The sequence below is a fragment of the Procambarus clarkii genome, chromosome 81, assembly GCF_040958095.1.
Source record: "Procambarus clarkii isolate CNS0578487 chromosome 81, FALCON_Pclarkii_2.0, whole genome shotgun sequence".
In the NCBI taxonomy this organism is placed as follows: Eukaryota; Metazoa; Arthropoda; class Malacostraca; order Decapoda; family Cambaridae; genus Procambarus; species Procambarus clarkii.
Window position 1 is genome coordinate 16,873,127 of NC_091230.1, and position 57,263 is coordinate 16,930,389.

Sequence of the window (57,263 nt, forward strand, 5' to 3'; positions counted from 1 at the left end):
TAATATAATACATATATGTGCTATACTAGGCGTTATAGGTGTATTAACACAGACAAGGTGTATTGTGTTACAGTTTCTCCAACACAAGACCAAATACATCAGAACGATATAAAGCTTTAATAAGAAAATATAAAGCAGTAACTGTTCTGTAATTTTTAGAAAGTTTCGCGTATGGGGAAATCTTAGCTGTAAATTTACGAATATAAGTTTATAAACTTATGATGAAAATTAAATAATACACGATTAATCCATTGTTTGGTATTAACAAATAAAGAACAAATCCACATAACAAGTAATACAAAATTTGACCCTTCAATTATATATGTCATTTGTCTGACCTTTTTAATTATCATGACTGTTCTGCGTTTTTGAAAATGCCCATTATTGCCAAGAATAAAAAACTACTCTAATATATGATCGCTCATCTTGCTGGCAGAAAAGGTCACTCGGAGACTGGACTCGGAAGACGGGTTTTTGCTATGGACTTATTCCAAGATTACACGTCAAGAGTTTTTTGCCAAAAAATTACAAAGCAATAAAGAGAATTTAGCAGTATCCTCTGATACAATTACAGAAAACGAGAATGGGCTTGTTGCCAATAACAGAAAATGAGAAGTGGTAGTTGCACAAATTTCATTTAAGAGAATAAAGGTAGGATAAAATAGTTACAGCTGTTTTTAAGTAATGAGCATTAGTTATTAGGACAATATACACTTCTACTTTCTGTACAGGAAAAACGGAACTGGGGACGATATTGTACTGAGGTCTGTCTATGTTATGTAAGCCATAGAAAGCTCCCGCCCCAAGCACTTACAGAACAAAGTGACACACACAACTCCTGAAGCTGAGAGAATTTTATTCGAGAACATTAAAATAAGTAAAACATACAATTTTGGAAATTGTAAATGTTACAGAGATCTGTAAAAAGAGGAATGAGATTCATCTTCATCAGTTACGATAATTGGAATCAATAATTAAGGACCAAATGATGTAACCTTCACACAGTCATTAGTTAGAAAACTGCGTTTCTGACGGTAAATCTACTCGCCATCCACTGTCCATCGTCTACCTCTCATCGTTTACCTCTCACCCTCTGCCTCTCATCACAGAGGAAGATGGCTGCCTTTACCTGCTTGGTATACCGTCATGGGGTCCAGTTTGTATCCGGTCCGTCCCAGCCGAGAGTGGACCAAGCCGACGGCCGCCGTTATGGGGTGCCAGGTATTCCCAGCGCCCGTTCTTGGAGCTTTATGGCGGGCGGGCGTGGAGCGATGTGTCTTTATGGCCGGCCGCAAGTACACTTAGAGAGTCGCCAGAGATAGTGCAGCTGTTGTCAGTCTTCTTTATGCAGGAGAATGGCTGGTAACTGCTCTCAATAACGGATGACAAGGCTGAGGCCTGGTATTGGGAACGTTTCCTACGAAGATGGATTGAAATGTCTCAATCTGCACTAGCTACAGAGACGCAGAACAAAGGCGGATATGATCGAGGCTTACAGGTGGGTTAGGGACATAAAACAAAGGAGTTAGGGCATAAACAAAGGAATTTTGGGACATTAACAAGGCGGTTAGGGAATATAAACATGTGGGTTAGGGGACATAAACGAGTGGATTAAGAGACTAAGCAAGTGGATTAGTGATATAAACAAGTGAGTTAGGAGACATAAACAAGGTTCTGAAACTGTCAGAAGGGACGGGAACTATCAGGAGAAAGCGCCAAGTCATTTCGACAATATACAAATGGAGCCCGTAACAATGGGTGCAAGCTGGAGATATTTGGTTTTTAGGAGTAATAAAGAGAAGTACTAGTTTGGTAACAGTGCTGTGGGTGAGAATGGGCTGCCAACTACCATTACTGACGCTGACAGTTTAACACGTCTCAAGGAAGAGTGGAGAGGTCCACAGGTGAGAGAGGGTCGATTTAAAGCCTAGTATGGGGCCAAGAGCCTGCTGTCGTTCACCCGAATTATTATGTTATTATAAAGCTGTAAAAAACCTCTTATCTTATAAAGAAAATGTGTAAGCAGAATTTCTTACACGTCGGACCTTCCTGCTGCTCTTGGTGGTTTTAAGTTATTAGTGATATTAGAAGTGTGTTTAGTGTTGAGTATTGTCGCAGTGTAAGGCTGGAGGCCAGCCTCTGCTCTGACACTGTTAATTGGATTTGTAAGCCTCAGTGTTCAGTGTAGGTCCATGTATGGTGAGGGTGTAGGTCCATGTATGTAGAGGGAGTAGGCCCATATACGTAGCGGGTATAGGCCCATGTACGCAAAGGGGTGTAGTCACTGTAGGTAATTTCTGGCGGTAACTGAGTACAGTTGTCACCCTCATCAATGTTTTGAGGCACAACACGCCTCGTGTTGATGGAAAATAATTGTAATAAGAAATATATCATATTTTATTAAATACAATTTTAATATACTGTATTAGATAAGCTATATAAACTATTTTGAAGACATTAACAAAATGTAATATAAAATTAACAGTATTACATAAAGTCTTGTATTTATAAGTACACAAGATCCAAGGAATATACTGCCAGAGGTATACCCCGTTTCTCAGTGCATGTGCACAATACTGTGGTCCTAGTTACACTCGGGGCTGTAGTATACTTGCTGGTTAATTATTCAGTTCTTGTAGTTGACTTAACTGGTTTACACTAGTGACAGGAACCCAGTTAGATTGAACGAGAATAACAGCCGTCTAGTTCTTGGGTACATATTAACCGGCCTCGGGTGAAAGAGAGCTGTGACGATCTCTGTCTGGAACCTGTAGGTGCTGGACCGGGACGTCCACCTCCTGGGGCTCGTGCGGCCCCCCAGGCTCTGCTTCAGGAGGCTGGGGTCGTTCTTGCCCTTGTTGGGGTCGTTCTTCTCCGGCCCCGACCACGGCGGTCTCCGGGTTTGGAGTCCCTGTGCCTTTTTTCACCAAACTCGAGGTAGCCTCCGGAGCTGGAGCCCCCTAGGGCAGTTCGATGTTACCTTCAACCTCGTTCTAACAGTTCCTGCCACGGCGTTGGAACCAATCGTATTGGCTTTTGCTTTTCCATTGGAGGCTTTCGGCGCCGTGGAGAGAGGGGGACCTGCTGCATGGGTGACAGCTTCTCCCCTGTATCAACCTATCATGGCTTTGCGCCCTGGAAAGGCCACTCAAGACCGACAACCAGAGCGCAACTCCATAGTCTCCTGAGACTGATGGATGCCTACTAATAACTGCTGGGTGAACAGAAGAACTAGGTGTAAGGTCCTCATATGTCATCTACTAACCTTCCCCAGGATACAACTCACAACATCCATAGAATTCCCAGGTACCTGTTTACTAATCGGTGAACAGAGCATTAGGTGAAAGACAACATTGCCCAAATGCTTCTGTCTTGCCCCGGGAATGGAACCAGGGATCACAGCACCTCAGGACCCCCATCGCGTTTAATAAGCTAAAGGTCAGCTACAAAAACATTTATATAACATATATTATTTGGAGAGTTCTTGTGTATGTGAGCAGATTTACGCTCTCCTGTCTACCTGGAGCGTCTGGGGTTATACTAATGTTAACTTCAAACACAACATTATATACAAGAAAGGTCAAACACACTGCAAGTCACTAAGTATTACTTACTACTATTACAAATTCGTCATGTATATTACCCATAACTTACGTGGAATACATATACTTGTATATGTATTCCACATATACACATATTCCAGCATATTACGTGGACGCTGGATCCGGGTGTTACGGACCCGGATCCAGCGTCCGAGCACGGAGCATTGACGACCGCGCCATCTGTGGGTCAGCTCCCGAAACCCCCTCCCAATGGACGACGGCACCTGGTGAGGACGAAGTGTACCGGCCACAAGGGACAATTTCCAGTCCTGTGCAGCTCACAACACCGCCGCTGCTGACCTCTGGTGAGGTGGTGCTCAGACGACAACGCCATCTATGGAGTGGATATGTCGGGCGTTTGTGTCTGAGCCTGTAAGTGAGGTGCTTTAGTGTGTCCCTGTTATTGATGACGTGTCTGCTTACAGAGTCGACCTGGGACTGCTGTGATGGAAGTTGAGTCAGTCTACCCAAGGCAGCCGACCCCATACCTTGTGCTTTGCTGCAGCAGCTGTGAGTCGCCTCCCGGAGGAACACTGTGGTGTTACCCTGCCAGTGAAGTGGCAGTAGAAGGATTGTCGTACCCGGGACCGACTGCTGGAGACGATTGACCACTGGGGTATTGAGGACAGGAGAGTGATTTGTGGTATCACACGAGGCTCCTGACTAGGGCGCTACCCTAGTATCGCTCGTGGAGTGGCCTGAACAGCGTTGCTGATCCGGAACCTGCCAGCAGTTTGCTGGACTTATGGTTGACGGCCTCCACGGCGGTGCCCCCAGTGGGACTGTGTTTTGGCTGGCCTGTGTCCAGGGTAGACTCAGCTTGTTGAAGGATTCGTCGAGAGACCACGTGAGCACCGAGAACTTGGCACCGAGAGAAGACAACCGTGTATATACTTCCCCTGTGTAGTGTTAATACCCCTCCCCCCCGTGTAATCTTTTATACATTATTTATTTATTGGTGATGGTAATAATTATAATCTTAAGTTTTTGCCTTTATTTCCCTTCCCCTTTAAGTTAATTGCGTTACGGATCTCATCCCTTGAAAGCCACTACTGGCTTGGGGCCGGATACCCTTCCTCTAACAACATCAGAGTAAGAACCCAGTTGCGACCCGAGAGGGCCGTAACAATATATATACGTATAAATATACAGATGTAAAACAACGTGATGGCTTGAACTGTTTACAGTCAAGGAATTTGTATTTCATGTCAAACGTATTTCCTGATATTTCCAAGGTCACCGTCCGTGACTCTGGCCTCGGGCCCGTGTGGTGCAGGTTACTACACGGGCCATAGCTTCTGTACCTCCTCACACGGCACAGTGACTGACAGCTGGTAGGGTGATCAGCTGAGGTATCCCCAACAGCTGAGAGCTGGTAGAGTATTGAACCGAGTTAGACGTAGTGGTTGAGAAAAGGCTGGGAGGTTAGCTGAGGGTTTCTTAGTGACTGAAGACTGACATGAAAGTGAAGACTTGCAGGAAGATCAGTTGAAGTTTCCATAGACGTTGAAGGCGTTGAGGTAGCAGACGGCTGCCGTGTGCAGGAAGTCATACTGTTCCTGTTGGGTGTAAACAATAAATAGTCATGTTTAATACATTCCCTTCCCCGTCACCAACCAAAATACTACTTGCTCGGCATTATCATGCATTCTGCCTATTTATTACTTACGTACTACGGATGCAGAATTTGATATTCCTAATTATTACGTAACTACCAACAAACTAAAATGTCATTTGTGCTTTTATTCCAAAAAAATATTGAGATTAATCACAAAGCCTTCGCAAACCTAAGCACATCAACACGCCTTCGCAATTCAGCTGACAGTTTAATAATTTTATATATATATATAAATATATATATATATATATATATATATAATCAGTCACCAAAGAGCAGTGTGGAGGACGCGAGGGTTGTGGGACACATAACACGGGGAACAAGAGGATACAGTCAGTGTACACACTCATCATTGTTAAAACTGTGGTGAGAAGATTCTAGATTAGGCTACGCTAGGTTAGGTTACCCTCGCTAGTACATAATACAAATAACAGTCATTTAGCGAGCCGTCTTATATAGGAAATGTGTATCAGTGAGAAGTGCTCACTGCCTCACACACGTCTTGAGAAAATGGGCGGAAGAGCGGAACTTACGACACTGGTGATGAACTGAGGTCTGTCGTAGATGACGCTGAGGACGGAGCGGTAGACGTCAACCTCCTGCACCAGCTTCATCCTCGCCACCAGCTGCAGCAGCGCCATCATCACCCCGCACCCCGTCACCCCGTCCCTGTGTCACACTCAGTGTTAGTTATCCTGCACCAGGGACACCATTACCCCCGTCCCTGTGTCACACACAGTGTTAGTTATCCTGCACCAGGGACACCATTACCCCCGTCCCTGTGTCACACACAGTGTTAGTTATCCTGCACCAGGGACACCATTACCCCCGTCCCTGTGTCACACACAGTGTTAGTTATCCTGCACCAGGGACACCATTACCCCCGTCCCTGTGTCACACACAGTGTTAGTTATCCTGCACCAGGGACACCATTACCCCCGTCCCTGTGTCACACACAGTGTTAGTTATCCTGCACCAGGGACACCATCACCCCATCCCTGTGTCACACAGTGTTAGTTATCCTGCACCAGCTGCACACCCCACTCTTGTCATAGTGTTAATCATGCAAACATTTTTTCACAAAATAAGAATACATGAACTGCGTCTCGCTGAATCCTAAAGATGATATTAACAAAATACTTAAAATGTTACTCGAACAAGATCAGGGAGGAATATTACAATTTGTGATCTGTGTCAACACATATGGAAGAGCACTGCATCATCAGGATTTTTTTAATTCTAGGGAACGAATAGAATCTTGAGACATGTCGAGTATAACCTCGGATATAATGACAAGAGCACATGACTATGAGAACATACTGACTTACTTTGCAAAAAAACATTTAATTACAAATTTCACTTGAGTTACAAATTACAGAATATAATTAGTGACTCTTGAAAACCACTATTTTTCACTGTCACAATCACAATGTTGCTCTCGTCCTTCACATATACGATCATTAAGCTAGCTTTCATTAGTAGGCTTACGAGTCAGAAATATGACAACTATTTTCATTAGTTTAGCGTAGAATTTTCCTTGCATTCTCCACAATTGACACGTTTTCTTTGATTCTATGGTTAGGGTGTATTTAAAATACACACTAATATATATATATATATATTTTTTTTGAGATATATACAAGAGTTGTTACATTCTTGTACAGCCACTAGTACGCGTAGCGTTTCGGGCAAGTCCTTAATCCTATGGTCCCTGGAATACGATCCCCTGCCGCGAAGAATCGTTTTTTCATCCAAGTACACATTTTACTGTTGCGTTAAACAGAGGCTACAGTTAAGGAATTGCGCCCAGTAAATCCTCCCCGGCCAGGATACGAACCCATGACATAGCGCTCGCGGAACGCCAGGCGAGTGTCTTACCACTACACCACGGAGACTGTAAATCTTAAGCTTAGTGTTAATCTATCAAAAACTTCAGAAAGAATAAGAATCCGGTGACTTGTCAAGGGCGCGACCATTATGCCTGAGGATTTTTCCCAGTTGTATATAGAACTAAAGCATTGATCAATTTTTCATAGAGTCTGCTACACCAGTTTTCCTACAGCCTTCTAAGTATGTGTCCGTTCATCCTATTTAGGACTTGTTTTTACACAACAGTCTGCTGTGAACCAATGTTAATTAATTTGTTCAGAACCAACATTTAGTACAATCTGTTGACAACCAATGTTCAATAGAGTCTGTTTAGAACCAGAGTTCAATATAGCCCGCAGATGGGCAGTGTTTGCAGCATTTTAGAGAGACACAAAATTAAGTGACCTACTTGCAGGTAAACAGGCTGGAGCTCTTGCTTTGGCTAATGGCTTCTACCCTCTCTAAGACGGTGAGGAGAGGCTCTGGGGAGGCCGGCAGGAGGTCGGAGTGAGGCCAACCATTCATCAACAACAGCACACACTTGTGGCATGCTGAGGAATGCTGTCAACAGCAATAATGGTCTCAAACACACACACCAAAATGTCAAGTAACATCACACATTCTCTGCTAAAGTAAGAATCGAGGAGTTTATTGATTAATTGAACACCAGCAAGAACATGAAACATTATTGGCACAAATATACTTAGCCTATATCAAAACTTACTAAACGTATCATAACATATGCGAAGTTCACAGTATCTTAGTAAGATACATTTACTTGAAAATTTATTTAATGTTAACTTTCTGGCTGGAGCATGGTAAATGTACGTAGTACTGCTAACTTAGTGACAGGTATGTACGTACTACGCTAGTACGTAGTATGTACTAACTCTATCTATAAATCCAACATTATGTTGTAACTCATCTTGTATGTATGTACTTTTACCTGAATAAACGTTTGATTTGTTTTGATTTGATTTGATTTGTATAATTAAGCTAGTACGTAGTGCTGTAAACTTATTACATACAGTAGCATCAACTTACTGTGGCTGGGTAACCTACAACTGGTACTGTCAACTTACTGACTTAGGAACGGTAATCTCCACGTAATACTCAGTAAAGTTCTGGAAGACTTGACTCCCAGTCTGCTTGATCACCATTTTGCCAACAGTCTGCGGCTCCACGCCGGGCACAACATCAGGGAAGTCCTGTCAACACAATGATAGTGTTACTGGCTGAGATAGTTTTGAGAACACAATGATGGGATAATATATAATATATAATATCTATAGGCTGTGTGGACAACATACCGGGTGGAGTGGAGGCAGGGTGTGCAGCAGGGTCCATACAGGGACTCGTCTCTCATACACCAGGCGCCACAGGTCCCGTACAGTGTGTGACTGAGGGTGTTCTCCAATCATGTAGGCGTCCTGTACAACAGAATAACTAATATGATATGATCTTGTACAGTATAATTACTGTTATAACATGGTCCTGTACAACGTGGTCATTAGTATAACATGCTCTTATACATAACTCATGACCTACCTTGCGGTCCATACCGTTGACCCTGGCCACGTTGACATACTGCGTCTCCAGACCGCCGCCCAAACTCTGGAGGAACACCATCCTGCTGTCCGCTGCCCACCACACAACACTGTTAGTCTCAGCAGTATAATATACACCAGTATAAACATCATTTTATTCACAAAAAATAGCTTAGAACTTGCGTGTCAGAACTTGTCCTGTCCCCGGTGGACAGGACAACCACATGACACCCACATGACATCCACATGACACCACATGACACCCACATGACACCACATGACTCAATCCACCCTACCTGGAAGGATGCCAGCGTCCCTGTTGAGGTGGGAACACTTCGGGTCACTTGCAAACTTGAAGCTCAAGTCCTTGGGCATGGCCTTCAGCTTCTGTAAACAATGACACAGAACAGTGTGAGAGGCGTTGTCTATCTGTGTGTCAGGTGTTGCAGAGGTAGTGGAGATGGAGATTCTGGTGTTAGGGTGATAGTTCTGGTGGAGGATATCGTATAACAGAGGTGCTGGAGGGAGGGAGAGGGACGCTGGTGCTGGTGGAGGACACCACAGGACTCACCTGGAACTGTTGGAGTATAGTGGAGGTGTTGGAGGGAGGCTGAGGAAGACGCAGCTCCTCCACCACCTTGGGGAACTCTCCACAGGTGTAGCTAGTCTTCACTCCGGACAACACTTCCTGCAGCAGCTGGTGACCGAAGATGTACTGCATCTGTAATACAGGTCCAGTACTTTAGTGCATTACCACCACAGTATCCTTACTCTAGTACCACAGTACCAGTACTTTAGCACCACGGTATCAGTACTTTAGCACCACGGTATCAGTACTTTAGCACCACAGTCTTATAGTTCCAATACCATAGTACTAGAGTATCGGTACTTTAATACCTTAGTGTCATAGTTCTTTAGTTCAATAGTACAAATACCTAAGTTCCAGAACACAAATTACTTTAGTACTACAGTACTAAAGTAGTTTACCACCACCTTCTGAGTGAAGGTGATCACCACCACCACTACTCAGTAGTTGAAGGTGAATCCTCACAACCACTAAGCACACAAGATGAAAGTGACTTCACCGCAGCTCTTGTGGCCACTTGGTGAAGGTGACTCACAATGTTCTCCACCAGTCTTGGTCGACCGTTCCTGAGGTTGAGGAGCGCCTGATGGGGGTCGATGTACTGGGAGGTGTTGAGCTGCTCCAGCATCTCCAGCACCAGCAGCACCGTCCCAGTCCTCCCGATCCCTGCGCTGTGAGGGGGAGCAAACTCTCAGGACCAGGTCTTGGTATACCTTTACTAGGAGCATATACACACACACAGGGGCCAGCTGTGGTGTGATATACACACACAGGTGTCAGCTGTGGTGTGATATACGCACACAGGGGCCAGCTGTGGTGTGATATACACACACACGGGCCAGCTGTGGTGTGATATACACACACAGGTGTCAGCTGTGGCGTGATATACACACACAGGTGCCAGCTGTAATATATGGCACAATTTATAGTGCCATATATTAGTACCTGTCGTATGGTATACACTAGAATTAATTTCTGGGTTCAACCCAGAAATTAATTCCCCCAAAAAATGGCTTGCAAAAAAATGTAAAATAAAGAAATGTTTCGTTATGATCATGTATAGAAAATTATAGGAAGTTTTGGAAATGATAATTATAGACGCTACAGTTTGGCCTCAGTGAGCTGAGAAAGGGCGAGTTACCCCCAGAATACCCTTGACGCCTCATGATGAGTGAATAACAATTCTAAAAATATTATTTTTGTGCAGAGATACATAATAAAGATGCGGACATTACGAGACGACGTAACACTTCCTACTTGTCCTATTGTGGCTTTATTGAATTTCTAAATATTAAAGCAACATATTTATTCTCACGTTGGTACATACAAAACATGGGCAGTTCAAACTGACGGGAACACTTTAACTTTCTTCTTTAGATATGACATATGTGTGCATGTGTCTTATGAAGGGTTTGAGAATATGAGGAAACACGACGGTTTAAAACCGGCGTCGCCGCCTCACTCCTCATTCTCCCTCAGACACGGACATGTGTTCTCTCTCTAAATATATCATCCTTTGCTTCCACAAGTTCACTCAGGGAGACCTATTGTAATCAATAATCACAAATATATCAAATAAGCCAATAATATCCTGTTTAAACGCTTAGGCCGGGAGTCATCGTGAGCGAGGCAGATAACATGCTCTCTCCCTAGTGGTGGTGTGAGCACTGACTCGCTGGGAACCTTTCAAACCCAGCAGAGACCTCTGTTGGTCGGAGGCAGCAACCACACCTCAGCTGGATGATTTTCAGCCATTCAGAAGTGGAAGCTCTCACGGACGCTAGCTGTACTATGTACGAAAGTGATCGTTAACGATCAGGGACACGAACTGCAATCTAAGGATTAACAGCTGCTAAATTAATTTAACATTTACGTCACAGAAGCAAGTAAAGTATTATTTTCAAAATATCTATTTTGCTCTTTTTGAATTAACGCAGTGAATTTTTACTCTTGATAATTAGGGTTATCTTTCACGGTCTGCTGCTTGTAAGTTATTTCCTCCTTAAAACTATGTAAACAGTTTCTTTTGTGTCTCGTATAGTCTGAAGTTACATGGGTATAGTGGGTGTGGGAGTGAGGCCTAACCGGCAGCAGTGAGTGACTACAGGTCATCCCGGTTGTGCACGGTAAAACCTGCCGTGTATGTTGACAGGCTGAGGAATCATACCTACAGTGAACGGTGTCGCAGAGCATAATTACAGTGGACGGTGACGGGAACATACCTACAGTGGACGGTGACGGGAACATACCTACAGTGGACGGTGACGGGAACATACCTACAGTGAACGGTGAAGGGGCCAGTAGCGGGCTCCTTGGTAATGTGCTTGATCATCTGTGCCAGACCGTAGGGGTTCTGTGGCACACCATGGTCGGGCCAGGCTGTGTACTGGTACTGCTTCACCTGCACGCCCGCACATACACACGGAATTAGTACACAATATTGTATAACATTTTGTATACTACGTTATCCATGAGATATAGGCAAATAAGGTCAGAATAGCTGAAGTTTAAATAGGCTGCCTCTACAGCACTGGTATTCCTGCTGCCTCTACAACAGTGGTTTTGAAGTGCCTCTACAACTCACCTCTCTCACTTCGTCCATCTTCCTAACTTCCATCTTCCTTATGACGAAGTCCAGCTGTCGATAGGAATTTTAAATCAATTACATCGGGTGAAAAATGTTGATGCTCAGTGAAAATGTTGTTGCCTTACTGCCACTCCTTGAGACTTGTCATGCTTCGGGAATTATCACGTGAAATATCTAAATGAGTCTCATGTGCACATGAATATATTGTGAGAAGTTAATTATGAGGGAGAGAATGAGTAACGAAGGAGGGGGAATAATTAAGATGTATAGAAGAGTAGAGCCTGAAAATGAACCTGGGGAAGGGAGAGAGAGAGTAGGGAGAGACAAAATAATACGAAAACCCAACAAAATAGAAGCCTATCCGGGGAGTGTCAAACAAAGCATGTAACCCTGCATGAATATAAAGACATGTGCAGCTTACCTGGACCTCTGTGGAGACCATTTTAACCTCTATACCGTCTTTGACCAGAGGCTGACCCTCGTCCGGCCAGTACTGTGCCACCTTCACCTGCAAGTGATCAGTGACTATATACTGTGTGCACATGTACGAACATCTGCTGCTTAAAGATTGTTATCAGACTCTTTGGAATATTTCCTATAAATAAGATATTATTATATTATTATTGTGATGATAAACCATCAGATTGTATTCTTGAATATGGAAAACACCGTAGTACCGCAGGGACACACTGTAGCACTCGGGGTGTTAGACGGTGCACCTGTTGTTGCTTGCGAACCGTAATGGGTCAGCTGGGACTACGGAGCATCACAGTGCACCCCAGGGACTTGGCCAGTATCCCCGAGGCTCACTGTGTATCCCAGGAGCTCAACAGGCATCCCTTTGACTCAGACGGCACCACATACTTTCTGCTGACAGTTGAGAGGCGGGACCAAAGAGCCAAAGTTCAGCCTCCCGCAAGCACAACTAGGTGAGCACATGGATTCCATGTAAGCGCAAAGTATCACCTACCTTACTACCCCCCCCCCCCCCCCCCACACACACACACACCTTAAGTAGCATCCCTGATTAACAGATCCCACTGTTTCCCCGTGGCTTAAGTGGAATTCCAGAGGTTATTTGGCACTCCAGGAGTTTATCTAGCACACCATAGGTTGAGCTGATACCCAAGAAGCTCATTCATCACCTTTGAGGTTCATAAGGCTCTGAATGTGTTCAGACGATAACACCAGGTGTTAGTACACCTGAGAATCCGCTTGTACCATGGGGGGAGGGTGGTCTCTTGGTATAACAATAGCTCAATAAATTACATACCCAAACTGCTTAGTTGAAAGGCCTCGGATTATATTTAGTTGACACTTCCATGACTCAGTAATTCCACAGAGGATCAAATGGTACGCTTGGATCTAACATGACCCAGGAGTGAGCACCTTGAGAGCTCAAGTGGGGCTCATAAGGCCCCCACTACCCAGGTAAATAACCTGTTGGCACTCCAGAGCTCAAGTGTTACCTCTGAGTGATTTGAACAGTGTCTTGAGCACCGGAAACAGTTCAGCTGAAGCAACCCGCCCTCCTGTTTAGATAGTTTGTAACTGTGGACTATCGTTCATGTATTAACGTAATGGACAATTAGATAGTAGAATTTAGTACTTTTCACTTCATAGCGTCCTGAAAAAATAAAAATAAAAATAAAAATTAACATAAATATTCCTTAGCCTAATATAGAACATATTTTTTATACTATATTAGGCTTCAGATAACGTGAATTAGGCCTTGGGTGGTTAGGTTAGATTTTAATGGCGACAAAAATACAAAACCTTTTCCGGTTTCTTCAATTCAATACTACCAAATTCTACTTTCTAATTCTCCATTATGTCAATATATGTACGATGGTCGACTTTGTTACTATAAGTACCATCTAAACATGATAATACAAGGAACACCCTCTTCCTTGTTTCAAGAGGCATGCATATACTCATATAAACATGTCAGACGGTCCAAGGTAACTCTTAGCTCAAAATAGAGAGAAATAAGATGTATATTTGCTGTGAAATTTTTGTAAACGTGAATTTCGGAGGGAGAGCCTAGGCTTTGAGATTTCAAATATGGCGATGAGTAGTGTCTTCACTCAAGGGAGAGCTTCTCGCCCACTAAGCCAGGCGTATCCTATACATGCAATATCAGACGGTAACAAACATCAGTAACCACAACCTTTCACGTAAGATAAATATTAATTACGATACACTAAACTGTGGATGATCGTAAAGCATTGTTAAGCAAAGCATTGTTAGGCAGTCTCCGTGGTGTAGTGGTAAGACACTCGCCTGGCGTTCCGCGAGCGCTATGTCATGGGTTCGTATCCTGGCCGGGGAGGATTTACTGGGCGCAATTCCTTAACTGTAGCCTCTGTTTAACGCAACAGTAAAATGTGTACTTGGATGAAAAAACGATTCTTCGCGGCAGGGGATCGTATTCCAGGGACCTGCCCGGAACGCTACGCGTACTAGTGGCTGTACAAGAATGTAACAACTCTTGTATATATCTCAAAAAAAAAAAAAAAAAAAAGCAAACTGGTATTTAAAGCTTGAAAACAGGGGAGGCAGGAAGGGTGAGGAGGGACGCCAGTACCGTCTTGCCACCCGCCCAGGCAACACCTCACTCACGCTAAATACCGAACAACCTCACGCTAATCTTTATGTATACATACAAGTGATTGTGTATAACAACATAAGTGATTAAGTAGAAAGATAATGTGAACGAATTGGATAAAAATTTGCGAGTGGTAAACGAAAACTTTGAATTATTAAAATGGGAAGACTGTCGTGTTGGGCACCAACAGGAATTATTACTAAGTGTTGAAAATTTGTTTTAATTGGACGAGTCCTGTAACCTAGACTTATTAATGTATACAAAGTGAAGAGTGAGGTGACCGCAGCACACAGCTGACATGACTCCCAGTCAGCTGTGTATGAGGTGACTACAGTACACAGCTGACACAACTAGTCACCTGTGTGAGGTGACCAACACACAGACAACCTCCGGCAACACATCAGGTAAGTTTCAGACTTCAGTCTTCCAGCTGCCGGCACTGGTGAGTATTATATAGAGTGTTTTGTAACCATCGTGTGATCTTATTTCGAGTAATATTGTCTTTGTCGAAATTACGATACCCCGAATTTCACTGCGGGAGGTTATTTGCCATAGAGACGAGTCGTTGGAGGGGAGGGGTAGAAATAGCCTAAGCTACTCTATCCCTTTGAGATGTATTTTCTGGTCTCAATAAACATACTTGAAGTTGAACTAGAAACGAGTCGTTTAGGAGTTGTCGGTCGGTCACAGCAGACAACGGTAGCGTGGCTCTCCTGTTATGTTGATTAGTAAATGTAGTTTTCCACAAACTACATTTTTATTGAAACTGATCCTTATTGGGACATCAAAGACACCTCTTATCATGTAGCTTTAAATAGTTAACAGTGCTGACTGTGATACTAAGAGCCCAAGCCACTTGTCAAGAGCAGATGTGCTGTAGAGGACATTTAGCATGAAACCTATAGAGGCATTCGTCATTTTCAATAGGCTTCTTTCAACTTGGTATTTTTTAATTGTTTTTAATTGTTCTTATTGTTCTAATTCTGTAACAATCGTTCTGAGAGACGTCACTTCGCAATAAGATTTGGCTTCATGAGACAACAGATACTGAGGGAGAAGTATTGACCATTATATTCATCAACCCACACGTATCCCAGACCTACTACACTTTCACAATCCATCATATTTCCCTTTCAACTGATAGCTCATCATATAATTATATTTCATCTGCTCCCTTTGGATCTTTTGGCCATAACATAGGGTGCTGATCCTTTGCACTGCTCGACTGCCACACTGACCGGGAATTTTGGTTTGTAAAGTGAACCAGTCACAGAAAGTATTATCTTGATTTTTTTAAATAAATAGTTTTGTCAATTAATAAGTAAGGAAACTGCCGTCGATTAGGAACTCTATTTCTAAAACTCCTATCTTAGCGATTGCCAAGGGTGCTTCCAAAATGCTGTCCACTTCTAGCCTAAAGAAAAAAATTCGCTTCTGGGTTATATACAGATGATTCGCGCTTGTCTAGTATACTGCTCTTATATCTGGGATAGCTTCTCCCTCTACCAAAATTCAAGAGGAAAGCTGTTCGTCTTATCAATTTATCTGACAGGTAAGCCTATGTAATACGCCTTCCTCTGCAATGTTGCTTCTCTTACTCTTCTACTGCCACTTACATGGTTCGGTGTCTTAGGGACTTGCGACATATGCATCAGTCTTCAAGAATGGTCTTGTAATACTTGAACTGGGGCTTCCCCCCCCCCCCCCGAAAAAAAGCTCATAATCTGTATTTTTTGTCATCCTTCAACCATCCTGTAGATTGGACCATAACTGTGTTTTCTCTGAAAATTACTATCATGTCTTTAACGAGCTGTTTGAAAATCTTAATTTGTAACTAAAAGTAATGTTTTTTGGTTCACTTTTTTTTTGTTCATGCGGTTGAGTTTACTTTAGGTAAAAACAGTGACCTAAAAAAAACGTTCTGTTTGTACTATGGCTGTGAATTTTATAACATTATTTCCTTAAGATTTTCAAGTCTTGAGTTATTAAAGGTTTTGAAGATGTAGAGAGCATAGGAATGCTTAGTGTGTTTGAAGATTTAATATTGTTTGTAGTATTGCGGTAGCTGATGAACGCCCAAGATTAATAATTTCGTACGAAATAATGATGAGCTCCAAATGATTCTGCGAGGTATACTTAACTCCATCGTGGTATACTCGTAACTCCATCATGGTATACTCGTAACTCCATTATGGTATACTCGTAACTCCATCATGATATACTTGTAACACCATGGTATACTTGTAACTCCATCATGGTATACTTGTAACTCCATCATGGTATACTTGTAACTCCATCGTGATATACTTGTAACTCCATCATGATATACTCGTAACACCATCATGATATACTCGTAGTTTCATCACGATATATTCATAACACCATCGTAGTTTAACTGTTCTTCACACTGTTGAACAGCAAACCATATCAGAACACACATCTACATCATTAAATACACAACTTTCTCAGTTGTATTTCAGGAATTGCCTGGGTAATGAATCTTTACCTAAATTATGAATTCCAGACATGTTAGTTACAGTAGTAACATTCGACGTTTAGGATACAGACGTAAGGGATGCTAGGCTAATTGAATTCAGGATAAATTCACTACTCTGCTCTTGTATTTCTGGCTAAATTATTCTACGTCATAATATTCCAAAACAGTATGAAGTAGGCGCTGATAATCCTTTTTTATAAATTAGTTGGTCTATTTTTTTTTTCAATCATTCTATGGTCTTCTATCCAACATATCCAGAGTCTACAGATTAAGAAGTTTATTATCCAGATGACTATCTAACTACTATTGACATGGCACTTCGGAATACTTTGTAGTTTGCACTTTGAGATGGTCAGTTCTCCAGCGATGTCAACAAAACCAGCAATTACCAGTTTCATGCTCGTTACCCCAGCTGGCCTCTCTTCTGAATGAGTTAGGTTTAGTTAAAGATAAACTCTGGCTAGGATATATCACAGTACGTTTGTTCAGGTTAGGTTAGAAGCAAATTATAAGCGAAACAATTCGATCATTAAATATTCCACTGAAACTGTAGTAAACGAAATGCGACAATTATATTGAGGACAAGCTAGTTAGTCTTAAGCACTGTAAATGTTATTAGAAAAAATGAAGTTTTAGTAAGAAAAACTTATGTGGGGAGATGTTCTACCTTCGTCTCTTATAGATTGTGCTCTGTGTAGCACATACTGACGTTTTGATCAAGACACTTTACAGTGCAGGTTACTAGTGGCTTGCTTATACGAAAACAAACGCCCTGGTCACACCAAATCAGAATGGGATTTACCGTATAGCCTCTTTGTGACTCCAGATAATTCGCACAACAACAATTAATTGATATAGGTTAAAGGATGGACCTGGCGAGGTTCTACCATTCAGTTTAATAAGCGACTTCTTCACTGTAACTCTGAGGGTTCCTCCAAGGCACCACCTACCACGCCAGTAACCCCCTATATACCAGAGGTTCCTTTAGGGCACCACGTACTCACTCCTCACCTTGCCGTTCTCCTCGAGGTTGGCGACCATGATGATGATGGGGCAGTGAGTGTGCCAGATCATCCTCCAGAAGTCCCCAATGGTGTCAGCGTTGAAGTCCTTCGGTCCTTGTGAGGCGATGAACGCATCAGGTTTGGTGTGACCCTAAAGGAGATTAGGACACAACGTCAGTGTACAGGTCCTTGGACATTTGTACAGACTTGGAGGATAATATAGGGAAATTCTGCATCAGTATTGAAGTCTTAGACTCCTGTGAATGCCTTGAGGAGAAACAGAAAATTGTTGGTCAGTACTGAAATCCGTTGGGATCTTGTTTATTTGTGTGGCCCTGGAGGAGGCGGTAGGAATATAGGGTGTCACTTGGGAAGCTCTTGTGTAAGTGTGTGTTGTCTTGGAAGACATAGTGGCAGAGATGAAATCCTTGGGGCGCATGTAGGTGAACAAAGTGAATATATTGTACATTTTTGAAAGTCAAAGCTATCCACTCAACAGTGCATAGACATGTATAAAGAGAAAAGCGCGAATTCAAACTAAATATCTAGACGGTTCTTGAAAGAAGAAATCAAAATAGTTGATTAGATAGAAGTGTTAATCCATTCAACAAAATGGCTAGGGAATGGAAAACTTATCAGCGAAGCATTCAGTTCTTGGATTATGGAATGACGGTGTATTTGTAAACGCCCCCCCTCCCATCCCTCCCCCCTCACCTGGATGTAGCTGGCGTTGATGTAGTCACTGTGAGGTTGGTCTGGGAGCGGTGGCAGTCTCACACGGGTGTCGTCATCTGTAATGTATACTTATTATTCTCTTACACCTGTACCATATAGTGACTCATCACAGGTGCACTTACGCGAGGTAACAGGTAGGCCTTTCTAACAGCAACTCACACGGGGTAACAGCTAGACTTAACACCAACACACTTGGCGTAACAGCTAGGTCTATATAACAGAAACTCGCAGGACACAACAGCTAGACCTAACACCAACACACATGGAATGACAGGTAGGCCTATTTAACAGCAACTCACACGGGGTAACAACTAGGCCTAACACCAACATACATGGGGTAACAGGTAGGCCTAACAGCAACACATGGGGTAACAGGTAGGCCTATATAAGAGCAACTCACACGGCAGGTTGTTCTTGTAGCGGTTCTTGCGGCGGTGTTCCTCTCGTTGGCCGTCGTGACACGTCTTGTCCATGTACACCCTCACGCTCTGACGCACACCGCATCACATTACGTTATTTTCATTATAACATTACATTATTTACATTATAACATTACATTATAACATTACATTATTTACATTATAACATTACATTATTTACATTATAACATTACATTATTTACATTATAACATTACAATAATTACAACACTCAACAATGCACAAAACAAAGCAGAAGGTAAAATAGGGAACATGATAATGTTTAATACTGAGCAAATACAAGTAAAAGAAACTTCAAACATTCTCTTGGCATATTGACGTGTTCTGAGGCGTGATTGTGGTTAGGTGGGGGGAGGGGTGAAGGGTGCAGTTTACATAAGAGACAAGCTCAGGAAACTCGAAATGCTACTGACTTTGAACTCTACGTCGGTGTCCTGAGAGTGGATGGCCCTGGAGAGATAGGCTTCAACCTGAGCTGATGGAATCCTGCGTGAGACATTGGCATATTCAGACTCGGTCACAATAAGGGATGCGTTCTGATACCCTTCTCCGCCGCGGGGAGGATCAGGAACCTCTTCCTCGGCCACGGGGTTCTCTTCTAGAACTTTCTCGACCGTAGGGGTCACAGCCCGCTCCTGAGTGGGTCGCCCTCCGGCCTCTGAGGTCAAACTCAGACGGTGAAGAACAATTTGTGACGAGTGGTTCTCTTTGTCTAACACACCTGCATGATAATTACGAATTATATAGCAGTCACCTGATAATTATTACTTAAGCACTAATAGTAATAATGATAATGATTCTTAATATAAGAGCAATACCATTTTACACAACACCGAGTTAGGTTTGATTTGGTCGTTGTGTTGCAAGCTAGAACTACAGTGTGTGCTGTTGACTGCAACACTCTGAATCTTCCTGTTACCAGTGTACCAACGTGATAAGGTGTAGTTGGCTGTATGAAGTATATTGATACCATTTTAATTACCAATTCATTTACAAGACGTTTTAATTAAAGTGGTTTATGTTCTGGACGGCAGCTTGTTATCAAGACGTAATCTATAGTTATGCATATTATATGAACAATTCCACAAGGGCCGTGATGATGGGTTTGAACCTACGCACGGGATGTTCCTACGTGCGCCTTGGTCAACTGTACCACGACATGGTCCTTGTGGATTTGTTCATTTGATATATCACGTTATTGTGATTTTTGTGTGTATATTTATGATATTTGCTTTGAAACTTCACCTCTGGTTCTTGTGGCACCTTTCGTTTGATAATTAGCACTTGAAGAAGAGAGCAGTAGTGAAACAAGTGAGGGATGCGAGAGGATAAGGGTGATATGTAGTTAGTGTACACTGAAGAACACACACTAGCCTCATCTCGTCTGTGCTGGAGAGTCTTCATGTAAAGTATTGACTCGGATACATTAAGTTTGTTACTCTCTCGATATTGGGGATCCCAAAATAGAGTAGCACTAGATGACGGATCGAACTTGTGTGATGTAAAAAGCTACATACCCCATAGTATCCAGACTTTAGATACTATGGGGGCGGACTTTAGATATTATGGGGGCGGACTTTAGATACTATGCTGACGGACTGTAGACACTATGGGGGGGGGGTACATACTCTAGTTTCTAGAGAGTTGTCTAGAATCTAGGATGAGTTTTCGTTACAATCTTTTTCTGATGAAACGTTGTCCTCACGCTACGATAGAAGTTCTTCCATTATATTTATTATTATAAAAAAATACTTGTTTTTGTTGTTATTATTGAAATTACTATTTATGAAATCATTCAAATAATTTCAAGACTGTTTTGGATTTTGTTAGGCTTAATTTTTCAAATTCCAAAAAACCATGTGTAAAGTATGCCTAAGAAGGTCTTCTTCACAATACCATAAATACTGATAATGGGGTCTTACCATTAGGAACGTGTGGGTGGGTGTCCAGGTCCTCGTAGATGGTGAGGCCGGGCTTCGGGCTAGGCCTGTAGGAAGATGTACCGGGTGAATGTGTACACTTTGTCTCCACTTGCCCAGTGCTGACGGGCCTGTAGCCTCAGCACGCGGCTTCTCTTATGTCAGAGTAGTTCCTTCACTTTGTACATCTTATATTAGGTTATTGTCTCTGTGTAACACCCAGCCTACACCTGTGTAACACCCAGCCTACCTGTGTAACACCCAGGCTACCTGTGTAACACCCAGCCTACCTGTGTAACACCCAGGCTACCTGTGTAACACCCAGCCTACCTGTGTAACACCCAGCCTACCTGTGTAACACCCAGCCTACCTGTGTAACACCCAGCCTACCTGTGTAACACCCAGTCTAACTGTGCAGCCCGTCCTCCAAAGGTTTCCCAGCGTCATGAAACAGTCGTACTAAAGTGCCTTTATCTTAACCTACCAGAGGACCCAAAACAGAGAACGGGACAGTGTATCAATATCGCCAGTCGCTACCATTTTCTAATCCACTTTATGGTCTTAGAGTATACGTCAAAATGCGACGTGGTATTAGGAGGACGGGTTGACCTGTGTCGCCCCCAGCCTACATGTGTAACTCCCAGCCTACCTGTGTAACACCCAGCCTACCTCCACAATACTAGGCCTACATACCTGCGGAGCCACAGGAAGACCAACGTCAGTGCCATGAGCAGGACTATTGCGAGTGCCACGCCCAGGTAGACGCCGATATTGTTGTGGGCGTTGGCTGTGTGGTGCTGGGGGGGAGACACCACCAGCTCTCGGTGCGGACCTGTGCCACCACAAGAACACTATGTTTGTACTCTAGTAACATCATTGAGTTCATTATATACACCCGCTTCCCCTTTTGTCGTCCCGGGTCCGAGGCTCAAATGGCCAAGTTAAGGAAGTTTATATATATATATATATATATGTATGTATATATATATATATATATATATATATATATATATATATATAACTGAAAACTCACACCCCAGAAGTGACTCGACTTTTTTGTGTTCCTCACGTGTGCCCCAAAGAATGAGGTGATTTGATAAAATGCTATGCCCAAGATTACCATCCGAGTGCCGGCGGGGAAGTGGTTCATATAGCCTCGGCTATCACTTCCTTTTGTCCGGTCGTGATGGTCAAGCGGATTAAGGCGTCCCTGTACATACCAGTTGTGGGAGTATGGGTTCGAGTCACTTCTGGGGTGTGAGTTTTCAGTTGTATATAGTCCTGGGGACCATTCAGGCTTGTTTGCATATATATATATATATATATATATATATATATATATATATATATATATATATATATATATATATATATATGTATGTATATATTATTAAATATGACCGAAAAAGTAAGATTAATAATTCTAACACGAATTTTCTCAATCTTTCGTACATTACGCTTCACTGTTGGAGGTAAATCAAAAATCACTTCTCCAAAATTCATTTTTATTTCTAGTCTGACGCGACACGGGCGCGTTTCGTAAAACTTATTACATTTTCAAAGACTTCACAAATACACAACTGATTAGAACTTACGTATCTCCGATTTTATATCTACATTTGAGTGAGGTGGGAGGGGTGATGTGGCATTAACACAAGACAGAACAAGAGGGGATATTAATAGGGTATTAAAAGTATCAACACAAGACAGAACACAAACAATGGGTATTGAATAGAAGTGTTTGTAGAAAGCCTATTGGTCCATATTTCTTGATGCTTCTATATTGGAGCGGAGTCTTGAGGTGGGTAGAATATAGTTGTGCAATAATTGGCTGTTGATTGCTGGTGTTGACTTCTTGATGTGTAGTGCCTCGCAAACGTCAAGCCGCCTGCTATCGCTGTATCTATCGATGATTTCTGTGTTGTTTACTAGGATTTCTCTGGCGATGGTTTGGTTGTGGGAAGAGATTATATGTTCCTTAATGGAGCCCTGTTGCTTATGCATCGTTAAACGCCTAGAAAGAGATGTTGTCTTGCCTATATACTGGGTTTTTTGGAGCTTACAGTCCCCAAGTGGGCATTTGAAGGCATAGACGACGTTAGTCTCTTTTAAAGCGTTCTTTCTAGGCATTTAACGATGCATAAGCAACAGGGCTCCATTAAGGAACATATAATCTCTTCCCACAACCAAACCATCGCCAGAGAAATCCTAGTAAACAACACAGAAATCATCGATAGATACAGCGATAGCAGGCGGCTTGACGTTTGCGAGGCACTACACATCAAGAAGTCAACACCAGCAATCAACAGCCAATTATTGCACAACTATATTCTACCCACCTCAAGACTCCGCTCCAATATAGAAGCATCAAGAAATATGGACCAATAGGCTTTCTACAAACACTTCTATTCAATACCCATTGTTTGTGTTCTGTCTTGTGTTGATACTTTTAATACCCTATTAATATCCCCTCTTGTTCTGTCTTGTGTTAATGCCACATCACCCCTCCCACCTCACTCAAATGTAGATATAAAATCGGAGATACGTAAGTTCTAATCAGTTGTGTATTTGTGAAGTCTTTGAAAATGTAATAAGTTTTACGAAACGCGCCCGTGTCGCGTCAGACTAGAAATAAAAATGAATTTTGGAGAAGTGATTTTTGATTTACCTCCAACAGTGAAGCGTAATGTACGAAAGATTGAGAAAATTCGTGTTAGAATTATTAATCTTACTTTTTCGGTCATATTTAATAATATATGTCTACAGGAAAGACTGCTACCAAAATATACTAATATATGTATGTATATATATATATATATATATATATATATATATATATATATATATATATATATATATATATATATATATATATAAGGAGAAGGAGGACGTACCGGCAGTAGCCTCGGTGACAACAGTGAGCCAGTAGGATTCACCAGTCTGAAGTTTAGAGTTGTTGTAGCCTTCCGATACCTGCCCGTCACCAACCACAAACACCTGGGTTATGTTGTCGGCCTCCTGTTGTGGACCAAGGGTTGTAAAGTGTTATTGGGGTTGTTGCTCTCCCAGTTCCCTCACAACTCACTTGACATTCCTCATACACTTGACACTCCTGACACACTCCACATATCGAGCAAATCATACATTATTAAAGTTTCACGTAATCCACATAATTCTCACTTGTGCAACCACACCAGTCTCGTACTGGGTACTAGACACATCACACCCACCTGGTAGAGTTTGGCAGAGATCCACTCCTCGCTCCCTGCGTTGTTCCCTTTCTGGGCCCTCTCCTGCAGTGTCCCCTCCTGGGTCTCCTTCGGTGTTCCCTCCACTGTGTCCTGTCGCCCAAGGACCAGACTCTTGGCCCGGGTGCCGACCTCTTCAGGGTTCTGAGTCTTTTCTGTGTCCCGAGTCACCACAACCCACTGGTACCTGCAGCAACACAAGTCACATGTAGTCTTAACTTACATTATGCGGAGAGAGAGAGAGAGATTACAGCTGGGGAGTTATCCAGGCATATGTGAGCTGGACATATAGTTCCTATCTCGGGTTTTGTCCACTGTGACCAATAAACATAACTGGTTTTAAAGCTTCATGGATTGATATAAGGAATGTGAGTGAAGCAATATATGGCTGCTGCCACAAGTTAACAGACCATTACTAACAAGAATTAGGATGGGAAATGACACCAGAATACCCCAGGAAGGTCAGGAAACACTGCAAGTCTGGTCTGAGATATGGCTGATAGACTTCAACAATAGTAAATGTAAGGTAATGAGAATGGTGACTGGTCAAGATGACCAGAAGGCCAGTTCACATTGGAGGAAGGCAGCCTCCGGAAGAAGATATAGAAAAGGAATATAGTAGCACAGCACAGCGCCAGTTCACTCTCCAGAAGCACTTACCAAAGTATTCACATCAACAGACACGCTAAAGAGGCGGTCTTCAGAGTAACTTACAAAAATATGTACAAAGAATCGTGCAGGGAATGTGGAAAAAGGAGGCCTTGAGGGCCCTATGCACTACCTTGGTGGGGTTAATACCAGAATAGATAGATCTGGCTTGAAGGTTTTACGTAACAAATGTTGTCACATGTTGCCTGTGGACTTTACACTAGAGACCGACGACTCGAACTGACGGACCGGCAAGTATGCCTAGTGACTTGGATGACTCGCTCCATCAGTAGCTAGTGACCTGGATGACTCGCTCCATCAGTAGCTAGTGACCTGGACGACTCGCTCCACCAGTGGCTAGTGACCTGGATGACTCGCTCCATCAGTAGCTAGGGACCTGGATGACTCGCTCCATCAGTAGCTAGTGACCTGGACGACTCGCTCCACCAGTGGCTAGTGACCTGGACGACTCGCTCCACCAGTGGCTAGTGACCTGGACGACTCGCTCCACCAGTGGCTAGTGACCTGGACGACTCGCTCCACCAGTGGCTAGTGACCTGGATGACTCGCTCCACCAGTGGCTAGTGACCTGGATGACTCGCTCCATCAGTAGCTAGTGACCTGGATGACTCGCTCCACCAGTAGCTAGTGACCTGGACGACTCGTACACAACGCCACAAAATATCCACACAGTACCCACACTATACCTTATAGTACCCACAGCCCCACAAAGAACCCACAGCCCCACATAGTACCCACACTAAACTGTTTAACACGGGTGGGACGCGAACAAGGGGACACAGGTGGAAACTGAGTACCCAAATGAGCCACAGGGACATTAGAAAGAACTTTTTCAGTGTCAGAGAAGTTAGTAAATGGAATGCATTAGGAAGTGATGTGGTGGAGGCTGACTCCATACACAGTTTTAAATGTAGATATGATAGAGCCCAGTAGGCTCAGGAATCTGTACACCAGTTGATTAACGGTTGAGAGGCGGGACCAAAGAGCCAGAGGTCAACCCTCGCAAGCACAAATAGGTGAGTACACTGCAACACATAGTACCCACACAGCCCCACATAGTACCCACACAGCCCACATAGTACCCACACAGCACCTTACAATACCTACACAGGATAGGAGGACACAGCTGGCAGACGGATGGTAATAGAGTGGTTTGAAGCTGTGACCCACTGCAGCTCTGAGGTCACTTGTGGTGGGTGTGGCCTGGTCCAGTACCGCTCCACCGTCCAGTCACTACACTGTAGACTGTTGCACGCCCACACCTTCACCTCCACCTCCACACCTGCACGTAGTCCTGAGAACTGCAGAACACAATACGAATATAACAAATATAATTACGTATTTAAACACTATAATATCGACTCAAAATTTACTCTTACAGCGTACACCAACGCTGTACTAGAGACCGTGGAGATCTCTATAGTGTCATCTGTTAGGCAGACCTGCCTCAGTGAATATAAAAGCCTTCATGATAGAATGCAATAACACCAACAATATTTAATATGTACATTACTGAAGCGAAGGGAACTATCAGGAGAAAGCGCCAAGCCATTACGACTATAAAGCATTTGGACGGGGTCAGGATAAGGATTAAGGATGGTATGGGGGGGTGGAATGGTGCACGGCCACATTTGTGTCTCAGAGCTACAGCTGCCTACATCTGTGTTCATGCCCACATTTGGCCACTCAGAGACCATAGAGACCCCCAGTAATGATCTTTGGTTCACAGACCTGACTTATAAATAAGCACATAAAAATATGTGAATATGCTTCGATACATAAAAACAGTAATTCAAGTTAACAACCACAGCTTCAGAAATTGAATAGAGATAAATTTTTCGATTATATATATTATTTAGATGTAAAAACATAGCAATTTACTAAACCATAGAAATGTTGCATAATTCTTCTTCTATTATAAATAATTTAAAACTTAGCATTTAATTTTTATTATTATCCGGGTTCTGATTTTCAAATTTGCTAAGTTGTTCAGTTTCAAAGCCTTTGAATTAATCTAAAACATCTAAACTTCAAAATATGTCACACGTTAAATATAAGATTTTGTTGGAAGTCAGGATCGAACGTATGTAAACAGGTGAAGTTAAACAAGTATTGCCTCACCTCCACTCGGGTGACATTGGCTGTAGTGTTGTGATGGATGACTTCTTCCTGTGTGGCTTGGCCCGAGACGACCCGAGCAGAGGCCTGGTAGAGGACCAGGGCGCCCGCTGGGTGTGAGGGCGGGTCCCAGGCAACTTCCAGGCTGTCTGTTGTGACTGACAGCTGCCTCAAGTGTAGGACGGGAGATGGCTCTGTGGAGAGGTGAGAGCAACAGCTGTGAGTGGACTGAGTGTAAGGGAGGGTGGGCTGAGAGAAAGGGAGAGTGGGCTATTTTTGACTTTTGTTCGTTTTATATATTTCTATAAATATTTTATATTTGTATATAGTTTTTTTTTCCCCTGTCGAATCATCGGTAAATATGTCCTAGCTATTTGTATGTGTGGTTTGTTCGTCTGTTTGTATTTTAAATACACAACGTTGCTGTTGAACTAACGATGCAAAGTGTCTCAATAAGTTGAGTGGTAAGATGAAAATAAATTATTGTATTAGGAAATTAATTTACATAATAATTAGTCATAATTACTATTAACAATAATACACAGAGTAATCACACTAGCGTATATATATCACACTAAGGTATATAGTCTAAGTGAAGTGTTTTCAGTATATGTATTATGTAACTGAGAGTTTTCTTTAGTCCTGAAAAACAAACTTAACTGTTTGGTCACGTGTATGGCGATATATTTATTATTATTATTATTATTATTATTATTATTATTATTATTATTAAAACAACTTATTGTAAGGCAAGATAATTATCAGGGGGAGAGCGCTAAGCCATTACAGCTATGTAGCACTTAGAAGAGATATGAGGATAAGGATTTGGGATGGGACGAGGAAAGGAAAGTTCCCAACCACTTTATCAATTGGGGATTGAACGCTGACCTGCAAAAAGCAAGACCGTCACTCTAGCAACCAGGTCAAGTGGTTGGACTACTTATTACAATAAAATATTTATTTAAAATATAATCAAATAATATAAAATAAGTAGATGGACTCACTTCCTGGGCGAGTCTGGGCCGACACCTGTGTCTCAGGGCCATAGTCCTTCACGTCTTTGTTCTTGGCCGCCACCTGTAATGTTTACACCAGATAACATCTGTAATGGTCCCCCCAACACTTACAGTTATATACAACATAGTGTAGAACACCACACCCTGAGTACCACACACTGAGCACCATACACTGAACACCACACGCTGAACACCACACGCTGAACACATCACACTGAACACAACACACTGAACACAAGGCATAAACACAACAAACTGCTAACCTTTATCATAAAGATAGTGTTCTCAGCCAGGTTCTGAATGATGTAACTCGTTGTATTGGCCAAGACGGTGACGTTGTTCCACTGACCGTTCCATATTGTTCCTTGTTGCTGCCAACTGACTGTGAACATTTCCAGTTGACCTTTGGGCGGGGTGTCGTGAGGACCATCCCAGGTCACGGTGAGAGAGCTGGCAGCTTCCTGGACCTTCAGATTGATAACATTCCCCGGAGCTGTCAGGATAAACTGGTGGTGTTATCACAAGGTGTTTACAACCCTCCTGCCGCCTCATGTGTGCTTTTTCCTTAACAATCGGTGCCTAGTGTGCTCAGGTGTTGTTATCATGACTGTGACTTGGGTACAAGTGTTATAAGTGTGACCTGGGTTAACATCTTCCTCTGGTACAAGTGTTATAAGTGTGACCTGGGTTAACATCTTCCTCTGGTACAAGTGTTATAAGTGTGACCTGGGATAACATCTTCCCTTGGTACAAGTGTTATAAGTGTGACCTGGGTTAACATCTTCCTTTGGTACAAGTGTTATAAGTGTGACCTGGGATAACATCTTCCCTTGGTACAAGTGTTATAAGTGTGACCTGGGTTAACATCTTCCTTTGGTACAAGTGTTATAAGTGTGACCTGGGTTAACATCTTCCCTTGGTACAAGTGTTATAAGTGTGACCTGGGTTAACATCTTCCTCTGGTACAAGTGTTATAAGTGTGACCTGGGTTAACATCTTCCCTTGGTACAAGTGTTATAAGTGTGACCTGGGTTAACATCTTCCTCTGGTACAAGTGTTATAAGTGTGACCTGGGTTAACATCTTCCTCTGGTACAAGTGTTATAAGTGTGACCTGGGTTAACATCTTCCCTTGGTACAAGTGTTATAAGTGCGACCTGGGTTAACCCACCATATAACACATGCCACAAGAGCGGGTTGTGTTAACGGACCCAAGCAGCATCGTGACGTTGGTGTATGTTAACACATCCTGGGAGCAGATGTTTGAGAGCAGCCTGGCTACATTACCACTAGGATAAGGGCAGTATTAGTGACCTAGTATGAGGCAGGTGTTTTGAGGGTAACCTTGGTAACCTTCCGTCACTCATGTCTGGGGTACACTGTCCACAACCACCACACTCCACACTAACGCTTCCGCCCCTAAACAACCACAAAACACCCAGCTAAACAAGCAACAAACAACCCAGCCTCCACACACACACACACCTTGTGGCTTGGTCGTAAACTCGGCGTCTTTCTTCACGGTCCTGTTCCGTCCTGCAGCGTTAGCCGGGTAGGCTGTGATCCTGTACCTGGTGTAGGCCAGCAGGTCACCAGGCAGGCTGATGGTGAATGTCCATGGATCATTTAGATACGTCGACAGTGAGGGAGTCGTCAAAGACCTGGGCGAGTCGTACTGGTGTAGACTCTGGTCGACTACCTGGAGGAGGTAATGGACACTGAGGTCCGGCCCATGGACTAACTTGCAACTCTTCTCCAGGGTCACGAGGCAGTGTTCAGCATAATCAGGTGAACAATCTATGTTCTCCACATTGTTCTCCGGTGCTGCAAGAACAAGAAATTAAAAAAAAAATAGCTTGAAAATTAGTCCTTCCTAATTAAACAGGAGTATACATTTTCTTTGATGTATATTAATTTATTTTAACCCACAAGTTCAAAATGACAAGTTTGGAAAGATGTTATATAAATAATTTATACAAAATATGCGGAATGAGAATAATAAATATTTAATTCACTTGCACCAACGGAGCCTCGAACCCACGACCAGAGGATGGAAGACAGAAGCTCTACGGACCTGACTAGTAATACCCATAATAGTATAGGGTCCCAGAGGCACATAACTGGTATCCAACTGAGACTTTCAATCTCTCCGGGGGTATCATTTGAGTCTGGAAGTATTAGATGATCCACGGGCCAGTCTCTGGGGTATCACTTGAGTCTGGAAGTATCAGGTGATCCACGGGCCAGTCTCTGGGGGTATCACTTGAGTCTGGAAGTATCAGGTGATCCACGGGCCAGTCTCTGGGGGTATCACTTGAGTCTGGAAGTATCAGGTGATCCACGGGCCAGTCTCTGGGGGTATCACTTGAGTCTGGAAGTATTAGATGATCCACGGGCCAGTCTCTGGGGGTATTACTTGAGTCTGGAGGTATCAGGTGATCCACGGGCCAGTCATAGAGCTCCTCTCTTTATGTTATCTCTCATGTAGGCTGCTACCTATAGTCCACATAACATAATTACGGTAATTATTTAACTTGGCTTATATATATCACTATTCATTGTGATGTGATGGTGATATTATAACCAGGTACCTCAGGTTAGTGACGTCATCACCTCTATTTAGGACAATGACGATTTACCGACAAATCTTTCGTCCAAATTCAGAATTTTAACGTAATCTGAAAAATTACTTAACAGTTGTCTGTAATCTTTGTTGGTTCAAGAGTTTATAAACAATATCTGAGGCGATAACAAATATTAGATAATTTATTTTGAAACAATATAAGTTCATCTCTGACGGTACTGGGGCCGTTCTTATCATTTACCACTCCGTAACAAATACAACTGTTTTTCCTAACCAGAAACTCTGGACTCGTTGCGAGCCGCCTAAGCCATCGAGGCCGAGGATTGCAATACGTCAATATTACGTTTTTTTTTAGTTTTAACCATTTGTTATTGTTAGTCTTTTTGTAGTATTTTGATTATTGTTTTCTTCTTCATTTATGCTAACGTAATTATTATTAATATTTATCTGTGTGCTTTTACTAATATATAAGGCTAAAAATGTAATTAATATGATGGAAAATATAAATTATCCAAAAAATCAGTCACTTGTGAGTTGCCTCATCTGATGACAACATTATCATCAGCTGATCAACACGTCAAAATACACTGAAAAAGTTACAGATCATCAACCACAATCATTATATGACAACATAAGTATCGAAACCTGGGCCTCGCGCGCGTGGGGTCCAGGGTTCGAGACTCCTACAGCCCAGGTGACTGGAACACAAGTGTGGTGAAGGTTGTAGAACACTTACGGGCTGGGGGTGTGTCGGTGGCCTCCTGGACCACTTCACCCTGGCCACCCTCGTTGACGGCGCGGAGACGGACCTCCACCCTGGTGTAAGGAGCGACAGGGAGGGTCACCCGCTCTCCCACTACTCCAATAAAGTTTGTATATTTCTGCAGTTCTGTATCGCAGAACTTCAGCGTTACCTGTCCCAAAGAGTTTTAAAATATTATAAGTACTTACAGTATTTTGTATAGCATAATTGTCGGGTAAATTACATAAGTAATAGCTTTAACGATAATATTAATAACAAAGATATCTCCTGTTTATATAGTAGTTTATGTGCACCGTCGTCCATACATAGTCGTAATGGACAGTTGGTAGAATTTGACACTATTCACTTTATAGTCCGAAAAAATTACAAATAAAAACCTTAAATATTCCTAGGCCTAGTATAGCAGGTATGTGTACTATACTGGGCCTCAGATAGCGTGAATTAGGCCTAGGAAGATAGGTTAGTTTTCTTTGCAACATTAATACAAAACCTTTTCCGGTTTTCCAAATTCAATAGTACCGATTTGTACTTTCTAATTGTCTTTTACGTCAACACACGTACGATGGTCGTCATTGAAATTGAATTGAAATTGAAATAAGTTTATTGAGGTAAAATACACACCAAGGGATGAGGTAGCTCAAGCTATTCTCACCCCGTTCACTACATCGTGTTAATACATACATACACACACATCACAAACAATAAACATATTACCGAACATTCTGAGAGATAAACATATAGATTTCCTCCTTTACACAAGTAGTATGGTATCAGACGTACACACAAATACTTTTATGACTTAGGTATACTGTATAGACAATTTATGGTCGTCGTGGTTACTATAAGTATTAGCTAAACAGGAGGATGGGCTGGTTAATGTCATATGTGCAGACTCCACAACACACCGCCCTCCCTCAGGAACAATGACCACACCAGAGACACACACAGACACCTGTACTGGTAGGTGACGCTGCCCCAGTACTGACCTTGTACCTGTACTGGTAGGTGACGCTGCCCCAGTACTGACCTTGTACCTGTACTGGTAGGTGACGTTGCCCCAGTACTGACCTTGTACCTGTACTGGTAGGTGACGCTGCCCCAGTACTGACCTTGTACCTGTACTGGTAGGTGACGCTGCCCCAGTACTGACCTTGTACCTGTACTGGTAGGAGACGCTGCCCCAGTACTGACCTTGTACCTGTACAGGTAGGTGACGTTGCCCCAGTACTGACCTTGTACCTGTACTGGTAGGTGACGCTGCCCCAGTACTGACCTTGTACCTGTACTGGTAGGTGACGTTGCCCCAGTACTGACCTTGTACCTGTACTGGTAGGTGACGCTGCCCCAGTACTGACCTTGTACCTGTACAGGTAGGTGACGTTGCCCAGGGCCCCAGGTGGCCTGGTCCAGGTGGCCACAACCTGGTGAGTGTCGCCGCTGAGAGAGAGCCCGGGACGGCCAGGTACTGGGGGGGGGGAACTGGAGTGAGAACTGATTGGGACACGTTATTGTTGCTGTATATTAGGGCCCCACACCTCCCAGGGCCCCACACCTCCCAGGGGCCCCACACCTCCCAGGGCCCCACACCTCCCAGGGCCCCACACCTCCCAGGGGCCCCACACCTCCCAGGGGCCCCACACCTCCCAGGGCCCCACACCTCCCAGGGCCCCACACCTCCCAGGGGCCCCACACCTCCCAGGGCCCCCACACCTCCCAGGGCCCCACAACACCGACCACCAACACCGACCCCCAACACCGACCACCAACACCGACCACCAACACCGACCCCCAACACCGACCACCAACACCGACCACCAACACCGACCACCAACACCGACCACCAACACCGACCACCAACACCGACCCCCAACACCGACCCCCAACACCGACCCCCAACACCGACCCCCAACACCGACCCCCAACACCGACCCCCAACACCGACCCCCAACACCGACCACCAACACCGACCACCAACACCGACCACCAACACCGACCACCAACACCGACCCCCAACACCGACCCCCAACACCGACCCCCAACACCGACCCCCAACACCGACCCCCAACACCGACCCCCAACACCGACCCCCAACACCGACCCCCAACACCGACCCCCAACACCGACCACCAACACCGACCACCAACACCGACCACCAACACCGACCACCAACACCGACCCACAACACCCACCCACCTGGGCTGCGCCTTCCTTCCCACCGCCCACACTCACCTGGTGGTAGAGTCGTGACAGTTGTTTGTTGTTCTGTGGTGCTGTACTTTATGTTTGTTCCAATGGTAGCAGAGAACACTCTGATTTTGTACTCTGTGTAAGGCTGAAGACCTGACACCCTGTAGGCCGCCTCATCTACTAGCTTGGTGTGATGGTGTTGGTTGTTGGGTCCCGGCTTAACCTCCAAGGCATACTGCAGGCGGCACTTGGTCTTGTATGGAAAGTCCTGGGTGGGGAGAGGACCATAAGTTACCATGGAGAAGGGAAGTGCAGCGTGTTACTTCTTAACAAAATGTTCATAATTAAGAGTGTTTGAAGGTTCCAGCTTCACCTCCTGAGCCCCACCTTCCCTACTGTAATGCAATGACGCCTAACACCTGTGTTTCTTATGACATCTACTGTTGAAACTGTTTAGAGGGAAGCCTCCACTATTTCCTACTCGTGGTCGTTCCTTAAGCTTACTGATCATACACAAGTATTTCCTGACATCCCTGCGGCTCATCCCAGTGCCCAGCTTCCATGCGTGACCTCTCGTTACTTTACTGTTGAACTTGAACATTATAACTATTTAATCAATAACTCTGAGATCTTTGTAACAAACACATTCCCAATATGTCTCCTTTCTTCCCGGGTCATTAAGATCATTTCCTTCCATCTTTCTACTTCAGTCGCCTCAGTTCAGGGAACAGTCTTGTAGCGAACCGTTTTTCTTTCTCAAACTCGGGTCCTTCTCAGGTCCTTTTCTCTCGCAATATTAAGTTCGGTCAACTAATATCATCGGTTCCAACACCCACCCTTGTGGGACTCTGCTAATATCATGGGTTCCAGCACCCACCCTTGTGGGACTCTGCTAATATCATGGGTTCCAACACCCACCCTTGTGGGACTCTGCTAATATCATGGGTTCCAGCACTCACCCTTGTGGGACTCTGCTAATATCATGGGTTCCAACACCCACCCTTGTGGGACTCTGCTAATATCATGGGTTCCAGCACTCACCCTTGTGGGACTCTGCTAATATCATGGGTTCCAACACTCACCCTTGTGGGACTCTGCTAATATCATGGGTTCCAACACCCACCCTTGTGGGACTCTGCTAATATCATGGGTTCCAACACCCACCCTTGTGGGACTCTGCTAATATCATGGGTTCCAGCACCCACCCTTGTGGGACTCTGCTAATATCATGGGTTCCAACACCCACCCTTGTGGGACTCTGCTAATATCATGGGTTCCAACACCCACCCTTGTGGGACTCTGCTAATATCATGGGTTCCAACACCCACCCTTGTGGGACTCTGCTAATATCATGGGTTCCAACACCCACCCTTGTGGGACTCTGCTAATATCATGGGTTCCAGCACCCACCCTTGTGGGACTCTGCTAATATCGGGTTCCAACACCCACCCTTGTGGGACTCTGCTAATATCATGGGTTCCAGCACCCACCCTTGTGGGACTCTGCTAATATCAGGGTTCCAACACCCACCCTTGTGGGACTCTGCTAATATCATGGGTTCCAGCACCCACCCTTGTGGGACTCTGCTAATATCGGGTTCCAACACCCACCCTTGTGGGACTGCTAATATCATGGGTTCCAGCACCCACCCTTGTGGGACTCTGCTAATATCGGGTTCCAGCACCCACCCTTGTGGGACTCTGCTAATATCATGGGTTCCAGCACCCACCCTTGTGGGACTCTGCTAATATCATGGGTTCCAGCACCCACCCTTGTGGGACTCTGCTAATATCGGGTTCCAGCACCCACCCTTGTGGGACTCTGCTAATATTCATCCCACATTCCGGTTTTCATGTCTTACTGTAATTCTTTTTTCCTATTTGTTAGGAAGTATCCCAACGAGTTCATGAGTCTTCTAGTTACTTCGGTGCTTACCTAGTAGTGCATATCTAGTGTGTGTACGGAGAGCCTAGACCTAGCTCTAGAGCCTCGCCTCATAGGCACTGAACCGTTATATCTTTGCTGGAGTCTCCCGGAGAGACCAGCGTATGCCGACGATGAGTCACAATAACGTGGCATTACACGGGATGAATATGGTCTAGCGGGGACCGAAAAGTTGTCGTTTCTCAATTCTCTGATGTGTAGTTTGGTCGTCACCAGCTAATGCCGTATGAGGTTGAGGGCCGTCAGCTGGAGACTCGTGGGGTTGGTGCCAGGTCTGGAGCAAGGGGGGGGGGTACACTAACACTCCCTGAGTCAGGCATGTGGCTCACACTTTGCTTGGACTGATAACATTCCCTGTTCTGCAGGTCACCACAAACCTCACCTTTCCTTTAGAGATCACTAACAGACTATTGTAGGAGTGATATTAGCCATGATACTTCTTATCCTTTACCCATGGGATTAACCATAGACTAACATCCAACTGTTATCTCGGCTCAAACTTCAAGACAACTCACATCCAAACTAAATTATGTCTTTATCGAACTGAAGAATATACATGAAAACGCGTGGAAGTAGAAGATACTATGATATGTTCCAGATTTCAGTCTTGGAGAAAGTATGCCCAATATATTATAAATTACTCTTCAAACATAGTGTGTTTCTCACTACACTCACCTGCCAGGTCACTAAGAAGCTGTTGTTGGTCACCTCAGAGACGTTCATCCAGGATGGTGCTTCTAGAGCTGAAACATTGAGAGTTAAGGCAACACCATGATAATATTGGTAGTGGATGTCACACACCACCATGATAATATTGGTAGTGGATGTCACACACCACCATGATAATATTGGTAGTGGATGTCAGCCACCACCATGATAATATTGGTAGTGAATGTCACACACCACCATGATAATATTGGTAGTGGATGTCACACACCACCATGATAATATTGGTAGTGGATGTCACACACCACCATGATAATATTGGAAGTGGATGTCACACACCACCATGATAATATTGGTAGTGGATGTCACACACCATGATAATATTGGTAGTGGATGTCACACACCACCATGATAATATTGGAAGTGGATGTCACACACCACCATGATAATATTGGTAGTGGATGTCACACACCATGATAATATTGGTAGTGGATGTCACACACCACCATGATATTGGTGGTGGATGTCACACACCACCATGATAATATTGGTAGTGGATGTCACACAACACCATGATAATATTGGTGGTGGATGTCACACACCATAATAATATTGGTAGTGGATGTCACACACCAACATGATAATATTGGTAGTGGATGTCACACACCATGATAATATTGGTAGTGGATGTCACACACCACCATGATAATATTGGAAGTGGATGTCACACACCACCATGATAATATTGGTAGTGGATGTCACACACCAACATGATAATATTGGTAGTGGATGTCACACACCATGATAATATTGGTAGTGGATGTCAGCCACCACCATGATAATATTGGTAGTGGATGTCACACACCACCATGATAATATTGGTAGTGGATGTCACACACCACCATGATAATATTGGTAGTGGATGTCACACACCACCAAGATAATATTGGTAGTGGATGTCACACACCATGATAATATTGGTAGTGGATGTCACACACCACCATGATAATATTGGTAGTGGATGTCACACACCACCATGATAATATTGGTAGTGGATGTCACACACCACCATGATAATATTGGTAGTGGATGTCACACACCATGATAATATTGGTAGTGGATGTCACACACCACCATGATAATATTGGTAGTGGATGTCACACACCACCATGATAATATTGGTAGTGGATGTCACACACCACCATGATAATATTGGTAGTGGATGTCACACACCATCATGATAATATTGGAAGTGGATGTCACACACCATGATAATATTGGTAGTGGATGTCACACACCACCATGATAATATTGGTAGTGGATGTCACACACCATGATAATATTGGTAGTGGATGTCACACACCACCATGATAATATTGGTAGTGGATGTCTGACACCACCATGATAATATTGGTAGTGGATGTCACACACCATCATGATAATATTGGAAGTGGATGTCACACACCACCATGATAATATTGGTGGTGGATGTCACACACCACCATGATAATATTGGTAGTGGATGTCTGACACCACCATGATAATATTGGTAGTGGATGTCACACACCATCATGATAATATTGGAAGTGGATGTCACACACCACCATGATAATATTGGTAGTGGATGTCACACACCACCATGATAATATTGGTAGTGGATGTCACACACCACCATGATAATATTGGAAGTGGATGTCAGACACCACCATGATAATATTGGTAGTGGATGTCACACACCACCATGATAATATTAGTAGTGGATGTCACACACCAAGATAATATTGGTAGTGGATGTCACACACCACCATGATAATATTGGAAGTGGATGTCACACACCACCATGATAATATTGTGATCCGTGTACTAGTATCTACCAGTACTGTACTCTGTGATCATCTTCTAGTACCTGCCTGTACTAGTAGATGGATGATCCATCTACCAATACCTAGCAGTACCATCAACATAACTACCAAACAACCAGGAAGACGTCATGAACTCCTGTACTTACTGTCGGGACAGGGAGTGTTGAAACTGACAGTGTGTACTCTCTCCCGTCCCGTACCGTCTGCCACACATGCCTGTCCCCTGCCGTCCCTAGACACCTGCAACAACACCTGCATGCTGTATCCGGTCGCCGGTTGCAGGCCATTCACAGTGTTGGGTTGGCCAGGTGTTGCGGTCTGCGAGAATGCACTTTCTGTTCCTTCGTCCGTAACCTGTTAAATTAATTTAGAATTCAAAACCATGGTGAAGGTGAGGAGCTAGAGGCCACCACTGAGACAGCTCTGACACATCAGGAAGTTTACCAGAGTGAAGGATGATATGAGCTTATGGTGAGGCAACCGTGAGCTTATGGTGAGGCAACTGTGAGGTTATGGTGAGGCAACTGTGAGGTTATGGTGAGGCAACTGTGAGCTTATGGTGAGGAGCAACTGTGAGGTTATGGTGAGGCAACTGTGAGGTTATGGTGAGGCAACTGTGAGGTTATGGTGAGGCAACTGTGAGCTTATGGTGAGGCAACTGTGAGCTTGTGATGAGGTAACTGTGTCAACACAAGTCACGCCCTCTGCTTATTACTCTTAGGCCACCTTCATGCTGCTTTAGGGCCAGTGTCAATATTGTCGGATAAAAGGTGTTCATTATATCATTTAAATCATAAACCTGGAAACAGATGTAGTGAAGCTTGGCCAGGAGCCCCTGGTGCCACACCTGGTGTCAGACACCTGGTGCCACCCCAGGTGTCAGACACCTGGTGCCACCCCAGGTGTCAGACACGAGTAATGTTGTCCAACAACACAGCTGATCTTGGACCCGTCACGTCGAGAGGTGCAAGAAGAGATCAACAGCAGAACGATCTTTACTGAAGCCATATTGTCTCTCACACGAGGTAAGATGGTCGTAAAAGGTTGTCATTGTTGTGAGATAATCGTCACAGTCGGGACTGTGGTCTCTAGTTACTGGTCAATGACTGGGTCTTATTTTAGTGGCCTGAGATAACGTTTTACTCCTTCCATAGTGAGGGTCTTGTGCTGTGATCTTGGTGTAGAACCTTCCATAGTGAGGGTCTTGTGTTGTGATCTTGGTGTAGAACCTTCCATAGTGAGGGTCTTGTGCTGTGATCTTGGTGTAGAACCTTCCATAGTGAGGGTCTTGTGTTGTGATCTTGGTGTAGAACCTTCCATAGTGAGGGTCTTGTGCTGTGATCTTGGTGTAGAACCTTCCATAGTGAGGACCTTGTGCTGTGATCTTGGTGTAGAACCTTCCATAGTGAGGGTCTTGTGTTGTGATCTTGGTGTAGAACCTTCCATAGTGAGGACCTTGTGCTGTGATCTTGGTGTAGAACCTTCCATAGTGAGGACCTTGTGTTGTGATCTTGGTGTAGAACCTTCCATAGTGAGGGTCTTGTGCTGTGATCTTGGTGTAGAACCTTCCATAGTGAGGGTCTTGTGTTGTGATCTTGGTGTAGAACCTTCCATAGTGAGGACCTTGTGCTGTGATCTTGGTGTAGAACCTTCCATAGTGAGGACCTTGTGTTGTGATCTTGGTGTAGAACCTTCCATAGTGAGGGTCTTGTGCTGTGATCTTGGTGTAGAACCTTCCATAGTGAGGGTCTTGTGCTGTGATCTTGGCGAAGAAGTGAGTGACAGGTGTTTACAGCTGACGGGAACACGTGAATGACAGTCTCGAGCTGACCTTATCCGGACCCTCACTGTCTTCTCTATGTTGAATGATATAAGAAAGTGGTGGACATCATCTTATTATACTGTATGGCCATCGCTGCCATATATCTTGACAATCTGCCAGGAGGTGAGTTTTTGTCTGGTTGGAGTTCAACACGAGCAAATGTAAAGTTATGGAAATGGGACTAGGAGATAGGAGACCAAAGAGCAGTTCACAATGAAGGGGAACTGTTTATGGTTCATGCGGTGGGTTTAGGGGCAGGATTGTATCTTAGGAATCTTCCAGTCTTTACCCAGGGTCCACCAGACCTTGGTACCCACTCTTCCTGCTGATAATTGTCGTATTTCATTCTCTCTCTCTCTCTCTCTCTCTCTCTCTCTCTCTCTCTCTCTCTCTCTCTCTCTCTCTCTCTCTCTCTCTCTCTCTCTCTCTCTCTCTCGTACACACAGTCCTCAACTAACATTATAATCACTATAATCTTCGTGAGAGTATAAGAGTATATATGAACTTCACCATCAGCCCTAAACTATAATACTGGGTAACCAAACAAGATCAAGATAACATACCCATAACTGCAGTCTATAAGTGATAACATGGTCCTCGTCCTTGTGTCCGTCGTCATAACCCGAGTTCCAACCATCAAAGGTGACCCTCGCCGTGGTCAACGACACGTTGATCACTTGTGGCGGCCGACGGAGTCGTGGCAGCCCAAGATCACCTGTTGAGCACACCACACCTGTTTTACTACACACCTGATGTGAACACTGCACGTGTCTTACTACACAGCTGTTCTGATCACTATAGTTGTGTCACAACACACTTGTTGTGATTATTGCAGCTGTCTCATTACACAGCTGATGTGAACAATAAACACCTGTTGCTGTGAACACTTCACTTTTTCTCATTACACACACACACACACACACACACACACACACACACACACACACACACACACACACACACACACACACACACACACTACACACACAACACACACACACACACACACACACACACACACACACACACACACACACACACACACACACACACACACACACACACACTACACACACAACACACACACACAACACACACACACACACACACACACACACACACACACACACACACACACACACACACACACACACACACACTACACACACACACACACAACACACAACACACAACACACACACAACACACACACAAACACACACACAAACACACACACACTACACAATCACTAACGAACACATAAGAGTGACACTGACCTCCGGCACAGTCAGCTGGTCCTGGTGAGTGACAGTAACCGTTGTGGGGGTGACAGTCACCTTGACAGTGGTGGCGGCATGTCTGGGAACACTCCACACCCCAGCGGTCTCGTCCACACTCTTCCTCACAGGTTAAACATGTTAATACATCAACACATATTTATATAAGAGCTGCTGTCCCTGCTACTGCTACTCTTATTGGTTTACTGTTGCTAACTGAACTATATGTCTAATACTATATCAGAACCATTTAACATTTAACATCTACACATTTAACCATCAGACTTACTGATGATATCAAACTTACTGATGATATCAGACTTACTGATGATATCAGACTTACTGATGATATCAGACTTACTGATGATATCAGACTTACTGATGATATCAGACTTACTGATGATATCAGACTTACTGATGATATCAGACTTACTGATGATATCAGACTTACTGATGATATCAGACTTACTGATGATATCAGACTTACTGATGATATCAGACTTACTGATGATATCAGACTTACTGATGATAGACTTACTGATGATATCAAACTTACTGATGATATCAGACTTACTGATGATATCAGACTTACTGATGATATCAGACTTACTGATGATATCAGACTTACTGATGATATCAGACTTACTGATGATATCAGACTTACTGATGATATCAGACTTACTGATGATATCAGACTTACTGATGATATCAGACTTACTGATTATATTAGTCTTTGAAGTCTATAGCGTCTCAAGATCTTGGTGTCTTCTGGTTTAAACAGGCAAATTACTGATCCAGCAAGTTGTTTATGTATAAGATAGACGCTTATTAAGACTATGATAAGTCTCGGAATATTGATCAAACTTCCTCAAGTTGTTGATATTAAACTTACAAGCTTCAGACTGCCCGCTTGACGTAACACACGTGGCTAGTTGGATTGTTTCAAACGTAGGCTGTACATGTATTTGAATAGGAACTGCCTCGTAGGCCAATAGGCCTACTGCAGTTTAATTTATGCTTATGTTCCTCTTCTGCAATAGAAGATTCTGATGAGGCAGTGTTGATGAGGCAGACTTCATCAACCCGGAAATAAGACCATTGTGAGAATGACGAGGAAGGACGCCTTGAGTTAGTTCGTGTTTGTTGAGACTCTAGTTGCTAAGTTTCTACACCTTACAGCCACCTTCTTCATGTTAAACAAACCAACCAACCAGCCTAACCAAGTCAGCTGAGCTATATCAGGTTATGCCATTCACTTGAGCCTTGTAGGGAACAGCGTACAGTTTAGACGGATAGTTGTGGTTATGTGTAATATTTTGTACGCTGGACTCCCTTGTGTAGAAATATGCGTAATTAGTACTACCATAGCTCTCACGGCTATTACTTACACTCTTAGTAAGTTCAGTAAGACTTAGTGACGATAACTTCCGCGTCTAAGACGACGACTGTCACTGCTACTACAACTGTCGCTGATAATTGTGGTAACATTTATACTAACACAACAATAATGATAAAATTGTAATGTTTATTGAAATTATTTGAAGGAGAGTGTTGCCTTACCTGTGGTGCATGTGTCGCCAGTGTAGCCCGGGGCGCAGTGACACCCCAGCGGGTGTGGGAGACACACCTGCTTTCCCCAGGGCTCAGGGAGCTTCACGGTACAGTCCCGACCCATCATGGTGTTGTCGCACCCTGGGGGAGGACAGGTACACTGGGGCGTGTGTGTGGTACAGGCGTACATATGAGGGTACTCCATACAGTACAGACCAAGAGATACATATGAAGGTATATACGATAATACATACAGGGCACATACTGACAGTAAATATGATGTACATATAGGGTATATTTTGAATGTATGTGAGGTATAAGAGAGAATATATGGGAGGTGGGAGAACAGACGCCTAAGGCTAGTCTCATTAACCTTTATATGATAAATGGTTATTTTATCGGGAGTGTCACAGGGTCAGCGTCGGCCCCATGCCCCCCTGAACATGGGGAAACGGCCCCGTGCTCCCCCCCCCCCACCCCTCTCCCTCCCTCAACATGCGGTCGGCCCCATGCCCCCCTCAACATGGGGAACGGCCCTGTGCCCCCTCCAACATGGGGTCGGCCCCAATGCCACTGCTTGGCGAGGACTGTTGAAGTTAAATATCGAGCGCAGAGTCCATAGACTTTAGCCTTAGTTAAAATAATAGTGAATTTAGATATTGATTTTTAATACGTTTAGACATACGTTTACGATGGTAGATTTGTATTCTGGACGCAACCTTTTGGTTAGTGTTGAAGATAATGTGAAAGATTAATGGTTAGTGATGGGTGAGACCGAGAGGGTGGAGACGGGGGTGGGGGGGGGGGGGTGCAGGGATGGTGGAGATAGGGAGGGCGTGCGCGTGTGTGTGTGTGTGTGCGCGCGCGTTCATGTGTGTGTGTGTGTGTGTGTATGTGTGCAGGAAGGGTGGAGACGGGGAGTGCGTGTGAGAGTGTGTGCGTGCGGAGGAAGGACATGGGTGGGATAAAACTACAGGGATGGGGGGTTAGATGTAGAGAGAGTGTGTGAGGAAACAGTAAGGGTGCGTGAGGAGAACTCTGAGCTCCGGGGACTCCAACTAGAATAGGAAATACATATGAGCGTATTTTGTCTCATGGTGTATACATATTACTTCTACAAGGCGCTCTGGTTCACTGGCATTTTGTGAGGCCATCTTGTGGTAGTGGACCAGCACACTCCCCTGGGTAGTGAGAGAGACCCCCCCCCAGACAGGTAAGGGGGACACACACGGGTCTGACAACGGCCCCCAGACAGGTAAGGGGGACACACACTCACGGGTGTGACAACGGCCCCCAGACAGGTAAGGGGGACACACACACTCACGGGTCTGACAACGGTCCCCAGACAGGTAAGGCGGACATATACACTCGCCAGTCACGGGGTGACAGACGCCGCCGTACATACAGTCAGGACACCACTTATTGCAGCCTTTACCATAGCGACCAGCTGGACACTCTGTAACAGTTAATGTGACATTACTAAAGTGTGGTCTATGTTGGGTGTTACAAGTCATGTATCAGGTCTATGTTGGGTGTTACAAGTCATGTCTCAGGTCTATGTTGGGTGTTACAAGTCATGTCTCAGGTCTTTGTTGGGTGTTACAAGTCATGTGTCAGGTCTTTGTTGGGTGTTACAAGTCATGTGTCAGGTCTATGTTGGGTGTTACAAGTCATGTGTCAGGTCTATGTTGGGTGTTACAAGTCATGTCTCAGGTTTATGTTGGGTGTTACAAGTCATGTGTCAGGTCTATGTTGGGTGTTACAAGTCATGTGTCAGGTCTATGTTGGGTGTTACAAGTCATGTGTCAGGTCTATGTTGGGTGTTACAAGTCATGTGTCAGGTCTATGTTGGGTGTTACAAGTCATGTGTCAGGTCTATGTTGGGTGTTACAAGTCATGTCTCAGGTTTATGTTGGGTGTTACAAGTCATGTGTCAGGTCTATGTTGGGTGTTACAAGTCATGTGTCAGGTCTATGTTGGGTGTTACAAGTCATGTGTCAGGTCTATGTTGTGTTACAAGTCATGTGTCAGGTCTATGTTGGGTGTTACAAGTCATGTGTCAGGTCTATGTTGTGTTACAAGTCATGTGTCAGGTCTATGTTGTGTTACAAGTCATGTGTCAGGTCTATGTTGGGTGTTACAAGTCATGTGTCAGGTCTATGTTGTGTTACAAGTCATGTGTCAGGTCTATGTTGGGTGTTACAAGTCATGTCTCAGGTTTATGTTGGGTGTTACAAGTCATGTCTCAGGTTTATGTTGGTGTTACAAGTCATGAGGAATAATGTAAACATAACAATACCACAAGTTACAACAATTATGTTCACCGAGACATAACTTCCAGCTTCCAAACCCCGCAGGTAAATATTATGGATGAATATCAATTACTAGACGTGGTGTTGTAGCCGCTGCTCACCTCTCACCAGCAGACTGAAGGTACCAAACTGTTTCTTGTCACTCCCTGGTGCTTTTGCGCTGGTGTAGGGTATAACAGAATAGAAGCCAGAGCCGGTGAGCTTGTCTGCCGGGATGATGAACTGGTTGTCGTCCGTGAGGTTAGATTTAGATGGCTGCCATCCGTTACTACTGACGGGTTCCTTCTGCCACAGGACCTGACGAGGTGTTGTTCTGTCCCGCAGTGTGAACCTCAGACGGAGGTCCTCACCCTTACTGACCGTCACACTCAGCTGCTCCGGCACGTACCAGGCTGAGAACAGTGAGAGATACAGTGAGACACACGGGGAGAGTGAGAGATATATAATGGTGAAAATAGTCACAATGAGAAACAGTTAAAGCCTATTCACAAAACAATATATGTTGAACGTTACATAAATATTCTGAAATTTGTATACTGACAGTTAGGTCACCAGTCATGAGCCACCAAGTACAGTATACTGACAGGTCACCAATTGACTGTCCCAACTGGATCTGGCCGCCACACTGACTGTCCCAACTGGATCTGGCCGCCACACTGACTGTCCCAACTGAATCTGGCCGCCACACTGACTGTTTTAACTAGATTTGGCCGCCTCATTGACTAATGAACATTTCCTGGCGAGCTTCCAGTTGTTTCCAAATCTTCATCGTTCCAGATGCATGAAATATTTACTCCATCGCTAGATAGTTTTCACAACGATTGGCTGGGTGGTTCAGAGCATGTTGGTACACTTATTGTAAGTAAACGCTTCGTACACTGTCCTCTCCAGTAGTGGCTCTTACTAACACCAGACTTTCTGCAACCCGTCCTAATAGCACGACCCAAATTTGACAAATTTTACTTAAGACTAAAATCTGTCGTACCAGAAAATGGTCGGTGCTCACGAAATTGTTAATGTCCCGTTTTCTGTCCAGGGGTCCACTATGGTTTGAATAACGCACTTTAGCACGACAGTTTTTTGACGTTAGGAACGCTCACGAAAACGGGCGGGCTGGCCATACTGGTGCCTGCTTGGCCATACTGAGCCGCGGCTGACCATACTGGCCCCGGGCTGACCATACTGGCCCCAGGCTGACTATAATGGCCCTTGGCTGGTCGGTTTCTACAGGTAACTCGGGTTAAGCTGTGAACATTACCTCCATTATTCATGAGTGGGGCGGAGACGTTGTAGTGAGGAGGAGTTCCAAGGGCGCTACACACCACTCCTCGGGCTGTTATCTCCACACCCGTCCCCCACTTGAGTCGTACACTGCCATCCCCGTCACCTGTGGATCACTGGATGTATCATACTCAACATTATGATAAACTTGTACAATACCTGTCACCCTCAGTGTGACATGAACATGAATGTGTTAAGTAATTCTTATCATAAATAACGCCCGTGATAATCGTCCACAAAAGGTAGTATGGTGTTTTAAGGTGATAGAGGGATTAAGGCCGTCATAGGAGAGTGACTTGTGGCACTTGAGTTAATACTTACGTTGAATGGTGGGACTGCTATAGTAGCCTGGCACAATGTGGGCCTCCATACGTTGTGACGGGTGGCCGGGGACACAGTAGGCGAGCACTCTACCAGTGAAGTTGCCCAGGGCCGGGTACACCATGGTGATGTCCGGCGCCCTGGTGGTGGTGGACCTGAGAGACCGTCGGGGGGACCTGACAGGTGATACTGTCACACCTGAGGAGTCGTCGTCAACGTTCCTGTCCAAATATTTGGGTATAAGGAAGGAACAAAAAAGCAAGCAAACAAAATATTAACCTAAGACAAAAAAAATTCTTGGCCTGAAACCCCAAAACTTTGCTCAAGAAGAAGACATTTTCAACAATCATTAATGTTATCAACAAAGGACGATAATGAGACAATCAAGTGGAGGACTTAGATGCCTCGAACCCGCGACCACAGACTGTCAGTCACAACCTGTACCTTAGTGGGAGTTATCTGTGTAGACAACATTAATTATAGCAACACATTCACATAACTCAGATACCTGCGTCAAGACAACACAAATACCTGGGTGAGGTGAGTGTCTCACCTTTCACTATTGCACAGTTCTCTCACCTCTCACTATTGCACAGTTCTCTCACCTCTCACTATTGCACAGTTCTCTCACCTCACAATGTTATAGCGTTTGTCTCCTACCAGTCACTGCTACACTGTGAGTACATCACATGACGTATAATGTACTAAGACAACACAGAGCACACGTAAGCACTACATATATCATATACCTGTAGAGTTATAAGTGATAACGTTGAGTAAACTTACAGGGAGAGCGAGAGACAGCCGTAGACGCCAACACTCACTGCAAAATGACAACAACAGCAGTTATAGAGATACAATACTGCTCCTATACTCACACGATATATCATTATATATGGGCAACGTTATGTTATGAGAACAACAGTTAGAAATACAATACCAGTCTTATACTCACACACACGTGTTATCTGTCGTTATATATCTAAACAATGATGTGTTACAAGAGCTTGTTTAAGTTGATATAGAGCTCAACACCAACTCAAGTTAGCTTTAACATCTCAGGTTAGTCATATACCAGAACAGAGTAAGGAGGGTCTGGTCAAGTAAGGAGGAAGGGAGCTATGAAGGAGAAAGCGCCAAGTCTTTACGAGTATCTATCACTTGGAAGGGGTCAGGAGAGGTCAGCAGCGCTCATTGTATTATTACACTATAAAGATGATGAGTAGACTTACTCAGTATGATGATGAGACGTTTGGCAGTCCTGGCGGCCATCTTGCCCGGCCACTGCCACCTGTAGGATAAGGTGATGAGTTTATTATGGACCCCCATACTGCTAGAAGGGTACCCATACCCATGTTATGAGCGGTAGAAGAAAGGTTACAGAGGCACCCCATACCCATCCAGTGAGCAGGCTTGTACACCTCTTACACAGCTTCAGCAACTGTAAACAACTCCTAAGTCTCATCAACATGCTAAGCTTCCTAGAGTAACACATGCTCAAGGTAGATCAAGTATACTCAGGAAGAGTATCTCGTGGTTTACACTGTCATGCGTATCCGGATATTGCGAAAATGGTGTATACTAACTGATTATAAAGCTGTTCCCCCTAAGAAAAAATAACATTTCAGAACCAGATATAGCAAGTGGTTATATTACAATATAAATATGGGATTATATATGATTTATATTTGCTGGTCGCATTAGCGACAATGAATTATAACACAAACAATAATGTAAATAACCAATTACGAAAATTTAATAAAGTGAGCTTGAACAATAATAACAAATCGTGTACCATATATAATATAAATACAAATTCTCAATAAATGCTCAAATGTTAATATATGAGCAACGTGAAGTGTTCCCATGACCCCGGAGTCTGTTAACTCCTCTCCTGGTGATGGACATGTATCATTGGTGGTATGTCATCTTTAGCCTGACAGTCGAGTGTGGTTGGGTACTCGCCATGTTGGGTCCTCGCCCTGTTGCGTCCTCGCCATGTTGGGTCCTCGCCATGTTGGGTCCTCGCCATGTTGGGTCCTCGCCATGTTGGGTCCTCGCCATGTTGGGTCCTCGCCATGTTGGGTCCTCGCTATGTTGGGTCCTCGCCATGTTGGGTCCTCGCTATGTTGGGTCCTCGCCATGTTGGGTCCTCGCCATGTTGGGTCCTCGCCATGTTGGGTCCTCGCTATGTTGGGTCCTCGCCATGTTGGGTCCTCGCCATGTTGGGTCCTCGCCAACATATGTGATCTGTTTTATATGTTCCAGTAAACTTGTGTATTTTATGCTAGACTTTTTATCTATCCCTAAACATTTATTGAGACTTTGGTCAGGCTTCCAGTGATGCTGTGGCGCATGAGGTCCTGACAGATTTGAGCCAAGTCAGTGATGTTCTTAACTAAATCAGTTATTTTGTTTGGCTGGAGACCCCATAGTACTTCAACGGCTGACGACAGTGAGTGTGTGTGTGAGGAATTAATGATTTTCCGGTTGACAAGTCAACGTTGATTGTACTCGCCAGTATGGTCTTGCAGGGGTCAAGCTCTAGCTCTTGAGCTAAGCATTACCAGCTGTCGATTGTGTAATGCAGCGACTCCCGACTGCATTAGTGTGTGTGTGTGTGTGTGTTCTATCACTGCTTGTTATCCAGAGTGCTGCCTTCACAGTGGCAGGATAAGCAAGAGCTGCTGGAGGATATCATTCATGTTGTAGTCATTACTTTTGATCGGTGCTACGCGGTCTTCCCGGCATGGCGCCTTCTTTTGGTAATTACCTGTTCGTTACTTTTGAGTTTCCTTATTTTTGCTGTTTGGTAAACCGTGAGTTATATGAGGAAACTTGTAGCGTGAGAAGGTGACGGTGCCAGGATGTGGCGTCAACCTCCAGAGGCACAGGAAGTGTCAAAGGTCGCCGGTCTTGACCTCTCGATAACAACAATGTGACCTTTTATATTCACTCTAACTTTTTATGGTTATTTATTTGTAATTATCGTCTCTTGCTCTGGTAAACAATAGTGCCGTCAACTTACAACTAATTGATCCCGGGTTCGAATCCAGGACAGACGAGACTTTGGGCCACGTTTCTTTACACCCGATGGTTCTGTTTACTCCGAGAGTAAATAGGTATCTGGGATATGACCAACTGTTGTGGGTTGCATCCTGGTCAATTGATAGCTATGAAGGGCCTTACGGGCTTCACAAATGCTTTGAAATTATAACTTGGTAAGGACAACTACATTAAAATAAAACAGTCCTTACCACATACATTAAAATAAACCCCAGCTGATTATCGACTCTTGTCCGCGAGCCTCAGTCATCCATCATTGTCCTGGCTATCACACACTACTCACAGGGCACGAGATGGGTGATGTGGAGGGGTACTCACAGGGCACTAGATGGGTGGTGTGGAGGGGTACTCACAGGGCACGAGATGGGTGGTGTAGAGAGGTACTCACAGGGCACGAGATGGGTGGTGTGGAGAGGTACTCACAGGGCACGTGATGGGTGATGTGGAGGGGTACTCACAGGGCACTAGATGGGTGGTGTGGAGAGGTACTCACAGGGCACGTGATGGGTGATGTAGAGGAGTACACACAGGGGCACCAGTCTGGTGAAGGACCACGGGGGGACTGGGAGACAGCTTGGACACACCACCAGCAGTCGTTTCCTCCAGAGACAGGATGCATCAAGATGGCCCCTCGCTCGTCCCTAATCTTTGTTTAGTTATTATATTTTTACTTCGCACAAATCAAGAAAATTGTCGATAACTTGTGTGTTTAAGACGACTACCAGTTACAGCAACACCCTGCAAGTGACTACACTTTGCTCATATTGTATTTTCCAAGAATATTTTGCGTCTAAATTAGGAGCATAAATATATTTTAAGGAAGCCTGTGAGAAAGTTTGACTAGCAAGTGTAAAGGCCTCTTAAGAGAGGTTAAACTAAACCTAAACATGTATGGTACTGGAACAGCGTGATGCAAAACGTGTAGATAATGTTTAGATATGAATGACGCATGTTGGGTGATGACGGATTTCCTTAAAGAAGATTTCGCTGTATCCAACTCTCATACTACACAATGTATATATATACACAACCCAAACTGAAGGCAAAATAGCACATAAGATCCATCTTTTCAAGAAGTGTTCTCTTAATGTTCAGATTAAACTTCAAATAAGAAGGATTATTAGGACTGAACCACGTAAAATACTCCATATTAGTATGTCACGTGTATACACCGGAAGGTATACCCTGCTTTTCGGAGTACATACCCCTGTGAGTTTACTTTAGTCCTGAACTGTGTTCAAGACCAGAGTATACTTGCTGGTTGGTCAGTAAGCTGTGGTGTGTGGTCTTAACTCTACAGAGGTTGAGTGGCATTAATAACCCCCCAGAGGTTGATAGGCTTTAATAACATTCTAGAGGTTAATAAGCTTTGATAGCCCTCTTGAGGTTAATAGGCCTTAGTAAACCTCCATAGGTTGATAAGCCTTAATAACACCCCAGAGGATGATAGGCCTTAATAACCCTCCAGAGAGTGATAGGCCTTAGTAACCTTCCAGAGGGTGATAGGCTGTGTTCTCTCAGAAATCTACCAAGTGTTTGGTCAGCTGCGTCACCCACCAGGATGGTTCACACTGAACACCATGGGCTGGCAGCCCGTCCTCATAAACAAAGGCCAAAGTCCATTCCATGCACCCGCCAAATCCCAAGTGTACGAATGAAAAACGGTTTACACACGACTCACAATTGTTGACGTTCGAACGCTTCCAGAACAAGTGCTTCACTGACGAATTTTGTTCGAACTACAACGCTGTAAATGTTTCATCCACATACTACAAATACAAATAATCACCAACAGAACCTAAACATCTAACTTAACAATGTCTAAATATGCACAATATGCTAATATATAACAATAATAATAATAGTAATTTATATTTGAGAAAATTCCTGTTTTGAATGAACAGAATGTTAAAATTGATGACTGCGTCTTTGGTGTCGACCGCAGGATGGAATGGACTTTGTCTGAAGACGGGTTGAGGCTGGTGTTAGTGAGCAGAACCCTATGCCCCTGTTACCTAGCAGTAAAATAGGTACCTGGGTGTTAGTCAGCTGTCACGGGCTGCTTCCTGGAGGTGGAGGCTTGGTCGAGGACCGGGCCGCGGGGACACTAAAGCCCCAAAATCATCTCAAGATAACCTCAAGATAGATATGTTAGCATTCAGGCGGGTCGGGCAATAATGTATTGAAACTAAATTGAAATTCAAATACGTTTATGTCTTTGATAACCGATAGTTGAAAAGGCGGAACCCAAGAGCAGGTTGTGTCTTGGAGAGACATTCAGACGAGTACACAAACATATGACTCGGGTACATGCACACACATGAACTCACATACATGAAGAACATAAAAAAACATGTGTCAACAAAACTGGTTTCTGCGAAGATGAGAATCGGGTTGAGTGTAGTGTACCATGTCGTCTGCTGAGTATTGGGGAGGGTGTAGTGTACCGTGTCGTCTGCTGAGTATTGGGGAGGGTGTAGTGTACCGTGTCGTCTGCTGAGTATTGGGGAGGGTGTAGTGTACCATATCTCCTGTGTATGTGTACTGGGGAGGGTGTAGTGTATCCTGTCGTCTCCTGGGTATAGATCAGTGAACTTCAAACAATCACAAACTTACAGTTCAGATTTCCTTCCAGTTGGCTAATTATCTGATGTATGTAAAGCGAGTGTTTAGATAAAGCGAACCAAGTGTTCAGGATATCCGCTTGCCACATTCACAGGCACTGAATACCAGAATACACTGTATGAAATTATTATATCTGTACTTGATATATTAATAGGAAATGACGCACAATAGTACAAGCTATGTTAGTGGGACATGAGTAATGAATAGTACAAGCTATGTTAGTGGGACACAAGGAATGACATAGTACAAGCTATGTTAGTGGGACACGAGGAATGACATAGTACAAGCTATGTTAATGGGACACAAGGAATGACATAGTACAAGCTATGTTAATGGGACACGAGGAATGACATAGTACAAGCTATGTTAATGGGACACAAGGAATGACATAGTACAAGCTATGTTAGTGGGACATGAGAAAGGATGAACTAAAGTGAAGAACTTATTAAATACAACTGACCGGAAGTTATACAGGGTGTTTCAATGTTTTTTTTTTATCATTTGCGATGTAAATATCTGAGTAACTACATAGTCTAGACAAATGAAATTAAACAGGTTTAATGTAGAGGAAAATAAGATTTATTCATCAAAATTCGAATGAGAAATACAAAATTGCGTGTATTTTATGAATGATTTCACAGGTCTTCAATATGCGCACCGCCTGTCAAGTTTTCAGTATGGACTACCAACACGTCAAATGGGTAGTCCAGCTCCCGCCACACACACACCGTGCAGCGCCTCTTGTGTAAGTCTCCAGTCCTGCAGTGGTTCTCTGCTGGAGGTCCTCAAGTCTGGAGGACTCTGGGGTTTCAGACTGGCTCTTCTTATGGACTTCTTTCAGCTTCGCAAAAATGTTTCCCTTAACCCACTCGACAATCTCTTCCGGTTCGGGTGATCGTCCAGATCGACCATCTCTTCCGGTGCTGATGGTCATCCAGATCGACCATCTCTTCCGGTGCTGATGGTCATCCAGATCGACCATTTCTTCCGGTGCGGGTGGCCGTCCAAATCCTTTTGCCCGTCACGAAGAACCTTTCTCTTTGAACTTTTTGTGCCATGTCCAAATCTGCATAGCAGTTAGTGCATTTTTTAGCGAATTCTCTCGCAAATGCACGCTGCAGTTTTGTTTGGCTGTGTTCCAGCATACTCTTGCACACAAAACTCCTTTTCTTTTCCAGTGAATTTCTATACCCGAAAAGAAAAACAAATCATTAAACATAGAATTTTGAGCTATTTCTACGCACTTCGAATATTGAGATCATTTGAACGAGAATTGGTCAATTTATTAGGTTACGAAATTATATAAATTTTTCTGAAACACCCTGTATAGTGGTTTCAACGGTAACGATAGATTTATCTGTAGCAGTAACGATTGTAAGAGCAACAACGGGATCTATAATAATAGCAGTACCATTAGCAATAGTAATATAAGCAAAGGGAATTATATTAATAGCATTAACAGAAGCGATATTTTAACATAGAAGTAGCAATAATAATGAAAGCAACATGAGCGGTAGACACAGTTACAACAGGAATGATAGAAACAACACCAACAGCTAGGAATTGCTCTCCTGAATTCTCCTCAGGAAAATTCAGGAGACCCATCTGAGGAATTCTTCCCTATCAATTTTATCGATTCCTGTTAATATTTTGTCCGTAGCGATCATATCGCCTCTTTTTCTTCTATCTTCTAGTTTTTTTTGCATATTTAATGCCTCTAACCTCTCCTCGTAGCTCTTGTCCTTCAGTTCTGGGAGCCACTTTGTGGCATGTCTTTGCACCTTTTCCAGTTTGCTGATGTGCTTCTTAAGATATGGGCACCATACAACCGCTGCATATTCCAGCTTTGGTCTAACAAAAGTCGTGAACAATTTCTTGAGTATTTCTCCATTCATGTATTTAAAAGCAATTCTGAAGTTAGAAATTGTAGCATAGGCTCCTCACACAAAGTTCTTCATGTGGTCCTCAGGTGACTTTTTTTTTTTTATCTAGAACCACCCCTAGATCTCTCTTTATCAGAATTCTTTAAAGCAGAGTGAAGAAGTACTTTGGTCGACCTTGAGATGTACCAGCAAGAGGGCTAGTTGAGCACTGTGGACGTCACGATTAGAGTATACTAGCCAGAGGACTAGTTGAATGCTGAGGACTTCACTGTTGGAATGTGATAGCCAGAGGGCTAGTTGAGCACTAAGGACTTTACTGTTGCAGTGTGCTGGCCAGAGGGCTAGTGGAGTGCTGAGGACTTCACTGTTGGAGTGTGCTGGCCAGAGGGCTAGTTGAGCACTAAGGACTTTACTGTTGCAGTGTGCTGGCCAGAGGGCTAGTGGAGTGCTGAGGACTTCACTGTTGGAGTATGCTAGCCAGAGGACTAAGCGAGTGCTGAGGACTTCACTGTTGGAGTGTGCTGGCCAGAGGGCTAGTTGAGTGCTGGGTGACTGGGTGTCCTGTTTGCGAACTTCTACATGGGTATCATCGAGCAGAGGGTCTTAGTTGACATGGACCTGAAACTCCATGGAAACTTGAAACAACAGGGCTCCATCAAGGAACATATAACCTCTTCTCACAACCAGACCATCACCAGAGAAATCTTAACAAACAACACAGATATCGATAGATACAACAATAACAGGAGGTTCGACATCAGCGAGGCACTACACATCAAAAAGTCAACACCAGCAATCAATAGCCAATTAATGCACAACTATATTCTACCCACTCAAGATCCCGAACCAACATGGAAGCATCAAGAGGAGGTATGGGCCAATAGGCCTTCTGCTGTTAGTACTTCCATTCTTATGTTTTCATACCCAATTTATAACAATTGTTTTGTGTTCTGTCTTGTGTTTGTCACCTCACCCAAAACTTTTGTGCCATATCACCTCACCCAAAAAGAGTATAAGTACGATGAAAGTACCCCAGAGAAGTCATCACTGCCTGATGTTACAGTATAACGGAAGGGGATTTCCCTTCCAAACATCAACACCTCTCCTCCCCCTCCTCACTGTCTTCCATACACCAACTAGAATCATCAATTAGAGGTAAGACATAACTTGTACATAGTGTAGTCCAAAATATTTGTAGTATTATGTATGAAATGTATTTTTAAGTTAATCTGTTCCACACTCCCAAAAATATTTAATTCAATTTGCATTATTTTTTATGGGAAAATTCATTTCGGTTTATGAATTTTCTGTTTAAGAACCGTCTCTGGGAACGGATTAAATTCGTAGACGGAGGTACCACTGCATTTATACTAAGAGTGCTGCAATATAATTTTTTTCTCTCTTCTAGGATAAAAATTTTCAATGCCTTCATACTAAAGGATGAATAAAACTCATAATGACTACAGTATATCATATACTTTACCAAATTTCTGTACAGAATAAGTTTAGAATGTACAAGAACAAAGCATACGGTTTCAATCACAGTTTGATATTAAAAACTACATAAAATTTATAAGAGCATAAATTCTGTACTGCATAACAAGTTATATGAAAATGTGCTTCTAATCTTGTTTTCATTATGACAAAAAGATGGTAACTAGTATTTTACCAGTTATCAAATATTCTGGTAATAACATTGCACAAGATTCAATAATTCTGGAACAAAACAGTAGCAATAGCTAAACATTTCATTAAGACAATGCAAGCCATAGCTATTAACAGATTAAGTTTTGGCACAACTTAATTATACCTATGTAAGGGGAGATACTAGTATGAATAATACAGATTGGCTACGGTAGTGTTTTTAATATGCAAGGCATATAGACTGGCAACATAAAGTAAACATGCAACTGTAATGCTATATAGAATTGCAATTAAGCCATCAAATATGCCAAAATTTACCTAAGATTGTTGATGTAACCATACACATGTTATTTTGATACAAAAATATAAAGATTTACTTTTTTCTCATGATGTAAAGTGGATAAATAGTCTTGAGACTTTGTATCATATCAAATGATTTCATCAGTTCATTATACTGATGAAAATAATAATAAATTATTATTATAATATACATAAACATTTTGCAAGTACAGTATTTTAATTTCTCGCTAAATTGGGAAATAATTTGTTTCTGGTATTCAAATTGGAGCAGGGCTAAAAACCAGTGCTTGCCTGAGGGTGTATTTGTTCTTAACAGCTTCACTGTTTATGTAGTGCTAATCCAAGAGGCAGTCTCTCCTCCTTTATTAATAATAAGAAATTTGGCAAAGTTAGTACAGTAATGTAAATAAATAGTTTTACTACTTGACACAGAAAAGTACGTTGACTATGTATATGAGTACATACTCACCATACTGGTTTTGTAACGTGTCTTGACAGGATAATTGACCCAAGGAAATTTCATGCCTATACACCTGGGCAATTTATCAGCTAAGACTACAAATTAATTATACACTGCTTCCCAAGAGAATGCAGTGGCTCAATTTATTTGAGAGGTCAGTTCAACGTTAGTATAACAGCTCTCAAACTGAACTCGGTTCCTTGTGTCCTGGAGATGGAATGTATTCTAGCAACTCCACTTGGTGCATGCTTTATTGTTTGTGTGTGGCAGCATCGGTGAGTGGTGTTGCAATGGGAGATGATGTGTATGCTTTGATAAAGAATAATCAGCAATTGTTTTGAATATGGCTGGTGGGCCAGCCCTCACTGAGAATGTGTGGGGTTTATTCTATACTTGTCATGCTAAGTATTCAAGAAAAGGTATGTACTATACTGTATTTGGACCAAAACAAAATTCTTAAATGCAAATAAAAACAGTTTAGCTGCACAATGTTGAATAATAGTAAATCCTAAGAGAAAGTTGCAAGTGAAATTTTTACATGGTCTTCACACACTACTTGTCACTACTTGTCTCAGATCCCCAATTATGGCAGAGCATCTTAGCTACCTTCATTCAAATGTTTACATTCCACTGATCAATAACCGAAGAATTATAG

The 57,263-nt window shown here is 43.5% G+C and overlaps 1 protein-coding gene across 8 annotated transcripts; it reads right to left on the bottom strand.

Moving 5' to 3' along the window:
• Positions 1-2,383: 2,383 nt before the first annotated feature.
• On the bottom strand, positions 2,384-50,424 carry LOC123773161 (receptor-type tyrosine-protein phosphatase mu). 8 transcript variants are annotated; one of them, XM_069315199.1, is made up of 40 exons: positions 50,155-50,423; positions 47,863-47,921; positions 47,417-47,453; positions 46,631-46,851; positions 46,287-46,415; positions 45,130-45,420; positions 44,041-44,172; positions 42,726-42,857; positions 41,166-41,285; positions 40,452-40,603; positions 38,213-38,420; positions 36,214-36,281; positions 33,637-33,862; positions 32,763-32,872; positions 31,381-31,558; positions 29,546-29,884; positions 28,325-28,554; positions 28,050-28,122; positions 27,049-27,239; positions 26,035-26,228; positions 24,241-24,445; positions 23,905-24,028; positions 21,704-21,842; positions 21,014-21,078; positions 19,505-19,812; positions 19,054-19,141; positions 18,633-18,709; positions 17,926-18,069; positions 12,231-12,317; positions 11,807-11,860; positions 11,499-11,623; positions 9,758-9,893; positions 9,208-9,357; positions 8,933-9,023; positions 8,638-8,729; positions 8,400-8,519; positions 8,172-8,297; positions 7,499-7,650; positions 5,754-5,889; positions 2,384-5,161 (listed from the first exon to the last, which is right to left on the bottom strand). In XM_069315199.1, exons 1-40 carry the CDS (start codon positions 50,313-50,315, stop codon positions 5,087-5,089), a joined length of 5,745 nt encoding a protein of 1,914 aa, XP_069171300.1. In that variant the 5' UTR covers positions 50,316-50,423; the 3' UTR covers positions 2,384-5,086. The 8 variants fall into 8 exon arrangements, with proteins under 8 accessions (XP_069171300.1, XP_069171301.1, XP_069171303.1 ...); XM_069315200.1 differs by having other exon boundaries at positions 50,190-50,309; XM_069315202.1 differs by having other exon boundaries at positions 50,120-50,260.
• Positions 50,425-57,263: the final 6,839 nt, after the last annotated feature.

Excerpts from the sequence above, each read along its gene's own strand:
- LOC123773161 (XM_069315199.1), bottom strand. The coding sequence starts at position 50,315 with ATGCATCCTGTCTCTGGAGGAAACGACTGCTGGTGGTGTGTCCAAGCT. Across the intron at positions 19,142-19,504 it reads ACACCGACGTAGAGTTCAAA|AGCGTGAGGGTGTACATGGA; the intron begins GTCAGTAGCATT and ends GGTGTGCGTCAG. Across the intron at positions 5,890-7,498 it reads TCCAGCCTGTTTACCTGCAA|GGACGGGGTGACGGGGTGCG; the intron begins GTAGGTCACTTA and ends AGTGTGACACAG.